Source organism: Malus domestica, chromosome 14 (assembly GCF_042453785.1).
Source record: "Malus domestica chromosome 14, GDT2T_hap1".
In the NCBI taxonomy this organism is placed as follows: domain Eukaryota; kingdom Viridiplantae; phylum Streptophyta; class Magnoliopsida; order Rosales; family Rosaceae; genus Malus; species Malus domestica.
The window spans coordinates 10,396,660-10,460,614 of record NC_091674.1 but is presented as its reverse complement, the minus strand read 5'-3'; the positions used below and the strand labels follow the sequence as shown (position 1 = coordinate 10,460,614).

The 63,955-nt window shown below is 38.4% G+C and overlaps 4 protein-coding genes and 1 long non-coding RNA gene across 19 annotated transcripts; all 5 read left to right on the top strand.

Moving 5' to 3' along the window:
* Positions 1-6,399: 6,399 nt before the first annotated feature.
* LOC103454574 (DEAD-box ATP-dependent RNA helicase 13-like) lies at positions 6,400-25,034 on the top strand. The gene is made up of 15 exons (XM_029092495.2): positions 6,400-6,662; positions 6,830-7,237; positions 8,143-8,321; positions 8,405-8,599; positions 9,991-10,167; positions 10,848-11,236; positions 20,053-20,233; positions 21,174-21,296; positions 21,382-21,498; positions 21,627-21,731; positions 23,059-23,199; positions 23,309-23,374; positions 24,098-24,256; positions 24,541-24,622; positions 24,741-25,034. The coding sequence occupies exons 1-15, from the start codon at positions 6,494-6,496 to the stop codon at positions 24,791-24,793; spliced, it is 2,544 nt and encodes an 847-aa protein (XP_028948328.2). The 5' UTR covers positions 6,400-6,493; the 3' UTR covers positions 24,794-25,034.
* Positions 25,035-27,022: 1,988 nt separating this feature from the next.
* Positions 27,023-28,048, top strand: LOC139191337 (uncharacterized). Its single transcript, XR_011575364.1, has 2 exons — positions 27,023-27,202; positions 27,451-28,048. It is a non-coding gene; the product is annotated as an uncharacterized lncRNA (long non-coding RNA).
* Positions 28,049-29,740: 1,692 nt separating this feature from the next.
* On the top strand, positions 29,741-32,875 carry LOC103454573 (mitochondrial fission 1 protein A-like). Its single transcript, XM_008394173.4, has 5 exons — positions 29,741-30,194; positions 30,378-30,516; positions 31,805-31,926; positions 32,368-32,431; positions 32,519-32,875. Exons 1-5 carry the CDS (start codon positions 30,048-30,050, stop codon positions 32,599-32,601), a joined length of 555 nt encoding a protein of 184 aa, XP_008392395.1. The 5' UTR covers positions 29,741-30,047; the 3' UTR covers positions 32,602-32,875.
* Positions 32,876-44,347: 11,472 nt separating this feature from the next.
* On the top strand, positions 44,348-46,052 carry LOC103454572 (uncharacterized). Its single transcript, XM_008394172.4, has 2 exons — positions 44,348-44,647; positions 45,240-46,052. The coding sequence occupies exons 1-2, from the start codon at positions 44,498-44,500 to the stop codon at positions 45,885-45,887; spliced, it is 798 nt and encodes a 265-aa protein (XP_008392394.1). The 5' UTR covers positions 44,348-44,497; the 3' UTR covers positions 45,888-46,052.
* An 849-nt stretch (positions 46,053-46,901) lies between these two features.
* LOC103454571 (uncharacterized) lies at positions 46,902-60,520 on the top strand. Of its 15 annotated transcripts, none has more exons than XM_070811583.1 (8): positions 46,902-47,336; positions 47,504-47,553; positions 51,842-52,044; positions 52,135-52,508; positions 52,605-58,358; positions 58,836-59,214; positions 59,370-59,492; positions 60,227-60,520. In XM_070811583.1, the coding sequence occupies exon 5, from the start codon at positions 54,042-54,044 to the stop codon at positions 54,714-54,716; it is 675 nt and encodes a 224-aa protein (XP_070667684.1). In that variant the 5' UTR covers positions 46,902-47,336; positions 47,504-47,553; positions 51,842-52,044; positions 52,135-52,508; positions 52,605-54,041; the 3' UTR covers positions 54,717-58,358; positions 58,836-59,214; positions 59,370-59,492; positions 60,227-60,520. The 15 variants fall into 15 exon arrangements, 7 of the variants coding, with proteins under 7 accessions (XP_070667684.1, XP_070667686.1, XP_070667685.1 ...); XM_070811585.1 differs by lacking the exon at positions 60,227-60,520 and adding an exon at positions 59,592-59,866; XM_070811582.1 differs by lacking the exon at positions 60,227-60,520 and having other exon boundaries at positions 46,904-47,336; positions 52,135-52,313; positions 52,445-52,508; positions 59,370-59,866.
* The last annotated feature ends 3,435 nt before the right edge of the window (positions 60,521-63,955 follow it).

The window sequence follows — 63,955 nt, the reverse complement described above, 5'->3', positions numbered from 1 at the left end:
GAGGATCTACTTGAATTCCTCGTGCCGATACTACATGCCCCAAAAATGCCACTTCATTCAACCAAAACTGACATTTATTGAACTTGGCATACAACCGATGCTCCCTCAATTTCTTTAATATCGAGTTAAGATGTCGAATATGATCTGCTTTAGACTTAGAGTGTACCATAATATCATCGATAAAAACAATAACAAATTTATCAAGATATTGCTGGAATACCGCATTCATTAACCTCATGAAAGCTGCAGGTGCATTAGTCAATCCAAATGGCATCACCAGAAATTCATAATGTCCGTAACGGGTCCTGAAAGTCGTCTTAGGTACATCTTCGTCTTTAATCTTCAATTGATAATAACCAGATCTCAAATCAATCTCAAAGAACACACACGCACCTTTCAGCTGATCAAACAAATCATCGATGCGAGGCAATGGATAACAGTTTTTAATCGTTACTCGATTCAATTGCCTATAATCAATACATAATCTCAGAGTTCCATCTTTCTTTCTCACAAATAATACCGGAGCTCCCCAAGGTGAAGTACTAGGTTGAATGAAACCTTTATCAATTAATTCTTGTAACTGAATTTTCAACTCTCTCAGTTCAGCTGGAGCCATTCTGTACGGAGTTAAAGATATAGGATCTGTACCTGGAAGCAAATCAATAGAAAATTCCACATCTCTGTCTGGCGGCAATCCCGGCAAATCATCTGAAAATACATCAGGATAGTGCCTGACTACTCCAACTTCCTCTACACTGTTAGGGACAACATCATTGAACACCACATGTGCTAAGCATCCTTGACAACCCTTCGATAATAACTTCCTTGCTCTCATTGCAGAAATAACTCCATGTCTCACCCCGCTTCTTTCACCCACAAAAGTAACCTCTGATAATCCAGGACGATAAAAGGTAACAGATTTCCCGTAACAATCTATATGGGCACGATTATAATGCAACCAATATGCCCCTAGAATCACATCAAAATCCACAATATCTAACGGGATAAGATTGGCTGGCATAACTACACCCTCTACCATCACTGGACATCCAAGATAAACACTATCAACATAACATTTGTCCCCTCTAGGCATGGCAAACTCTAAATCAAATCCTAGAGGCGAAGGGTGAGGTTGAGTCATTTGAGCAAACGTATGAGAAATCACAGAATGTGTCGCACCACAATCAATCAAAACTCTAGCAAAATGACCAAGAATATTTAACGTACCCATGATCAAATCTGGATGGTTCTGAGCATCTTGCAGTGATATGTGATTAACACGTCCCTGAGCTTGCTGTCGTCTACCACGACCTCTATTGCCTTGGTTACCTCGCCCCTGAGAAGCACGTCCCTGACCTGACTAATTAAACTGCCTAGATGATCCTGCACCACTAGCATCAACCTCTCCCTGTCGGGGCTGACCTCTCTGATGCCACTGAGATCCACTGGCAGGCATGGAAGAATAAGAAGGGTAACCCCCAGGGTCTTGGGAATACCCAATTTGAGAATAAGGATCCTGGGAATACTGATACTGTTCGGAAGCATAGGGAGCAGCATCCCCCTGATAGTGGTAAACACCACCACGACTTGTCTGACCATAACTGCTTGATCTAAAATTCTGCTGAATCGGCGCTGGAGGTGGCATAGCAGACTGCTGAGATTTCTGTTGACTCTAGGGACACTGAGCAGCCCTATGTCCCATCTGTCCACAAGTGTAGCAAGCACCACCACTACCACTTCTCCTACACTCCCTATGATGTCTAAAGTTACAACGGCAGCACAACGGAGTACTAGAACCACCAACACCACCAAAATCTCTCTGTCTTTGAAATCTGGGCCCGCCAGCAAATCTTCCACCTCTCATCGGGCCCGTGACACTAAATCCTCCATTGGAAGAACTCGAACTCGCTCCACTTTTCTAGAAATTCTGCGTCTTACGGGGTCCTTGAGTGGAGATACCCTTGCCCTTATCATCTTTCTTCTGACTATCATTCTTGTCCTCATCATTCTCACTGTCACTAGGAAGGTTGTCGCAATCCTCCATCCGAACCAAAATCTCGAAAAACTCATGATAATCGTTGCAAGGAAGCACACTGGCAAAAGTCCGCCATTTCCTCTTAGTTCCCAGCTTAAAACGGTGAAGCATCTCTACCTGATTACCAGCTGTATCAGGGTCATAACGAGACAAGTCTGTAAACTTCCTATAGTACACATGCGCCGACATATTCTTTTGCTTCAATCGAGTGAACTCCTGCTTCTTGCGATCAATGTACTCCGGAAGGACAAATCTTTTCTTAAAATTTTCCTTGAATACTTCCCAATCAACTGCCATCTCAGGGGACATAAACTGAGTTTGATTTCTCCACCAAGCTGCAGGCTCTCGTCCCAAAAATAAAGTAGTGGTCTCAACCCATCTATTAGCAGGAAAATTCCTTTGACTCTGCATCACCTGAAAAGTCATCTCAATATGGTCTAGCCACTTTTCTGCCCCTTCATGACCTTCATTACCCATGAAACGATCTAATTTCAGATTATACATAGTCTCCAGGGGTGTCCTCTGAAGAGGAGGAGGAGGGCGGATTGCATTCTGAAAGGCCTGGGCCATCGCTTCCCCTAATTGAGTTATATCAGGGAAATTAGGTTCAGAAGCACGGCGTGACTCCCTACGAGGCGGCATAATTCTGATAGAAAACATCAAAAGATCATTAGAGCATTAACTATTATACAGGACTGCAACCTAGGCTCTGATACCAAACTGACACACCCCGATCCTAGAATCAAGGCGTGCTGGCCGTTACGTGAGTGTGACGTAACCAAAAGTGCGATGCGGAAGCAAAGGATATGAGAAATACGAAGGAATAAAAACCAACTACTAGCAGTAATATCCAACTAACATGCTAGAGTGAGTTTAAGTGTGCAGTACACAATTTCAGAGCATAAAAACTAGGTGCAGTCAAGTAGGACTATAATTAAATTACAACACCCGCAGGTGAGTCCTACATGCAGGAAGTCTGTCAGAACGCCAAAGAAAACCTCGAGAGCCACCAACTGCTAACTAGAACCTGGAGGGGCGCAAAAACAAAATTGAGTGGGTCAGTAAAACCAAAGTTTTCCAAAACATTTCATTAAAAACATTTCTAACCCCTCACTGTAAAACCTGTATACTTTCCCAGAAAATAACATAATAGTATATAAAACCTCATACGTCACAAATCACCAATCTATCACAAATTCAGGAATATGCCATGCCATAAATGTCAATAACAAAACATGGATGCATCACAATAACAGGTGACATAATGAATCAATCGGAGACCCTGCAGTTGGTCCTGTACGGTTAATTCCATAGCTCAATATCCAACCCAGCCGGAGTCACCACGGTGACCTGTACGACAATACTCTGCACATAAGTCGGAACTACCTGAAGTAGTCTGTACGACAAGGATGGTGTAATGATACGCTCTAGTGCTTCTCTCATTAATCATTTGCGCGCGTAATCTAAGGTCACCTACTAGTCAGAACCACCTCTAGTGATCTGTACGACTAGCATGTCGGAACCCTCTCATGGTCTGTATGACATGCACATACTTGGATCCAAGGTGAACGTGCGGTGTGGTGAATAATATAAGCACTAACACCAAGGGTGCAAGTTATGAGTTCTCAACACAAATCACATCATCATTAATTCATATAAACCATATAAACTCACCTGATACTCACCTGTGCGTCCACAGCACCAATTCACATATATATATATGCATCAATTATCAAATCATATAATTCACAATATGCATGCATGGCATTTTAAAACATACTTTCAATTAAAATCAATTTCTGGGAAAATTAATAGTATATAGGCATATACGAAAATAAAACTGCCCACTCACTGGTAAGTCGATGGGTCGTAACCCCCGTGACGTCCCTGGATGTGCTCGTTCTCGGGATAGGTGTCACCTATATGCGAAACAACTATAAAAACGTTAATTTAAGCACATAATCGACAATTCGAAATAACTTTTCATACGGTGCTCAATTTGGATATATGAATATACCACCTCGACCTACTCGATGTCACAGACGTCGAGAAATTTTTAGAAAAAATTTCTGAGACCGCACGCGCCTTCACGTGCCGGGAGGGCCACGGACCCACGCGCTCCCCACGAGCGTCTCCTACCTCGGCTCACCGGAAAACTGGAGATTTTTCAATCTCCTTGTTCTCCGTTGTTTCTCAACCATTTTCTTCGTATTTTATATCAAAATGAAGCCCTAAGCATGTAGTTTCACGTTATACTACTTTAAGGCTCTAAAAACTACAAAATCTCATCGGAGAAATTCCAAGAAAACCGGCCAAATTCGAATCCAGTGATCTCGACGTCCAAAACCTTCAAACGAAGCACTCCGAGCTTCCTTGGGACCTCACTAAGCTCACTACAAGCTTAGAATTCCCTGAAAATCGACATATTACGATTGCATGAATAGTGACATAAAATGGGGGTTCGGGTATCACGTGATTTCGAAGGTTTCACGTCCTAAAACTAATACCAAACGATTCAGGAGGTCGAAAGGATGAAGAACCATACCTTTTTGGCGTCAATCCGTGAAAGTTCGAGGGTATTGACCCTTGTCTGTACAATTCGACAGGGAGAGAGAGAGAAAGATTGACTGTGTGTGTGTCGTCCATCATAACCCATCACCATCCATTTCTTTTTTCCTAACTCCCTAACCACACAAAACATACAACTCAACATTTTTAATCCAACCTAAATTATTTCCAAAAGCTTAGGAATGAATGTAATATGTCCAATATGTCACACACACGCATACCTTAATACCCACCAAGGGTAATTCCGTCATTTCACGTCCCCGATATATAAAAATCTGGAACGGGCTGTGACACTCCAACCCATGTTAAAATTTTAGGCTAAATGCCAAATGTTATTTCTGGGCCAAATACCCCCCAACTTTCCCCCCGGGCTAAATGCCAAATGTTTATCGGAATTTAAATTTTTTTAGATTAAAATGTTCATAAAATTAATTTACAATAATTTACATATTTATTTATTTTAAAAAAAATTGATTTAAGAAAAAAATTAGCCTAAGTTCATATTTTAATAATTCCGGGCTAAAATTTTAGGGTAGAAGGGTTGGAGCAGAAAAGATGTTTCTAGGCTAAAAGCCAAATTTTCCGAGCTAAAAAATTTGGCTTTTAGCCCAAGGGTTGGAGATGGTCTTATGTGGCAATTTGAGAATAAATTGTGTTAGTACATGTCAATGTTTATTTTTAAAGAATGATGGTGCATTTCAGTTTAATCATACTTGAATTTATAGAGACGAAAATAAAGAATGAGAAATGACCATTCACGACAATAGTGAGATATAATGAAGAACAAAGTTTGAGACGACCCGTTAATTTTAATTTTTTATTTTCTTAACTGGTCTTATCGGGTCAGGTCATTTTACTTGTTAATTTTAACAAGTAAAATGATACGACCCTTTAAGAACCCGTTATAATAATGGGTATGATACGACACGACTTGTTCAGATAACATGTATTACACAAAAATGACACGAACACGACAAACACAACTCGTTTGCCAGACTTAAAGCCAAGCTAGTCCAGCTTGATTGATTTGTTAGTTTCCGTTGCCACATGCACTCTAATTTTACACATTCCCTTTGCACTCAAGTTGAAATCTATGTCCCTTAATCGAAATAAAAATGGCTAAATATAGTCCTGCAAAAAATTATTTTTAAATGAACAATGTCAAGCAATACTCATATACTATCTCAAACCGAAAAAGCTAAATAAAACCCCCTCAATAAAGTATTAGTTTTAAGTTTATACTTAAAATTTTTTGATTAATTTAATTAAACTACCATTTGATGTTTTCAAAATTAGTTGTTAAATTTGAATAAAGAGAACTTTAACGAAAAGCTTTCGGTACTATTCACTTTAACGAAAAACCATTTTTACACTAAAAAGTCAATCCTAGTACTATTCACTTTACCCTTAATTTTGTCCTTATCGTTAAAACTCAAAGTTTTCAAGCCTTTTTCATTTGAATAAATTATTGCAACTGAGAAGCTGTACCCTTAAAAAGGGTTAGGGGACTACATTTGGTCAGCCTGATGCCCATTTGGCCAAATAATAACTTGGTGAGCTCCCTAAGTAACAGCCTAGCCATCAATTAGAGATGAATTTTTAGACAAATCAATCCATGTTTTGGTTTGTAGACCTTTACCTTTCTCGATTAGAGATGACCCCTAAAGTATTAGAGCTCAAATTGAGGAGGGAAATATAAGGACCAAAATGAAAATACAGGGACCAACTATGACGGAAAAAAGTTTAAAAGGACCAAAATGAAATAAATCTCAAAATTGTGGAGTGAAAATCATGCAAAAACCCAAAATTATAGGCATTCCCCAACCCTCTCCCTTCAACCAGGTACCCTTTTCCTGCAGCCTCCTCACTGGCTGCCTCCTTCCTGTTACAATGGCGCCACCACCTCCCTCCCGCGGATTGAAGAGAAAAGCCAAGAAGCAGCAAATTCAACAGCAAGACGCAGAGCTCGAGCGCTTCGATTCGCTCCCATGGAACCCCTCTCTCCCGAACGACGACAACGCCTTCACTCAACTGGTCGGCAACGACGAGCTCGAAGGAGGTTTGTCGTGCCATCTCTCTATCCAATTCCATTGATTGAATAGTGATAACGACTTGCGTTTTGTTTTTCTGTTTGGTTACTGGGAAAATGTGGAAAAGAAGATAGGGGAAAGTTGATTTCTGGGGTTTATGGGTTTAAGTTTGCTGTTGTTATATGAATGAATGCAGGTTTCCTAATGCTTGAGGAGATTGATGAGGCCGCATATGGATTTCAAATTCCTGAACCACAAGTAGCAAATAGGAATAGCAAGGAAGACTGTAAGCAAAGTGAAAAGTCCAAGAAGCGGAAGCGCAGCAGCGGAGTTAATGGGGGTGCTGGCGATGGGGTTGAGGTGGATGGCGAAGAGAGATTGGGCAAGGCTGATAACGAGCTAAATAAAAAGAAGAAAAAGAAACAGAAAAAGAAACAGAAAAAGAAAAAGAAGCCGGACGAAGCTCAGGGAATTGAGAATGTTGATGGAAATGGTGACAATGAGGTTGAAGACAAAAGCAAGGATGAGGATTTGAAATCTAAGAAGAACAGGAAGAAGAAGAGCAAGGCCAAGAAGACCCTGGAAAATGTGGAGAGTACAGTTGGTTAGTCCTGTATTTTTGTACTTATAGAAAATTTAGTGCTGATTTCGTTATTTTATTTATTTATGTTTTGTTTTCTGCATTGGTGCCGTGCTGTTTGTTAGAGATTTAGCACTGGGCATGCCACGACAAACTTGATCGAATTCGTATGATTTTAGAGCATTTTGTGGTTCAAAATTGTTTGTGTTACTTATGTTGGGAAGGAGAGAGTGAGATGAGAAGGTAAAGAAGAAACGGGGGAAAGTACTTAAAACTAAAACTAAACAACTATTTGAAGTTGGCTTTGGTTTTTATTTATAGACCGTCCAATATGATGTTTCTCCTCTTCCCCTCATCTTTGCCATCACTCTTTTTAATTTCTTCTTTTATCCATAATTTAAATAACAAAGAATTATGAAATGTGCCCTTAATATGTTGATGGATTGGTGATAATCTCAATTCAATGTTATTGTCAAACATCACTTCTTGCATATTTATTAACTGCATTAATGATTATGGAATTAGGGATTTTTTTTTCTTCAGAATTTGAACTGCACTTTCATTATCTTTTCTTTGATAAGAGTTGCACTTTCAAATTTCAATTGATTGATTTTTCAGGCGAATGCCATGGATGATTTATTTTTTATGTATAAAATTTGATGTGTCTTATACTAAAGCTAAAGCTACATGCTAGCTTGTGTAATTTCTTTACTTTCTGGTCGTGGTTAGCCAGGTTGGGTGGTGAACCACCATTAGGTTGATCACTTTTTCCTTCCACTCTCATCACTCAAATTAAAATATTCACACGTTTAGTTCAGTTTTTGAACTTATTGTATGTTTTCTTGAAGCACACATAATTTTGACAATGCTTGTTGGACGTGCTATGTTAAGATTCTCTCATCACTTTCTGCATTGAAATGTGATTCTAGATGACGATAGCAAAGGAAAAAAAGAAATTGACGAAGAGATTTTCGATGAAGATGAGTATTATGCATGGCATGAGTTGAGACTCCATCATCTGATCATGAAATCAATATATAGGCTTGGGTTCAAGAACCCAACGCCAATACAGAAAGCTTGTATTCCTGCTGCTGCTCATCAAGGGAAGGTTGGTTAAGGTTGTTATGTAAGATTTTTAATGGGCAATGATCATTTCTTGTTTGGTACTCATTAAATTGGTTTATATGACAGGATGTTGTTGGTGCTGCCGAAACAGGGTCTGGAAAGACACTTGCTTTTGGTTTGCCCATTTTGCAACGCTTACTGGATGAAAAGGAAAAGGCTGTAAAGATGTTTGATGAAAACGGGGTGGAAGCAGAGAAGTTTGCTCCAAAAGGTCTTCTACGGGCCCTTATCATTACTCCCACAAGAGAACTTGCACTTCAGGTAATTGCCAGTTGATTTTGTTCATGTACTTTTCCACAAAACAACAGTTTTCCTTTTCTGGAAACTCTTTTTATTAAGCGTTTGGTTTCTCTAATAAATGAAAGTCCATTCCTAGTGAATGAATGATTTCCATTCCCAAATCATGCATCAGGAATCCTATATGTATGGCCGACATGTACTCCATATGTCTTTTTATTTCCTTATTTCAAGTTAACATTGAGGGCATGTTTACGTACTTCTTACTTTTATAATAAATGAGAAGGAATGGATATATGATAAACAGCCCACCAACCTACCCTGACCCACCTACTTCTTCATTCCGTGGTTGTTAGTAATTCCATGTATCTAAAACAAGACATGAGTGTAGGAACTACAAAGGCTTGTATATCAAGTACCTGAAGTTCCCCTAAGTTGTATGTCTGAACTAAATGTACGACGATATAGAAGAAAATGATAGTGTAATTCCTATGTGCTACATGTGCTTGGTGGAAGAAGCAGACATAGTGGCTAAGTAAATTTGAAGAGAAGCCATTACAATTCGAAGGCCCTTGATAATGGCCAAACAAGAAGTCTACAATTCTGCTGCACTCATGTTTAAGCCCAACTTGTGAGCCTAAAAACTTGAAAGATATATATCTCCTTAATAGTGTTAGACTTGATAACATCAGCCCTTACAATCTGTTATTCCCTTTGTCTTAATTAAGCCACCTCCATGACACAGGTATTGAGGATTTTGTTATTGGGACTAAAATCTTCATGCAAGCAAAGGAGAAGGGCATTACTGTGTTTTGAGGATTAAAGATTTTAGATGCCATTTGAGAACTAGTAAATACACTAAGCAGTAACCTCATATAATTTCTGTAGCTCTCTGTCCCCATGTCATTTTTAGTGACTAGAGCATATAAGTTTGCCCTGTGAGCTTTCCAAGAGGGACTCTTCTGTACGGTAGCTCCTATAATATTTCCTGATCTATGCACAATGCTTGGCGCATTGCTCAATGCAACGGTGGGAACATGTAATAGCAACTGAAGAAACAATAAACTACTACACTGTTTGTTTTTCTTGCCACTGGTGTTCTTGTGTATATTTTCATATCAGCTTGTAAGAAAATGCAAAGTTCGGCTGCAGCCAATGTTAGGATTGTTTGGCACTTATATTAGCACGTCCACAAAAGTTTGTTAAAGGTTCTGAAAAGCGTAATGTATCTCATGGTTATTTTCGCATTATTTGGGAAGCAACAGTTTGCTCATGCCTTGCAATATTGTTGTTTAACAGCAATACTGAAATTTCTTTTTGAATCAGTTGAAAATGTGGGTTTTTGTGAACCTTGTTCGATTCGGAATCTGCATGTTGAGATTTTAATGTGAGATTTTTCGTTTTTCCTTTTCCAGGTCTCTGATCATCTAAAGGCAGTTGCCAAGGATACTGATATTAGAGTGGTTCCAATAGTTGGAGGGATGTCAATGGAAAAGCAGGAGAGACTTCTAAAAGGTAGACCTGAGATTGTTGTTGGGACTCCGGGGAGATTATGGGAACTTATGTCTGGTGGAGAAAAGCATCTCGTCGAGGTCAGTACTGAACTAAGAATAACATTTGCTTAATGCAAGACAAGACGTTTCTCACAATAAATTTTGCTTTTCCCTTCATTTTTTCCCGTTTTGATGCATGTCAGTATTTTCAGTTTCTGAATTATCATTATTGTGCAATGTGCTGTTAGTATTCATATGTCTTGTTTTTGCGTGATGATTCAAATAGTAGTTTCATTCTCTATAAATTGGACTACTAAAGACTAGACCTAGGAGTTCAAGATTAGTTAGACTTGTTTACATGTGTGTACTGATTGTATTTTCCAGTTGATCAGGCATAACTATGTTACCACGGGTTGACAAGTTTACCACTATAAAAAAGGTGGAAGTAATTACTTAATAAGAAAACTGGAAACATCTTAGTAGGATTATGAACTCTAGCAGAGCTTGTACGACGTTGAATGTTTTCATTTGTTTGATCACTCTAAAGTAACTTGTGATGTCATACATGTAAGCTAATATTAATGTATGTAGCCTTGATTGGAAGAGGCTATCCTGTTCTAGCTTTTTCACTGGTCCATATTTTAGAAAAAAAAAATATGATGTCAATTGTGGTATCAAGTAGTGTTTGTGCTCAGGCTCATTAATGAGCTACATGCATGCATACACCTTTGACATGTATAGATAAACTGTTTTTTGACTAATTTCTTCTGCTTTTGCAGTTACATTCATTGTCTTTTTTTGTGCTGGACGAGGCTGATCGAATGATAGAAAATGGTCATTTTCATGAAATGCAGTCAATAATTGACATGCTTCCAGTGAGGAATACATCAACTGAATCTCATTCTGAAAATGCACAAAATTCTGTTGCGATCTCCAACTTCCAGAGGAAGAAAAGACAAACATTTGTTTTCTCTGCTACTATAGCACTTTCTCCTGATTTCCGTAAGAAGTTAAAGCGTAGTTCACAAAAACCCAACCAATCAATGTCTGATGGGGTGAATTCTATAGAAGCTCTAAGTGAGCGAGCAGGGATGAGAGACAATGTTGCCATCATTGATCTGACAAATACATCCATTTTGGCAAATAAGCTTGTGGAGTCATTCATTGAGTACGTGCCTTTGACCTCTACATCTATTATCTGACATGAGGAGCTCTTTTTCATGAGAACCTATCCATCTATTGTCTGACATGTGGAACTCTTATTCATGAGAAGACAGTTCACCTTACCGACTTTGTCATTTTAGAGTAGTGTTTTCAATTTATTTTTTTCCATTCAACTCTCTCTCTCTCTCTCTCTCTCTCTATATATATATATATATATATATATCTCTCTCTCTCTCTCCAATATATACATACATACATACATACATACATACATATATATATATATATATATGTAAAATATTTTTGTATATACTTTCATGCGTACTTCTGTAACATATATACACATAGGCCTGTTGGTGGTTTCGTTAGTAACTAAGTTAACAGTAGGACATCTTACACCTTAGATCCAATATGTAGGTTAACATACCCATTGTGCATCATAAGTAATAGATTGTACTTTTTTTCTTGGTACAAAGTGGGGGAGTGGGTTTGAACTTTTACTGAAGGTATTAGGATATAAGTACTCACTCCTCTGGAGCTACAAATCTCCACATAGTAGCGTGTACTCAGTTATTAGATGTTTGACCACGTTGTGAGATAGCTAATATAGTTTCTGGAAGTGTCTATTTGAAGTCGATTCACTTTATTAATTCAGCCATTTTACTTTTTGATTTTTTTTTTTTCTGTTTGTCGATTGAATTATGTGAAGTTTGATATGTTTGTGTTTTCTTTATATCTTAACTTTGTTTTCTAGTTATTCCGACAGAAGTTGGTCACACAATTTTTAACTTTACCTGGAACACTAGATATCTGGTAATTTGTCCCCCAAAAAATATGTGATTGTACAATTGATGCCATTTTATTTCTTTCAGATAGGGCTAGTGCAAATCACTACTATACCTTAGTTTAACTGGTTCATGCTTGGTGACTATGCCTTTATAATGGATGCAAAGAATGAAAGTATAGTTATTTTAGGCCTGAGCACAAACTTAATCTCCACGTTACAATTTAGAGTTGAGTCATTTCTATTACTATTTGTTATTGTGTTGGCTTTCAGTTGTCATGTTATTCAAGTATTCCTTTTGGTGTATTTTTGGTATCTTATTATTTTCAGACTGCTTGTATAAATTGTAGTAGGATATCTATAAACCAGCTAGAGCAAGGGAAAAGAAGACAAGGGACCTAAACCAAGTGAGGTGCATCAAGGATGAGGATGGAAAGGTTCTTGCTACAGAGAACGCGGTCAAAGACAGATGGAGAGGTTATTTTCATAACATTTTCAATGAAGGACATGAAAGGAGTACTTCTCTAGGGGAGTTGAGTAACTCAGAAGAGTGTAGAAACTACTCCTTTTATTGTCGAATCAGGAAGGAAGAAGTGGTTGTAGCTTTGAAGAAGATGAAGCATAGAAAAGCAGTGGGCCCAGACGATATACCGATCGAAGTGTGGAAAGTCCTGGGAGAGACAGGTATAGCATGGCTCACTGACCTTTTCAAAAGGATTTTGAAAACGAAGAAGATGCCAAATGAGTGGCGAAAGAGCACTTTGGTGCCTATCTACAAGAATAAGGGCGACATACAAAATTGCATGAACTATAGGGGTATTAAGCTAATGAGTCATACAATGAAGCTCTGGGAGAGAGTCATTGAGCATAGATTGAGGCAAGACACGGGTTTCGGACAACCAATTCGGGTTCATGCTAGGGCGCTCAACCATGGAGGCAATCTATCTCTTACGAAGATTGATGGAAAGATATAGAGATGAGAAAAAGGATTTACACATGGTATTTATAGATTTGGAAAAAGCGTATGATAGGGTCCCAAAAGACATTCTTTGGAGGATTTTAGAGAAGAAAGGAGTACGAGTAACATATATTCAAGCTATAAAGGATATGTATGAAGGAGCAAAGACAGCCGTAAGAACAAATGAAGGACAAACCGAAAGCTTCCCCATAACTGTAGGATTACATCAAGGCTCATCCTTAAGTCCTTACCTTTTTGCGTTGGTAATGGATGAGTTAACAGGACATATTCAAGATGATATTCCTTGGTGTATGCTTTTCGCAGACGATATAGTGTTGATAGATGAAACTCAGGAATGGGTAAATGCGAAGCTTAACCTTTGGAAAGAAGTGTTGGAATCTAAAGGTCTTCGCCTAAGCCGATCAAAGACAGAATATATGGAGTGCAAGTTCAGTGCAAATGGAGGCCAAAATGAGTTAGGGGTGAGGATCGGAGATCAGGAAATACCAAAGAGTGACCGTTTTCGCTACCTAGGATCTATCTTGCAAAAGAACGGAGAATTAGATGGAGATCTCAACCATAGAATACAAGCTGGGTGAAGTGGAAGAATGCATCCGGCGTGTTGTGTGACCGCCGTATGCCATTGAAGCTCAAGGAAAATTTTTATAGGACGGCAATAAGGTCGGCGATGTTGTATGACACATAATGTTGGGCGGTGAAGCATCAACACGTACACAAAATGGGTGTAGCGGAGATGAGGATGCTTCGTTGGATGTGTGGGCACACGAGAAAGGATAAGATTAGGAATGAGGATATCCGAGGTAAAGTAGGAGTAGCCGAAATTGTAGGAAAGCTGAGAGAAAATCGGTTACGGTGGTTTGGACATGTGCAAAGAAGGCCTACTGACGCTCCGGTTAGAAGATGCGACTACGGGACGGAGGTTCAGGGCCGAAGGGGTAGAGGAAGACTTAGGAAAACTTTGGAAGAGACTCTAAGAAAAGACTTAAGAGTTCTTGGATCTAACGGAGGACATGGCACAGGATCGAGCACAATGGCGTTTTAAAATTCATATAGCTGACCCCACTCAGTGATTTGGATTTTTCAAGTCTCCAACCGAGAAGTTTTCCTCACTCGGGAAATTAAAGGAACACTACCTCAACCTAAATGCTTCACTCGCAAAGCTTCAACATACAAGCTTCAACAAAAGAAAAATTCAAAGAACTTAGTGAAGAAGGCTTTGGTGTATTTAACACAATACTTTGAAATGAAACAAAGCTTATTTATTGATATCTCCGATAAGTTACAAATATGTACATATACATGAGTCAAAATAAACAAACAAGAGGGAGCCTTCACAAAGGTTGCTTAAGAGAAGTCTCAGTAGTCGGTAGAGCCCCAGAAAGAGGAGGCACCGGAGGGGGATCATTCGGAGCCTCAGTACTGGACAGAACCCTAGAAGGAGGAGGCATCGGAGGTTGATCATTTGGAGCTTCATTACGCGGTACAGCCCCAAAAGACGAAGGCAATAAATGCCTTTGGAACAAACCCACAAACCTCTGATGATCAAGTAAAATCTGACCATCAGATTCCTTCATCTGGTCAAGCTTCTTCATGTTTGTAGCATAGTCATGTGCAAGCCGGTGCAACTGTTTATTCTCATGCTTGAGCCCTCTAATCTCCTGTTTGAGACTCATTACTTCAGCCGCCAATGATTCAACTTGGCGGGTTCGAGCAAACAGGCGTTGGGCCATATTAGACACAGAACCTGCACACTGAACACTGAGAGCCAGAGAATCCTTAACAGCCAACTCATCAGACTGTTTGGAAAGTAGTCTGTTATCTTTGGGAGTGAGAAGGTTCTTGGCCACCACCGCAGCGGTCATATCATTCTTCATCACGAAATCCCTAATGGTAAGCGGACCAGTAGGGGATAAGAAGGATGGGCGCCATATGTTGTCTGGAGAAGGCGTGGCTGTCTCTTCAACAAGGTTCAAGTCAAAACGACAGTCGGAGGGGCCATACATTTTCAAAGGTGTTGAAGAGAAGAGGTCGGACAAATCAAGATCTTAGAAATGCAAGAAGGGAGCTTCTACTGGTGGAGATTCAAGTGTGCTTTGGAACTTAATGCCAGCCTCTATAAAAATCTGCACTCGACGGAGCTTCAGAAATCGAAGAGGCGCCTGCTCAGAAATCGAAAAGGCGTTTGCTTTCTTAAAAGCTGGGCTGCTCAGAGACCACGAGGGCCGATCTCAGAAATTGAAGAGGCGTTTGTTTTCTCAAAAACTGGGCTGCTCAAAGACCACGAAGGCCGATCTCAGAAATCGATGAGGCGCTTGCATTCTCAAAAGCTGGGTTGCTTAGAGACCACGAGGGCTGATCTCATAAATCGAAGTGGCACCTACTTTTTCAGCCTTGTCAGCACTTGTCACATGCACACTCAGCTTTGCGGAAATTACGGGCATTCTGTTGAAGATTTCTGGTGAAGTAGAAAGCACGTGAATCTTACTGTTCAATTATCCATTTTCCACACGCAACATCAGCTCATGGGTACCACAGATAATTTTGCCAAAGATCTCTGACAAAGTTTAGACACGTGAAGCTTGCAGCTCCCATTATATTCGAGAAAACACTCCCAACAAGATTGCTTGCTCCAAGATCGAAGAGCCACCGCCCTTCGAATCTCGAGAGCCAGACTCCCAACATGATTACTTTCTCAAAATCGAAGAGACACCGCGCTCTCCGAATCTCGAGAGCCAGACTCCCAGCAGGATTGCTTTCTCAAAAATTGAAGAGGCACCGTTCTCCGAATCTCGAGAGCCAGACCCCCGACATGATTGCTTGTTCGAAAACCGAAGAGGCATCGCTTTCTCAACTTCGAGAGCCAGATCTCCTTGGATAAAGCTTGTCTGTAATCTTCACACGTAACATCAGCTTTCGAGATACCACAGACCACTTTTTCAAAGTGCTCTGACAGAGTTAAAACACGTGAAGCTAGCAGCTCCCACTACCGTGCTATGACCAAGCAGGGTAAAGGAATAGCATTACTACTTGTTGTTAGGGAGACTCCTATATATGTCGACCTCCATCCTCAACGGATAGGCAGACTTGCAAAAATGCTCAACCCTTCCTCATATCTGAGAGGGCACTCCCAACGAAGCCTCTCGAAATACTCAGCTTTCTTTCTCCTCGATAATACCTCTACAAACAAGCTACACCAGAGCAAGAATATCTCATATCATCAGGGTTAAAAGCAAGAGTATCCCATATCATGCTTTTTCCATGTCTTTTCGTTTGGCCTTGTTCTTACTTGCAAGACAAGGAGAAAGAGAGCAATCAGTCAGCACTTGGAATCAAGCTTCCAGTCAGGAACCGACTGCCTGGAACCCCTTACTGGCATTGATCTCGAGTACTCATCTTCAATATCTTATGCTTCCAGAGAAGATACCACATCTGCCTGAGGAACAGATAGGGCAAGTGAGAAGGATACAAGGAAGCATGTGGAGACAAGCATAATAGAACACAAGCTGATACATCCACTACTTTGTCAACAGCAAAAGTATCCCTTATCAGCAGGGTCGAACGTACTCTAGATTTGATGGACTTGTTTTGACCCTCAAATTCTTCAGTCGGCCTTATACTCTGGAGGAAACCAGAAAACCCTCCAGTCCAGTTCAAGAATAAGCCTGTGGAAAGTTACTTCTTCAAAAGCAAAAGTATCTCGTATCATCTCTTCTTCTTTTTCTTCTCTTTATCCTTAATGCTGCCTGCAAGATAGGGAGAATGAGAACAATCAGCCGGAACTCGAAATCAAATTTCTAATCTGGGATTGATTGCTTGGAGCTCTGATTGCTTACCTTGTTTGTCACCTCTTTCAGCAGATCCCCTAGCTCAGTGACTTGGGGGACTCCTACTACATGGTTTGTATCGCGCTTGACCAAGCCTGAAACTACAAGTAAGCTTCAAGTGAAATTGATACATTACCTTGTGCATCTCCACCAGTTAAAGATACCACCCCTGGATGGAGGAAGAGTACTTCCAGAGAAGATACTACATCTACTTATGAGACAGATAAGGCAAGTGAAGACGATACCACACTTCGGTACTTAGAAGTTTCGTGATTACGAGATCATTCTCCCATAATATTTCCAAATGTCATTTATACTAAATCATTCACTTGTACTCACTAAAGGAGAGTTTGAACCTTTGTACTTGTGTAAACCTTTCACAATTAATGAGAACTCCTCTACTCCGTGGACGTAGCCAATCTGGGCGAACCACGTACATCTTGTGTTTACTTTCCTGTCTCTATCCATTTACATACTTATCCACACTAATGACCAGAGCAATCTAGCGAAGATCACAAACTTAATACTTTCTGTTGTACCAAAGTCCTCACTGATTTTGTGCATCAACAATCCTAAAGTCCTTACCTTTTTGCGTTGGTAATGGATGAGTTAACATGACATATTCAAGATGATATTCCTTGGTTTATGCTTTTCGCAGACGATATAGTGTTGATAGATGAAACTCAGGAAGGGGTAAATGCGAAGCTTAACCTTTGAAGAGAAGTGTTGGAATCTAAAGGTCTTCGTCGAAGCCGATCAAAGACAGAATATATGGAGTGCAAGTTCAGTGCAAACAGAGGCCAAAATGAGTTAGGGGTGAGGATCGGAGATCAGGAAATACCCAAGAGCGACCGTTTTCGCTACCTAGAATCTATCTTGCAAAAGAACGGAGAATTAGATGGAGATCTCAACCATAGAATACAAGCTGGATAGATGAAGTGGAAGAGTGCATCCGGCATGTTGTGTGACCGTTGTAGGCCACTGAAGCTCAAGGGAAAATTTTATAGGACGGCAATAAGGCCGGCGATGCTGTATGGCACAGAATGTTGGGCGGTGAAGCATCAACACGTACACAAAATGGGTGTAGCGGAGATGAGGATGCTTCGTTGGATGTGTGGGCACACGAGAAAGGATAAGATTAGGAATGAGGATATCCGAGGTAAAGTAGGAGTAGCCGAAATTGAAGGAAAGATGAGAGAAAATCGGTGGCGGTGGTTTGGACATGTGCAAAGAAGGCCTAATGACGCCCCGGTTCGAAGATGTGACTACGGGACAGAGGTTCATGGCCGAAGGGGTAGAGGAAGACCTAGGAAAACTTTGGAAGAGACCCTAAGAAAAGACCTAGAGTACTTGGATCTAACGGAGGACATGACACAAAACCGAGCGCAATGGCGTTCTAGGATTCATATAGCCGACCCCACTTAGTGGGAAAAGGCTTTGTTGTTGTTGTTGTTGTTGTTGTGGTATTCAAATATTGGTTTGAAGTTACTTATCCCAGTTTTTCTGTCTCCTTGTATTATTTATCCTTTTCTCATTCTGCCCTTTTTGTTTTCTCCTCCTGTAATCTTTTTCTCTTGAATTTTTATTTCCTTCATTCTCCTTTAGTTTATCTCCCATTCCTGCATCCTTGTTATTTTATGATGGGAAGCAATAATATTTTTTCCTAAATTAAATTAAATTACAAGAAGATATGGGCAATAGGTCTTTCAATGATCAGACATAGATGCTCAAACAGAGAATTCCTCTCCCTGTTTTCATTCATTCGTACATGTGAAGCCTGGTCATCTTTTTCCTTGTTGCCTTCCTGTCATTTGCTGATATCCTACACTAAGTTTGCACTGTATGTATATGCTTAATAGTAAGAATGTGAATCCCAAGAAAAGGTCCTTGGAAGGCAAGGATTGCTCTTTCTGCTAATGCAGACCTCGGAAAGGTGGCTCCCTTTTTGGCTAAAAGAGGACCTGATAACAAACAATGACATCTCAGAAAGCTAATGCTCTGTACTTTCAGTCTGCTCTTGGCTCGCTATGATGCCTACAGTTTATGTTTTCCTTTTTCTAAAAAAATAGAGAGATTTTTCTTGCAATGTGTTGCCTAATAGCTTTAGTGGCAAAGTAGTGGTCCTCTTAAGACATGAGTGCTGTTTCCTCCAATGCAGGCCTCAGATTGTCTTCTTTCCTTTTTTAAGAGAGGACATGATAACAAATAATGGCATCTCAGAAAACCAGTGCTTTGTATATTCAAATCTGCTCTTGGCTCGCTACGATGACTACACTCTTTAGTAGTTTCCTTCATTTTTAAACAAGGGAAGTTTTGTTACACCAAGTTACTTTGTAAAGGAGTCTTCACCAGATACTGAGGAAAAATGTCCCTTCTTTTGACTAAAAACAGTGCTCTATACTTTAATCTGCTCTTGCTTCACCATGATTCCTATACTCTTCATATTTTCCAAATGTTTATAGAATAAAGAAAATTTTCTAATACAGAGGTACGCAATAAGTCTTAAATAGGTCCTCTTAGGACACTGAGTGTTGTTTCCTCTAGTGCAAAGCGTGGAAGGGTGTCTACTTTTTTGTGGAGAGGACCTGATAACAAACATTGGCATATCAGAAGGCCAGTGTACCTTCAATATGCTCTTGCCTCTCTATTGTGCCTGCACTCCTTCGTGGCTTCTTATTGCCTATGAAATGAGGAAACTTTCTTACTCAGTTGCCTAATAGTTGTATGTATGTAGTTAAATCTTGTATTATAGATTCATTTATCTGGGTGAAAATGTCAGATCTTGATAAGTGTCATGGGAGATTAATAGATTATAGATGTTTATGTTTCTCCGAAATCATATTAGTTACAAAGTCAAAGTCAAGTGATTATTTTTTATTTTATTGAAGTATTGTTTCTAACTTTTTTTTTTGGGGCGCCGGTGGGGGGGGGGGGGTTGTGTGTGTGTTAGATTGAATAATCTTTACGAATATTTACTTTTGTAGATAGCACCCTATTGCAAAGTTTGGGTAGGCATTGGCCTTTGTTACGCTACATCACGAAGTTTTCCTCAAAGCTTTTAACTCGGTGTTATTGTTAGCCCCTTATCATGTGGTTGACTTTCCAAATATCAATTTGAGTGAGATGACTATTTGGATTGTGCTATAAAGTTGCTTAGCCATTTCATTTTGTCTCTCTGGTTTTAGTTCATGAGCCTTTCAGTGGAATGTTACTTAATCATTTTAGGATTGCAGATGCAAGGAAGAAGATAAAGACGCCTACCTGTATTATATTTTAAGTGTTCATGGACAAGGTCGCACAATCGTATTTTGTACATCAGTTGCAGCTTTGCGACACATATCATCACTCCTGCGCATTCTTGGCATCAATGTCTGGACACTGCATGCTCAGATGCAGCAGCGAGCTCGCTTGAAGGTTTGACTTTCACTTTTCCAATTAAGTTAAATAAGGTTGTACCAGATATATATTGCGAAGAAAAAGTTATGTTTAAATTTTATTGGTGAGAGACAAATTCAGATATACAGTGTAAGTTTTGGTGATGTGAGTGCTTGATAAAAATTGTTTGTATTCAATACTACTAAAATGGTTATTTAGGAAAGAACATTTGAATTTCAACATTTTCAGTTCAAGTTTTTGAGGAGCTGAAGGCAGTAGGTGTAATTTTTTAATTATTTTGAATTTACTATTATTAGGGGAGGGGGAAGAGTTTGAAACTATTACAATAATTTAGGGGAGGGGAAGTTTCCAACCTGGGACACATGGGTAGAAACCCAACATCCTATCCACTAGGATATTGGACCACATGCCAGTAGGTGTAATTTAAAGAGAGCAGTTATATGAAGAAACAAATACCTATTTTAAATTAGTATAATTCCAATGAATCAAACTATGAAATGCAAAGGGTTCTTCTTTTGTTTTGTTTTTTCTTTTTCTTTAGGTACTTTTACAATCATCTTACCAAACCTGCTAGAGTTCGATCTGAAATGTGTAATACTTTGACCTAGCCAACATGACTATGGACAGATCTGATGGCTTTTTTCCTTTCTCCTTTCTTTATGATAAACGATTGTACACGAATAGTAAACTGTTACTATTTGTTTTCTTTTTCATGCTTGGTAAAGAGAACGAAAATTTGAAAGGCTTCATCGAAAAATATTGTTATTGTGAACTTCCTACATTGTACTGTGCTTGTAGACACATGGACATGCAGACATAATTTTCTGTTTAGTTATGATGTGGTATTTTCTTTCTTTGGATACCTTTGATTTTGTGTCAAAACTCAAAAGTATATCCTGATTCTAGATCCCTGGTTATGGACTTGAAAGCTTACCGCTCTTGATGGTGCTGAATGCAGGCAATTGATCGTTTTCGTGGAAATGAACATGGTTTACTTGTGGCCACTGATGTTGCAGCAAGAGGCCTGGATATTCCTGGTGTTCGAACTGTTGTTCACTACCAGCTCCCACATTCAGCAGAAGTAAACATCTGGATGCTTTTCGCCATGTTTGATGAGGTCCTTACATTTTCTGACTGGGCTGGTTTGATCTTTTTCTGTTCACTAGGTTTATGTTCACAGAAGTGGTAGAACTGCTAGGGCTTCTGCTGATGGGTGCAGCATTGCACTAATTGCACCAAATGAGACCTCCAAATTTGCTTCATTGTGCAAATCATTTTCCAAGGTAGCATTACATCAAGGAAAAATTAAGGAAAAATTAATTGCTACTTTGAATTTAGCAGTGACAGCACTTAATGTTTTCAGTCTTTCTGTCCACAGTTGTCCTTATTATGTTTCTTCTTCCGTACCCAGGAAAGTTTTCAGCGATTTCCCATGGACAGTGCATACTTGCCTGAGGTCATGAAACGGTTATCTCTTGCACGTCAAATAGACAAGATTATGCGGAAAGATTCCCAGGTATTTACATCAATTTAGATTTTTACTGTGCAATTCTAGTGTTCAACAGGGCTGCAAAATTGGTTGGTACTGTCTGACTTGGCCTGAGGCATGAAAGGCTAGGCCTTACCCACCCTAGGGTTCAATAAGATTCAACACCCTGTTCAGGCTGAAATTTCTGACCCAGATGAGTAAAAGCTTGCCAATGCCCTAGTCCAAACGATTGAATGGGCCATAAGAACAAGCCTAGAACTCACAAAGCTTTACCTGACTTTTTAACATTTTTTAATTAAAAAGTCGACTAATTAAATAGTTAAATAATCTAGATTATTACTAAGTGAACTCTCCTTAAACACCCACCCCCAAAAAAAACGTGAATCTTTTGTCAACCTAAATATCGAAAATGTCAGGTATATCATTTGTACATTAAAATTTATTAAATGATATTATTTTAAGATGAAGGTTAATATGGTATTAAACAAACTCTTTCCATTACTATACTATCTCACATACCATATCCTATTTCTCTCTCTTATTTGTAACTTCCATCTCACTACAGAAACGTCTATCACATTGCACATTCATTACACGGGTGTGAATGTGATGTTTCTAGTCTAGAAATAAGTTACTACTAATATTTGTTGAACAAATACAAATAACTTAAGGTATCACTGTACAATAATTTATTCTTTAACAAAACTATATCTTATAATCTAAGGATAACATAAATACAACATGTTGTAATGTAAGACTCAACCCAATAGGCACAACAAAAGGCCCAACCAAATAGGCCTTGTGTTGTTCCTAATGCCGTTTGAGCTGGCTCTAGCTCAGTCTCAATCAACTTGATATAGACTGTCCTGCTTTTGTATGCCATTGGACCAGCTCCATGCATCATTCATACCTGATCAATAAAATAACTTGGGTCAGAAATCATGCCTTGGGTTAATTTTTGCAGTCCTAATGAAACCTATTATCTTGTAACTGGACACTGGTTGCGTTGATTGAAGAGGGTATTGAAGCATTGATTAGTTATTCCCACACAATCTTCTTAACCGGTATCATTCTATTGGTCCTTTGACTTGCTGGGTGTTTGTTGTTTTTCTTTCTTAGATTAGAAGTTATTAATCTGCTAATTCTTCTTTCTTCTTTGTGCCTTACCTGCTCTGCTGTATCTAAATCATTACGTTCATATTACTCTCTTTTTTTTTATTTATTTATTTTTTTTTCCGTTTCTCTATATTATGTTTCATCTGCATAGCTTTAATTTTTGAGTCTGCTCTTAATTCCCCTTCATGTCTATTATTAAATTTTCTCGTGATGACTTATTGTTTATTTTATTTTTCAGGAGAAATCAAAGAAAAATTGGTTCGAAAGAAATGCAGCATTGATTGAATTAGTTGTGGAGTATGATGACAGTGAGGAGGAAAGGGTGAAAAGTCATAAGCAAAAGAAAGCCAGCTCTGCGAGTTTAAAGAAGTTGCAGCAGGTTGCTAATAATATGAACATTCTGATTTCTGAAAGTGCCTCTTATGATTGTTAAGTATGCATACGGTTTGGAGCTATATCAGCTGATCTACTTTTGTTTGGAAACGCAGGAGCTCAAGATGTTACTTTCGTGCCCATTACAACCGAAGTCATTTTCACATCGTTATTTGACAGGGGTAACTATCTCAGGATCTTAAATGACTTTCTTCCTTTTTGATAGGAAATGATCTTATTCACTTTGACGGTCCCTTTCTAGAAGCTAGTTGTTAATTGTTGTTAATCTTGCCAGAATGAGTTTTTCATGCTATCATTTTGTTTAAATGTAGAAACAAAAACTAATATCCATGAAAAGAAAGATGAGTTACAAGGAAAGATAGGATATCAGCCTAAAGCTTGACTGACAGCGAGAGCGTAACATTCAACTCAAAACACCCACCTAATGAGATTAATTGCATTAAATGGAGTATCCTCGAAATGGTCAGAAAATGAGTATAGACTGTTTCGTGAAGGAAGGGCCAAATAATGGTGCCTCATAATTGAAAGGCCATTTAATGTAGAATGCACTAGGATTTTTTTCTCTAATATTGGGCTATCTTAGTAACGCTGTACATTTTTTTCCTACCTTTTTCTTAGTTGCTTAATCACTTCTGTTTGTAACCTGACATTTCTTAATAACTTTCTTTTCCCCATTTGGGGTTTTGGAGAGCTTTGGAATTGAACTGTTGATTGGTTGGCTCCACCAAATAATATGAGTATGATCTCCACCAAGGGGTATTTTGATTGATACATATGTAACTTTATAAGGGGATTCAGCATTGTTGTGTTTGCACCTATGGCCACTAATCACATTAGTTTTGAGCACATGCGATTGATCCTTTGTTTTATTATTATTTTCTTAGGCTGGTGTTTCACCCTTCCTGCTACATCAATTCGAAGAATTGGCTAAGCAAAAATTTGGTGATAGCAGTGACTTGGGAGACAAGAAAAGAAGCAAATTGGTAGTTATTGGTCAGGATTGCGTGGAACCACTCCAGGCACTTCGGAGTGCTGGGCATAAGGTAGTATCTAGATGCTATAGTCAGTCTGTACTTATTCTCCTTGTGATCTGATTTTTAAAGTTTTATTGCATGAATTGATGATGCATGATAAAATATAATTACCATAAGATTATCGGCAGATGTATGAGAACGTGATACTGAAATTACTACATGAAAAATTATTGGAATTTACTTTCATTTAACAAACTTTATTGTGGTGAATAATAAGCCTTCAGAGTAAGATCTTTCATTTTCTATTTTATGTCCGTTCGGTTCCAGTATTTTATACTCTCTTTCTCACTCAGGTACACATTGATGGGAAAGAGGTGGCTCAAAAGAGAAGAAACATGGTGACTTTGAGGAGGAAAAGAAAAGAGGAGAAAACACGTACATTCTTCTTCCTTTTTCTTTCTGTGTGTTTTTGGGTGGAGGATGTGAGGGGTGGTTGGTGTTTGGTTTCTGTGGGCTCTGTTTGACTCTGTGTTGATATTGGTACACCTTTCAGGTTTGAGAGATCAACGGAGAAAGCGGAAGAAACAGATGAATGAAGGAGATTGAGCTAAATGGCTAATTGAAATTTTGTAGCTCTGACGTTGATAATCTAGGTCAAACTACGTATCGTAATTGTAAGTTCAGGAGTAACTTCCTGGCCTTATATCCTAGGACGAGTTATCATCTCAAATTTGTACTAAGATTGCGAATTAAGAACAATGGAGCTCCAAGTAAACGGCGGCAATTTCCTCATTGTGTTTTGGTAATGTAATGTGCTTGATGAGCATGCAATGCAAGCTTTTCGAAAGGTGAAGTGCTTTTAATGTCGCTATTCGGGTTATCATTTCAGCTTTCAGTTAGGTATTTTTCATGCTGTTGTGGTAACAAAAACACACGGTTCACAAAGGGACGGCACTAGAGGTACGTCTCAACTGGATCTGCCAAAACTAACCCCACGAATAAGGTTCTAAAAGACACTAGGCACTAGTCAGGTGGCAGGCTAGGACCTAGTGCTTAGGCGGGTTTAGAGTTTAGGATTTAGTGTTAGGCGTACTTTCTTAATTTTTAAACGTCTAGGGACTAATTGAGATGGTGTCCAGCAGCCTAAGCCCGTCTAGGCAAGCTTTTTAGAACAGTGCCCACAAACAACCAAAGACCTGCCTTCTTATGTTGCCCAAATCCTACCAAAACTTAAGGAAAAGATGAAGGTAGCTCACCCAGCCTTGCCCAAAGTATAGGAACAAGAGATGACATTATAAGGCCTCGTTTGGTGTTTAGGTAGTTGACATTCGTTTATTTTTCGTTCAACAAATGAGTGAGTTATCCAGTTTAATCCTAAACACCACACGTCACCCAAGTATATTATGATATTTAGTAAATAGTGTCTTTTGTTATGTTGGAACTTATCAACAGGCTTTACTAGTACTTTAGGACAGTACTTGAAATTGAATAGTACTTGACTAGTCAAGGATGAGTAGGAATTTCTACTCAAAAAATTTCGTGGTCGATTCACAGGATTTTGTGTTTATGATTAGAACCAGTCATATTATAAATCACTATGTAAAGATTATCTTTGCAAAAAATTAATCAAAAGACTGTGTTTAGTTAATCAATTGTAACAAATAGTTAGATACTTTGTTTGAAAATCGAGTTTACTAAGAAATTGATTATTTTCCTTCACCTGACTTCCTTCGATAGATCATCCAACATCGTGAGCAAGGTATTAAATATCGATGATATCGAAAAATCGGTAGTCCAAAAACACGGAAATTTCAATGGAAATATCGAGATATTATCGATATCGATAAAAATTGAATAAAAACCACGGAAATTGTAAGAAAAACTTGGAAATTTTTATTGAAACTTTGTAGGATGTTTATTTAGTCAATTATCTATTAGTTTATCACAAAAAATTAGAAGGAAATGCATTGCATGATAGATATAACTGATTTAAGTTGATTATATAGCGAGCTGGCAAACATTGTGAGTTAGAAAATATGTAGTAATTAATGAAAGAAGTTTAAATACACCATAATCATTTATATATAATGAATTAATACAATATTTTACACTTTATACATTGCATGATAAGATACATGAGTGACTTACCAATGTCTAAAATATCGATGATATCGGAAATATCAGTAGTCCAAAAAAATATCGGTAGTCCAAAAACACGGAAATTTCGATGGAAATATCGGGATATTATGGATATTTTAGACCATGATCGTGAGCCAATTATTTCTTGCCAACCATTCACAAAAATTGAAAACTCAAAACACAGGACTTTGGGTGTGGATAAATGTTTTTAATCAATCAAGAAAGCTACAAGCCTTTGTTGCAATACACTGAAAATTATGCACATGTTTAAGGGGTGTGCTATCCACACACCTCATTTTACTTCTCACACACCCCTTGATAATTTCTGTCCGTTGATCTTCTTCAATTCATCCGATCCGACGGCCGAAAATTAAAAAGGTGTGTGAGAAGTAAAATGGGGTGTGTGGATATCACACCCCCATGTTTAATAGCTAGCAATTTTAAAAGGGTAATGCTAGGGAGACCAAAATTTTAAGCCAAATTTGCAAACCAAATGATGTGGTTGTAAACGATTGAATTATTAATTAAGTGTTGTTTAACGTGCTTTGTTTCTTATTGGTGACACTGACATATCATTTAGTTTATAAAGTTGGTTTAAAATTTTTGTCTCCCTATCATTATTCATTTTAAAATTCCCAACATTATGTACATTTTGGGCTCTTATTTAGTTTTGCAAGAATTACGAGTAATAATAACTCAGTAATGTGGAAAAACCATTTATATTCCAAATTTTCGCCGTAGACACTAGTATTTATAGATGCATGATTGCACCATCCATAAGCATACTTCTCTCCGAAGTGAGAGTCATTCTCACTGCTTCTGTGAGACTTTTAGATCTAAGCATCTCTGGTGGCACCGGCCCTAGCTTCGGTTGTGGTATGTTGCTGTGTCCTCTTTTCTCTCTTTTCCTTCTTTTCTCCTTTCATCTACTGGTGGTTCTCCCAATTTTTCAATCTAGACCGTCCAATTCCTCAACCTCGCGAGTATACCTCTTCACAACTCTTCCTTGCTTCGATCTTTAGCCATGTTTTATGTTGAGTTCGTGTGTAGAGTTCCGGCGCTTTCACTGACTCGGGTGTTTCCAACACCACCACGTTCTCCTTGTTGTCTGCCGTTTTTCACAGTGTAGCTTGGGGATTTCCCTGAGCTTCATACATGTGGTTGGCTTCTCTCTCTTGGTTGCCAACTATTTCTTGCTTATGGCTGTGCATAGGTGGCGTCTGAGGAGGTGATGATCGGCGGTGGATGAAGAACGGATGGCTGGATGCTTCTCGGATTGGCAATGGAGAAAGCAAGGGATGCTTCTCGGAAGTTCTGTTGTTTTTGGGTCTGTTGTTGGGCTCACTTTTTGTTTTTTCTTTGTTTTAGGCCCCTTTTTTTGTTTGTTTATAGGTGTAAGTTGGGCCTTTATTTGTTTGTAAGTGTGTGTTTGATGTTTTAATAAAATCTTCCCCTTGAGACAACCAAAAAAAAAAAAAAAAAAATGCACCATCCAAGTTGTGTATATCATTATGGCTTTGAGTTTAGGGTTAAGTACACATAACTACTCAACCTTTGGGGTTGAACCAAATTGGCCCCAACCTCTTAAAACATTTAAAATACTTACATAACATTTTGAAAATTAGACATTATTTTTAAATAATTACATTCGTTAAGCCATCAATGTAAGGGGATGATGTTACCACGTCAAGCGATGATGTCATTATTTTTAAATAATAACATGGACAATTTTTTTTATTTTTTATTTTGTCAAACATGGACAAAAGTTGAAGTTTGTCTTCATTGATAGTCATCTTTGAAGCTCTAAATCCCTAAATCGGCCCCTTTAGCCCAGTTAAACGCTAATTTTTGATTGGCTAAAAGGGCTCGATATGGGGATTCAAAGCTCCACAAGTGAGAGAGTTCCAATATGCTTCAATATTTGTTTATACCATCATTAATTCAACGCTAGTGACCTAATAAATATTCATTTTTTTAGAACGTTGAGTAGTTATTTTGAATGTTTTAAAATGTTTGGACTAATTTGAAATCACCCTTAAAAGTTGGGTAGTTATACTTCCTTCTTTGAGTACAATTAAAAGACTACGTGTGGGTAGTTATCTTATGAGAAGATCAATAATACTAGGGGTGGGCACTTAAAACTGAAAACCGAAACACAAACCAAATCGGACCGATCCGAATGGTTCGGTTTTGTGGTTTTGGAATGGTTTCGGTTTTGGAACCGAACCACAAAGTAGGAAACGGTTTGGTTTCGGTTTTGACTTTTGGAAACCGCACCGTAAATATTAATAAGAATTTAATTAAATGCCCATATTAGATGTCATCTTTTAATTGGTTGTTTGTTAAGAGTCCATACATTTAGTATGAACTCAACCACACTAGAATATCATCATTTATCACTTTCTTTCTCTTCTACATAATATCATCACTCATCAGTAGGGGTGGGCACTTGAATGCATTGTCCTACATTGGATATGTGATCAATGGGTAAAATGTTCCACACAAAGGACGTTGAGAAATCAAAATTGCAAGGGAAATAATGCATAGCTTCCTCATAGATTTGAGGGTGCAACCATGCAAGTATGTTTGCTGGGCAGTTATAATATATATCTGCCATGAGTCCATGACATTGGATCATTGATACATGTTATCTGCTGCATAGAGTATGCATGTAAAGTTGCAAACCGTTCATTCATTTCTTCTTCCCAAGCCTTAAATTTTTGTGTGGCAATTGGTACCTAGCTAGCTAATAAGGTTGCTTTGTGAGGACTTTTTACTAGTTTTTAATAAGGGATTGGTTTCATTTTATATACGGGTTTATGACATTTTGTAGCAGTTCGATTAGCTACTGCTTAAGTTTAATTTATGCTCTTTCAGAGCACTCTCTAACATGTCTAGATTGAGAAATGCTTAATAATATGTTCTAATCTTTCATTTCGAGTTCTGATTTATGATCTTACTTGAAACTATTTTTCTTCTAGATAAGTTTTCTTAAAAAAAGTTCTTTGTTGATTGCATTCATGTAAAGCTTGAGATAACGAGCGTTTCGTATTTAAATTGTATATTTTTTCGTAAAAGCCGAACTGATACTGTTTGAAACCGCACCAAACCGAACCAAACAGATTGGTTTCATTTTGATTTTGGCTTCAAAACCGCACCGAACCGAATCGTGCTCACCCCTAGAAATCATACAAGAAATCATACAAGCAGGCAATAACATAAAAACTATGAGAAGACAAAGCATTTTCATGTCTTCATAGGAATAAGACGTGAGCACATAGCTGGTGATGAAGAGATGTATAAAACAACAACAATGCCCTTATGGAAAGCATTCAAATAAATTAAATCGACTACTACCACGGTGATAACGTGTTATGAATTAGAAAAGAGTGAGAGAATCTTTACCGAAAATTTGTGGTGAGTGTGAGTATTGCTTTCTCAATAGCAATCTTCTTTCGTAATCGTAGAAAAATGAGAAAAATTCATTACTCTTTATTGTTCTGGTGCATGCCATAAAGCGGAATACAACAAACTTTTCGAGTCAACTATTTCTTCGTTGTTTCAACGTGGATCATTCACATTAATTTCGACAAATTTCAGCCTTTCTTTCAAAAGACCTCTAAATATCTAAATTAGAAAATGATTCGAAAATATCTTTGGGGAAACCTATAAATAGCAATCCAATCCAATCCAAACCAATCCCCACGAAGTAAGACCATTCATGCAAATTGAGAGTCGACCATTTTTCATCGTTGACAATCTCACAAAAATGGAACAGTTGTTCGACAAGTTCTTCGACTCCGTCGCTAACCTTTTCAGCGGTGGCGGTGGCGATGAGATCCCCTGGTGCGATGGCGACGTCATCCACGTGAGTTCATACATTACATTGCTCATTTTCCGTTTGTTTCCCGGGAAACTTCTCAAAGAAAATCCAATCAGAGATCTGGGTTCCTCTTTCTTTTGATTTTAATCTATTGGGTTCCTCTTTGTTCATCCAAATTATTCGTTTGTTCTTTTTTCTTTTCTTTTCTGAATTGATTAAAATTATTAGGGGTGTGAGAAAGAAGTAGCAGAGGCCAACAAGGGTGACTCGGATGAACACAAGAGCGAAAGCATTATGCGGCTGTCATGGGCGCTTGTTCACTCAAGGCAACCGGAAGATGTGCAGCGTGGAATTGCAATGCTTGAAGGTAACATTTTTGCTGATAATTATTATTTTTAATATCCATAAGCTGCATTGCATCTAATTTTTAATTTAATTCTGCAAATTTGGCTTAAGCTTTTTGCTTCTGTTAATTTAATTTTCTGGTTTTGAGCTGGTGTTTTCGATTTCTTCTTCGACCATTGAATTCATGATTTACTTTCAAGGTTAATCTCTAATTGTTTAAAAGTGTTTCCAAGTTTATACAACATTTTGCTGGGTTAGATAATCATCTCGTTTTCAGTTGTTGTGTTTGGGATATGAGGAAAGAATACGGGGAAAGGAGGGATGGAGAGGGGTGATGGGAGAGTGGGGAAGAAATAGAGAACAATGAATAAAAACAAAATCTTGAAAAGTGAAAATAACGCATAATAATTTATGATTTTTGGTTTTTTAATTGTGTGCATTTCCTTATGTATTTCTTATTCATCTCTAGTACTATCCTTCTTCCACTCTTCTAAATCCCTCATTTCTCCATGTATTTCCTATATATCTCAAACACAGAAACAAAAACAAAATGTTCATCAAATGGACCCCTTGTCTTTGTTTTATAATTATTGAAGAAGGAGAGGGGAGATGGAGATGAAAACGAGGAGAGAGGTGTGAAGGAGAAAGGGGGAAGACGTTTTTCGCCTCGTATTTTCTGGATATGTTGGACCATAAATTAACTATAGTAATGTTGATTTTTGCTTCTTTCTGTCTTAAAAAATTGACACAACAAATTTTATAAACTACAACAAGCTGAGCCTTTCTCCTTTTCTTGTAATTGATAACTTCTGCATACCAAAATTCTACCAATCTTTTATTTCATTGATTAACGTTTTCATTTAAAAAGAAAAATTAAAGTATTATATGGGTTAGGAGACACATTTTGACAACCATTTTGTTAAGCCCACTTTGCAATGCTTTTCAGCGATTCGAATCGTTTATATTTCTATTCATCGTTCATAGATCATTTTTGCAAAAAATTAGGCAAATCCAAAACCATTAAGACATTCATTTGTAGTGAAGAAAATGGACGAATACGATTTTGCAAAGAAACGCTAAAATGACTATCATTTAATCCAACGGTCATATGATTTTGGATTTGGGTAATTTTTAGTAGACATGATCTTTGAAGGAACACTTAAAAAGATAGACGGTTCAGATTGTTGGAAAAAAGTTACAGAGTGGACCCTACAAAAATGGGTGTCAAAATGTTTGTCAAAAAGTTGTCCTCCAATCCTGACCCATTATATAATTTCTCATATGACCTGAGTATGTTTCTGTTAGTACAGCTTCATTGGCCAACAGTAGCTCCCCTTTGCATCAAAGAGAGAAGCTTTACCTTCTGGCTGTTGGATACTTCAGAACCGGGGAATATTCAACTTGTCGGCATCTAGTGGAGCAATGCTTAGAGGTTTGTTCTTAACTTTCTTTGGATTGTACCAAATTTTACTAGAAAACTTGTAGGGACATAGTCACCACTCTTACCCGCGACATGTTCATGTGTCTTGTGATCATATGATTGGTGACCATCATTCAGTGAAAGTCTAGCCAGAACAATGCTTTTTGTACGTAGGATCTGTTTATTGAACCATCAATAAAAGTTGACATTTTGAAGGTATCCTTCAAATGCGTGGTCCGTTTCTGGAACGTTGAGTGTGCACTGTGTTTGAGCATCTTTCGTAATTAGCGGATTATTAACATGGTGATATTTACTTGTCGTTTATTATTTAACGCAGTATTGTAGTTAGAAACTTTGTGACTTTGACCTTTTGCTGGCTTACAAATGAGTTTCCTGCATTTTCCTGCTATTTTGATTTCTAACGTTTGCACAATATTCATGCTCGATTTGCAGATTGCCCCTGATTGGAGACAGGCTCTGACCCTTAAGAAGACCGTCGAGGATAAAATAGCTAAAGGTATTAACTAGAATTCCAGTTTATATTTTTGTGGCTGCATTGTAGCGTCAAATCAGATGGATCGTAAACACATTGTTTTAAATGCAGATGGCTTTGTTGGAATTGGCATTACTGCTAGTGCTGTTGGGCTTATAGCAGTTGGGATTATTGCCGCATTGGTTCGTAGGTGATACTGACAGCCATAAGCCAACAGTGTTCATAATGACTTGCTATCAATTACCCTTGTCAGACTGAGAATAGGGTAACAAATTCTCCAGCTCCACACCCTTTATTTTCTGGGGAAAAAGTAACTTTAAATCCAATGTATTTTGTGCGGGAATTAATAGGTTCGTTCCCTCCTGCTATGTTAATAATTTGATAATGCTTACTATGTTTTGCCATCATTTCGGCAAGTTTACACTGCAAATATATATGGAAAGTTCTGCTATCTTGTTCTTTTGGTCAGTTGGCTGGTTGCTATTGAAGATGTCCGATTAATATTCTTTTATGTATGTTGGCCTGACTCTGGTTACTCTATCAATCTAGTTCAATACTGTTAATAGTCTTCAACGGTTGTAAGGCCATACCAGATGGAGGTCTTTACAACTATACCAGATGGAGGCCGATAAGTTATCTCGTACATTTGTGGGAAGCTTGGTAAAACTTGGTTATGCGGCATCAGGGGACTGGCTTAGTCGGCTCGAGTTAAATCAAACTTTTCCAACATTTCTCCCTTTGTGCTGCTTAGGCATAAGCTCATTACTGTATATAGCTTGGAAGGAAGGTTACAACATGAGTGGATCATGTAGGAAATTTTGTTTCGTTAGATCGAAAAGAAAAAGAATCGGTTACTTGGGGGTAAATGAACATTTTTGTTTTTCACATTGAAGGTTGAGAGGTATGTGTCTCTTATGAGAAAGACTTTCTTAGCACTGGTAAGTGGTATCTCGTGTGAATCATACGTCATTTATGAGTTTTTCACATGACGTTGTTTGATTGACACGAGATGCCACAATGGGGGTTTATCTTGCCATAGAATTTGGTTCTCCTCTTGCAGTCTCACTTACTGGCCTACCCGAATATAACTAGCTAGGAGAGCGTCATATGGAGAGGTCAACTATTTAGTACTGAAAAGGGACAATTGATCAGCGATCAGTGGTGAAGCCAAGAATTATTCGCAGGAGGGGCAAAATTTAAAAAGGAATAAAAGGCTCCAAAAGAATTTAGATAATCATTCAAGGTCTTAGGGTTTGCTAGAAGGTTAGCTGATATTTCATTCAACTGAGTAAGCACATTTTATTGAGAAGATTTGGACTATTCGACATATTCAAAAGAGGATTTGGAGTATTTGAAATATTCAAATGAGGATTTGTGCATTAACCGTCTTATTTGAAGGAGGATATAAGTATCATTTTTTATAGTATCGGTCCATTACGTAAATGTATAATGAGAAAGGTCCTAAAAGACATTAGGCTTTAGTGAGGCGGCGGCATAGAGCCTAATGCCTAGCGCCTAAGCATAACCTTGATTTATTATATTCATATAAATAAATGCCTATTTATTATAATAATAATAAAAATATTAATATATAAAAATATTGAAAATTCTCCTTAGTACTTTGGTAAATCTAATAGTATGAGATAAAAATTCAAGTGATTATGAGTTCGTAAAGCTTTACGAAATATTTTTGTGAATCTATGAATTTATTTTATATTGTATATGTGTGACTTGAAACTCATATAAAAAAAAGGATATAGTGATTATATTTATATGATAGTGTGTACCATAAAAAATAAAAAAGAAATATAATTACAAAATTCAATAATATAATCGTTCTTTCTTTCTATTTTGTCGATTAGTATATCATTTTCTTTCAATTAGAGTGCTATCAGTTCTTCTGCCACGTGTAAAATGTAAACAAAATTCAAAGCACTCAAACGGTGTCGTGTAATTAAGTTATAATAAAATAGGGTTTTAACTTTTTTGTCTTCTTCTTTCCGATGGTGGGTATGCAAACTTTGCAATCTGCTACCGCACTAAGCTTTGCAACTGCAACCATGGCTGTCTTATTAAAGCCGAGATTCGCATCAAACCGGATGTTTGAAAAAAAAAAAAAAAAAAAAGCAATCAGCTGCTGCGCAGCAGCAGAACCAGATCACCGGAGAACAGAGAGAGGCTGAAGCCTGAACCAGTCGGGTTTTCCAGTGAGGGGAGGGGCTGAACCAGGGCTCCAGTAATGTTTTCCGGCGAGGGGAGTGGCGGTAGCCACTCCTCGCCCTCACGTGGCTTCGCCACTGTCAACGATTACCAACATCCGTTGTGCTGATGTGTTAGCATGCACGACCAGTTGCCTTACGGCGAGAATTTATCAATAATAGTCAAAATTTAACATCTACTTTCATAAATGTTACTTTTCATAAAATCTTTCAAATATAATAGAAAATTCACATGAATAGACCTAAATACCCTCAAAATCCAAAACCCATTTACATAGAAAAACCAAAACAATTGAATAGATCTCCTCTGCATCTTTGTTTGAGGAACTATCATCCCCTATGATGCACGGGTACTTTGGTTTGGTTGTGTATCCCGTATCCGAACTTTTCGGATATGATATTTGTTGGATACTCTTGGATACTTGTTGGATACATATCATGGTTAACGGATACACTTTGACTTGACAAGTACACATATCCCACATTTGGGGTACAAGTATCATGCTTTTAGAATACTTTTACACTTCCAAATAAGAAATTAAAAAGAAAAAATTAATAAGAGACATAGCTATATTTGAAATCAGTGAATATGAATTATGAAGAGCCAACCTCTAATTGAAACTATGAATACAACTGTCACCCTTCTTTTATATATATCAAGGGAATTAGATTTTTAACTTTTCTTCTCCAACAAATCAAATGAACTTGAATTTGGATGAACTTGTATTATCAAAATATGTTCTAAATTATATATTTTTATCTTTGTTTATTATTATATAATTGTAATTGCCGTATACATTGTGTATTGTATCCTATTTTTTTAGAGATTTTTCGTATCATCGTGTCATGTCGTATCATATCGCCGTATCCGTGTCCATGTTTCACATATCATCCCCAAATTTTGACCTCTTTTTTTGTGTTAAGTTGGGCAAATTTGGGGAGCTAGGAACTCAAGGTTTTGAAATGAAAAGATGGAAGCCCTGAACATCCTTGTATCCCGTACCACCTCCCTATGGTCTAATTTTGTTCGCAACAACTCAAACTCCTCCAAGCCTAGGCCCTCTACTCTTCTTTTCCATCTCAGCTTTGGACTTTGAATTCTCATTGGCATCAAAATTTTTGTCGGTAGAACTAGCATGGGTCCTAACATTTTTGCCTTCGTTGTTTCTTGTACTCCTCTTAAGTCTTTCTTTTCTTCTCTTCTTGGTGACATGGAGTTTCTCAATTTCATCGTAGGACTTCTTTTTCTTTTCAATTTACAGTTGGTTTGACATCACGAAATGTGCCTCTCATTTTTTCTTCATTCTGATCTAATAGGGTGTTGTCTCTTATGTTTATTTGGTTTTAATTATGAGGGTATTTAGGTCAATTTAAGTGGGTGTTAAATTGGATGTTAAATTTTGGCTATAGTTGAAAGAATTTATAAATAATGATATTTATGAAATTGGGTGTTAAATTTTGGCTATTATTGATAAAAAATGACATCTTTCCTATTAAGTTAATAAAAATGGACCCCACACTTGCAACGTCGATAGTTAACAAATGCCTAGAAGGTTAGACGGAAGAGAGTGCAAAAAAGAAAAAAAAAAGGGTGTGGAGTAATTGTGGAGCCAAAAATTCATAAGGCGACACATGGACTTTTACCCAAGAAAGACAAGATTGCCCTCATTAAATGAGCAAGATTCTCAAGCATCCCTTACACGTAGCTCAGCATCCCTGGAAGTTCAAGCAGCGGACTATGACTGCTCAAAGCTACCCTGTTCGCTGCAGGGAAAAATCAAAGGCATTAAAGATAAGATTAATTACTACATCCTATCTTTAATACATTCCCGATTGAAGATTGTAACATCCCACATCGCCCAGGGGAGTGGATCTTGTAAGTCTTATATGTATATTCCCATCTCTACCTAGCACGAGGCCTTTTGGGAGCTCATTTGCTTCGGATTCCATCGGAACTTCAAAGTTAAACGAGTTTGTGTGAGAGCAATCCCAGGATGGGTGACCCACTGGGAAGTTCTCGTGTGAGTTCCCAGAAACAAAACCATGAGGGCGTGGTTGGGCCCAAAATGGACAATATCGTGCTACGGTGGAGTAGAGCCCGGGATGTGGTGGGGGCCCGGGCCGGGATGTGACAAAGATTAACTCTATCAACTAAGTAATCCCTATTTCAATCAATTAGGGATACTTCCATTATTATCCCAAGATATTATCTCCTAATCAATATCATGGGAATATTCTTAACTCATTCATCCAACAGATGACACACCATGGCCAATAAGATGTCGCCATGTGTAGGAAAAACGCTAACACCTAGACCGGCCACACCCTCCTATGAATACCTTAATCTTCACTAAATTTTGGTAAGATTTTTGCCATATAGAAAACCTTAAACACTCTCTTTTCAGAGAGACTAACTTAGGCATCGGAGGTCCTCGTAGGGGAGTGAGGCTTTGCTTTTTGATCAAAGGTGCTGATTATTTTGCAAGTACTTTTTTGTCAAGACTGAAGATGGCGGAAATTTGCTACCACAAATTGGTGCTTTCATTGAGAGCCTGATTCAAACGCTCGAAGAAGACTCTCGTTTTCAAATTTTCAAATTTTTAGTTTATACGTAAATTTTTCCACATGTTCCTATTCTTAAAGTTTTTATAAATTCTTTGAAATAGCCATTTGTAAGAAATACGATGATGAGAAATTCTAAAACCATGACTAACGGAACATCTTATGTTAAAGGATACAGACTGGATAATGGAGATCGTGACGTGGCCCCACGCCGTCGTTCTTCAAGGCTTATCACTGTGAAGGGTTCAACCTTACCACCACTAGGACCACCGTGACCATGCAAGCAGTGGCAGCCGCCACTGCAGTGGTCCACAGTGCACCTTCAGGCCATGGTAAATGAGCTGCAGGGCAACAGACCCATGGTGTAGCACCACCAGTCCAATATGCCCAGGCCCAAGGCAACAACGCCCATCACGTGTCTAACAACTGTAGGACACTTCTCGGCTACTTAGTCGCCACGTCTTTAGCAGCTGCACCGCTCTCAGCAGCGACACCTTCCAGCACTTTACCTTTGGTTACCCCATCCTAGGTAGCACCATCATCAACTGCTTTACCAACAGCAGCCTCGAAAGAAAAGTCAAGTAGGTTATTTGGAGATATGGAGAATGTCTTGAAGTTCTTCTCAGAAAACTCATAATCAAACGGTCTACCCTGGATATGATCTACATAGACTAACTTGTAAAAATCAGCTTGACCCTGAGTAATTATGACTTCGAGGCCGACATTCTCATTCCTTAACTGCTCATTTTCTTCAACTAGCCTAGTATGAGCGTGTTATAGTTCATCCAACTTATTCTTCAGGTTCTCATTCATAAACAACGCATCTTGCAGCTCAACTTTCTTGGACTTAAGTATACTGGCAACCTTCTGAAGATGAGTCATATCATTATAAGTGGAGATAAGTTCCATGTCTTTTGCATAGTAGGTTGACCGAAGTTTTGAATTGACTCGCTCAAGGTCTTGGATCTGAGGCACGTAGCGATTGACTTCTTTTTTTGCAGCCTCCAACATCGCTTGAGTCGCATCTAGCCTAGCCTTCAAGCTACTATCTTCTTGGAAGATGGCTTCCAGCTGCATAGAGGTGGGGGCAGAGACATTAGACCCTTTAAAACGATGAGTTTAAATTTCAACTTTTCAATCTTTTCAGCAGTTGAGCGAGCTTGAGCTACCATCATTGCCTCAACTTTTTTAACAGCCTCAATCACATTCTGGTTGACACTCATTGACTTGGTAACCAAGATCAAAGTCTTCTGCGTCGTAGTAAGCAAAGAAGTCCTCATATAGTTGGCAGGACATTTCCTGAAAGAACTTGAGCAAACCACATTCCTGACGTTATCAACGAACTTAGTGTAAGCATCAAGGTCCTCGAGTAGGTCAACCTTTAGCAGGGCACAAATCTCGACAAACTATCTAGAAGTAAACTTGGTTGGATTTCTCACCGTTACCCACACGATCAATTTTCTTATTCTCAGCAGGCATATCAGTTGTAACAGTAGAATGAGAACATGCCTAGGCGCCACCTTAGCAACAGAATCCACCTTCCCGTTTTTCATAACGGCGAGCCTCTCAGAAGCCAAACCAAAATTAGTTCCAGATGGACATCTCGATGTAGACCCAGATGCTGAGGGTACGATGGAATTTTTCACCATGTAATCCTGTTAGCCATAGTTATAGCCATTTTCGGAACAACAACGTTTGAAAGCTCAAAATCAGCAGTCTTTTTCCTCCCTTTAGGAGAAGTCAAGTGAATGAGCAGCTTCTCAGCAGCGAGCAAACTCTCGCGAGTAGTGGAATATCTCTTTTTTCCACCTCTACTGGTAGTAAACTCTACAACAGTGATTGGTCGAGCAAACGTCTCATCATTGATTTGCTTAATCTTTTCTCTTGAAAGTAGCCTATCTTTCTCCTCACGAAAATGACTAAGTAGTCACCGCCACTCACGATACTCAGCAAGTATGCCTAAGGCAACATGTACCATCTTCATATCTAACAAAATCTTTAAAGTTGAGCCAAATTCTGAATCTACATAAGCAGAAGAAAGCATTCAATAAATCAAAGTCAAGAGCAGCTCAACAAAAGCACAAAGCAACCCAAAATAGCCCAAAGATGAGACAAATCACTTACCATCAATGACGGTAGTCAGAACATACAGCTCAGGGAGGAGTCGAATTCCCACTCTCTGCTTATCTCTAAGGTGTCTTTGAAATAATCGTGATCCAATTTGCTCAAGAGATCAAAGAGCCTATGACGAGTTCTCAGTAGTCCAACTTCGTCAATATGACCTATGTCGAAGAAGTGCTAGAACTCATCGATAGGCAAGTCCAAGTCAAAGAAACTACTAAGATTGAAGAATCCCACCATCATGTGAATTGCATTTGGAGAACACTGGGTAGGAGCGCACTTCATGGAGCGAATTACCTCTGGGAAGAAGTGTGGCATGGTAGTAAGGATGAAACTTGATGGCTTTATTAGGAAACCCATTGCATGGTTCATGGCTCTTCATTTGCACGCTTCATGCGGACCCTAAACATAATCGCCTGCTTGTACACCTCGTGGAAGTCCTTGAACAACTATTCAAATTGGTCTTAATATGAGCAGCCTTGAATTAGCCCACATTACTAGAAGATCATCCTTGACGATACAAAGGCGAAGGATACCCATCACTTTTACAGCTTGGAAGAGACATATTCAGAAAGTTCCTACAAAAGTGCAAGGAAAAAAAAATATTAGATGATTGCCCAAAAAAAAAAAAAATTGAAAACACAAGTAGAGCAGCGCGTTAGGTCACCCCACGGACTAGGCCAGCACGCCAAATGCCCCAGCGCGCCAAGAGGCTTAGCACGCCAGACACTGCTCTCAGTCTCCCTTGGCACAAAGGCCTTCACGACCTAATCCAACAGGAAAAAGAGGCTGGTGCCCTAACACCTCGCTCATTCTTTTTCTTTTTCGCTGGCACAATCTTAAACCCAGCCTGCCTTCTTAGTACCCCAACACTTCTTCGGCTTGAGTTGAGCCGGTACTTGGCGTAAGCCAGCCAATCTGCGCTGCGTCGAGCCAACACCTCGACTCCCATTCGAGCCATCATGTCTGCATCAACCCCAAGCTACTCCTTGCAGAAACCGTGGCTTCCCAGCCAATTTTATTCAAATCCTCGGCCCCTGCTAAGCCAAAATTTCAAGCTTCGGAGTTTCAGAAAATTAAGAAAAAGAAAAATTAAATTTTTTCTTACCTTGGTGTTTCGCAGAGAAGAAGAAAAGCAACGAGAAACAATTCTTTGCATAGGAAAGCGAAGAAAAAGGCTAGGGAAGGGGGAATCAATTTTTCCTCTTGCTTTTTCTCTTTCTTGTAGGGATAAAAATTGCTCTCCAAATTTATTTAACTCCCTACTTAAGGTAGATTTAAATAGGTTTTGGAGGTAACTTGTTTCCCTTTCCTAGAAGAATTTATCTCTAAGTCAAAGTAGAAGATCTACATCAAATTGGGAAATAACTCTCTACTTACTTAAGCAGCTTGGGATTTCTATACCAACTGGCCTTTTCTGCCAACATGCCAGCAGGTGTGGGAGCATTTGTGGAGCAAAAAATAATCCCAAAAATCCACAAGGCAACACATGGACCTTTACCCAAGAAAGACAAGATTCCCTCATTAAATGGGCAAGGTTCTTAAGCGTCCCCATGCGCAACTTAACATCCCTGGAAGTTCAAGCAGCAGACTATGACTGTTCAAACCTCCCTTGCTCGTGGCAAGGAAAAATCAAGGGCATTAAAGTTAGGATTAATTATTAAATCCTATCTTTAATACATTTCCAATTGAAAATCAACTCCATCAAGTAAGAAATCCTTATTGCAATCAATTAGGAATACTTTCATCACTATCCCAAGATATTATCTCCTAACTAATATCTTGGGAATATTCTTACCTCATTCATCCAACGGATGACACACCATGGCCAATAGGATGCCGCCATGTGTAGGGTAAAACCCTAACACCTAGGCCGGCCACACCTTCCTATAAATACCTCCGTTTCCACCAAATTGTGGTAAGCTTTTCGCCATACAGAAAACCTTCAACACTCACTCTTTTCAGGGAAATTGTGAGGTGTTAACTACATTGCAATGTTTGGGAATTGAAGGAAAAATCAAGAAGAAATGATGAACAGAAGGATGAACACAGAGATATGAGAGAGAGAGAGAGAGAGAGAGAGAGAGAGAGAGAGAGAGAGAGAGAGGAGAGAGAGAGAGCTTAGAGAGAGAAATATGATTTGTATTAATTGACTAAATGAAGATTACACACACTGTTTTCTAACCAATGATGCAATATCAAAACCTATTTCAAAAGCAAAAGTTGAATATGAGAGTCAACCACACCAGCAACGAACACTCTATTTCCTCTCAAATCAATAGGCAATCCTGGTAGTGGAGTGTTCTCAGCTGCTTTTGACATTGCTCTTGTGACAACCTTCACGGATTTCGCAGACCCTGATTTCAAGCTCTGGAAGAATGGCTGTGTTGCTGAGATGTGTGAAGAACTCTCAAGCCTTGATTAGCCTCTTATAAAGTTGTAACACACCCTCATGCCGGTTATAACAATTTCTTGTGGGATTACCCTTCATAGGATTTACTGTCAACAACTTCATTCAACATTGGCTTCAGCCTTTAAAAACATAAAATTAACAAATTATAGTGTGGCATCGACCTTAACTATAGTACCATAGGATCACCCCTTGTGGATTTTACCCAAAAACAACTACTCCTAAATGGCATTGACCTTCACAATTTCAATAATAGAAAATCAACATCTATGTAGGATTACCCTTCGTGGGATTTACCTATTCACACCACAGAATTACCCTTCGTGGGATTTACCGGTAACAACTTCTTCTACCCTTCGTGGGATTTACCTATTCACATCATGGAATTACCCTTCGTGGGATTTACCTATTCACATCATGGAATTACCCTTCGTGGGATTTACCGTGTACAACTTCTTCAAACTTCATTGTATAACCAGACTTACTGTAGATTCATGCTAACAACTGAGTTGGTTAGACTCGACCTTATAGGCTGTGAAAGGAAATATATTGCACAAACTCCTTAATAAGATGCATCTTTAGCTTTGAAACTCTTTCCTCGCCAAGCTTTTCAACAATTGATCTGGCAATTTGATTCCCACTCTTACTATAGGTTGTCAGTACGACAACAGGTACTCTTTTCTTGTATGCATCATCAATAAACTCTTCAACTCCAAGTCTCCATTGCAATTTTCTTCTTTTGCAGGACATTTTTCACAAATCACTCCTTAGTTGTGAAAGGAAAAGCACTTTGAACAATCTTCACAGACATTACACTTCTCATTTTGGCACAAACCATAATTTGAACAACCACAAAATTGTACATGCCAGAATTCAAGAATTCACACCCATTTCTCCAAATATATCAAGAGTTTCACAAAGATCAAACCCAACAAACTTGCAGAATATCAGTGAAGCAGAGAAAGAACTAGACACTACCATACAAATTGCACAATCCAACAATGACCAATATTCTTGAATCCTAATATCCCAAATATCACAAACATTGATCTTGACACAATGAAGAATCTTCAAAGAAAATATCACAAACAACTGGAAGAACTCATAAAAGATTCACAAGAAAGATAGCTCTGAGCTCTTTAATACTCAACATATCAACTGAATGACTTCATGCCCACAACAACAAACTAATTGATTTACAAAATATTGAAAGAATCATCGTAAGAAATTTAGAAGAAGTGGTTGAAAAACTTAACCTTCACATGAAAATTCTGAGCTGGGTATTTCGACAAACACTTGGACTACACAAAGGTCTAAACTCTCTTCCACAGTAGAGAGCAGAGCACATATCAAATTCGCAGACAATATCGAAAGCACTGAAGAAAAAACACCATAAATTGATGACCAGAATCATTATAAGCCAATAAATGCTCCAATGCAGTGACATTCGCATGGAAAGATTGCAGACCATCATGTATAGAACTATGGAATACAACAGCAACAACCCCAGATCGAAAGCAGATGGGGCGATTATTACGAATTGCAGAGAGCCAAAGGTCATGAACGACATGACCACCCAGAGGCAGCACTCAACTGTGGTGAGGTTTGCGGTGGTGAAGGAACAATGGTCGTCGTCTTCCTCCCAAAGCATTGACATTTATTTGACATTCCATCTTCTTTCGAGGTGAAGAACTTGATGAAAATCTGAAAAATTCCTGAATTTAAGAACGAAAAATTCAAGAATAAAAAATCAACCTAGAAGTTACAGGATGGTCGCGGAAGCACCGAAGAACTTGACCGAATTTCTGAAGAAAATTTGAAGAGAAAATACAACTAGAAGATGAAATCTAATAAAAAAACGGAACCACTAGAATCCATGGCATGAGCCTGGTGGCTTTGATACCATGTTAACTACATTGCAATGTTTGGGAATTGAAGGGAAAATCAAGAAGAAAGGATGAATACAGAGATATTAGAGAGAGAGAGAGAGAGAGAGAGAGAGAGAGAGAGAGTTTAGAAAGAGAAATATGATTTGTATTAATTGACTAAATGAAGATTACATACACTGTTTTTATAAAAGAAATCCTAACTACTTTAACCAAATACTAACAACCTTACTAACTGTATGTGTAATTGTTTTGTTGACTTGTACCCTTAATATGAGGCTTTGGTCTTTGATTAAAAGTGTTGATTGTTTTGTAAGTACTTTTTCATCAAAATTGAAGATGACAGAAATTTGCTACCACAATAATCACTCCCCTTTACAACTAACACATTATTTCTTTGTTCGGGAACAAATAGATTGAAGTCAAGTTTGACCTGCAGTATATAAAATAGGTGGTGCGTAGTCATCACTCCCCTATTAATTGGCATATATTGTTTCTTGTTTGGAAAGAAATAGATTAACGTCAAGTTTTGTACATAAAATAGGCACAAAATGGGGTGGATGCATGATGATAAGACAACAAGTCAAAGAGAACAAGTCTTCGTTCTTGTTGCTGGAGGGAAGTTGCCAAGTTGAATTGTTCCAACTCATCTGCTCCTAATGATGGCCCACTTTTATTAACCACTCACGATCAGTCGTTTCGAATTTCTCTTTCACTTTCTTCAGCAGAGAGATTCGTTTAGAACTCTTCTCCTGGGTCAAAATACAATCGCAGTCTAAACCGAAAACCAGTTTAAATTGGTAGCATTGAACCCAATAGAATTACAAACCAATATTATTGATCTTATCTAAAACTTCATACGATCGACTTGCAGTAAAGAAATCAGTGAGAAATGTCGGAGCTGTTCATAAAACAATCAAAGCAATATGCCGAGACTCGGCCATGCTACCCCGAAGAGCTGTTTGAATACATTGCCTCCAAGACCCCTTGTCACGACCTCGCATGGGATGTCGGCACCGGCAGTGGCCAGGCTGCCCGATCCGTAAGTTTCTCTTCTTTCCAACATCTTCCTTTCACTTCTTGCGGTTTACACATAGATCCATTATAGCACAAATTTAAGCTTTAGGTCATCTGAAACCTTTTTGTTCTGTATTGTGTTTTTGCCTAGGTTTGCCGAGGCACCTCCTTCACTATATATTTTGGGTGGTGGTATCTGCACACTATTTTTTACTTTCCAAACACCATCTGTTAATTTATGTCATTTAATCTTGGGAGACTTTGGATGCGGTCTTTAGTTATGAATATTCTTTTATTGAAACATTGTTGGTTTTTAATTTTTGATCGAGGTCCCTAAAATTAATGTGATAATTTATTTTTATGTACGTTACTATATTTTTGAAATTAAAAATTAGAAATTTTAGTTGTTTATATAAATGATATTTTAAATTAAAAAAACCATAATTTGAGGGATTAAAAATATTAAAAAAATAAATATACTATTGTGTGTGTATATACATAAACATGGGTACATTCATCAAAATTAACCAAAAAAATTATTGTTTCAAAACATGGGTATTTCTTGTTCTTTCATGAATATCAAACCGTAACAAGTAACATGCTAAACTAAATTGCAGCTAGCCGGGATCTTCAAGAATGTGATAGCCACAGATACAAGCCAAAAACAACTCGAGTTGGCACCCAAGCTGCCCAATATTAGCTACGAACACACCCCTCCTGTCATGTCAATAGCCGAGGTTGAACAAAAGTTGACACCAAAATCAAGTGTTGATCTGGTGATCGTTGCTCAGGCCCTCCATTGGTTTGACCTCCCCAATTTCTATCAACAAGTGAAACATGTACTGAAGAAACCTAATGGTGTCCTTGCAGCATGGTGCTATACAGTGCCTAGGGTTAACAGCATTGTAGACACCGTCTTTGATCGTTTTTACACCGTTGATTCTGATCCTTACTGGGATCCAGCACGTAAATTGGTTGACGACAAGTATAAGAGTATCGAATTTCCATTTGAGCCGGTGGACGGAGAAGAGAACACAGGACCATTTGAGTTCGTGACAGAGCAGTTAATGGATTTGGATGGCTTTTTTACATACATAAGGTCATGGTCTGCATATCAGACGGCAAAAGAAAAGGGTGTTGAGCTCTTGAGTAGTCATATGATCGAGGCATTTAAGCAAACTTGGAATGAAGGTGGAGATCATGGTCAGAAGGTTGTCAAGTTTCCAGTCAATTTAAGAATTGGAAAAGTGGAGAAGCAATATTAAGCTTTCCTATTTCTAGTTTCTCACGTAAGGTCGAGAGCCTGTCTTTTCACAATATTAGAAAAGTGGGGAACTAAGATTTAATTTCAGAGGCATCATGGTCAAATAATTATTTGCCACATGTTCAAAAAGTGATTTGAAGAGAAACAACATTATGTTTTTTTCCTACTTTATTGCTTAAATAAATGTGGTTACTTTTTTTTTCTTTTTTAACAAATAATATTATCTATACTAAAATAGTGGGGAAGTAGGCTAAGCTTCACAATATGTTAGCAATAATGTGGTTTAAATTCTTCTATATCGAGAATCGAACCTTAGACCTCTGACTTATAAGTGAAGATGAATATCACTAGACCGTATGAGAGAGAACGTGGGAGTAGGGAGAGAGGTTTAATTTAATTTTTTTTTAAATTAGAGATGTTAAAATCACATGTAGGTGATGCTTAAACAAAAAATAACAAAACTTTGTTTGGTGAAATTACATTACTACCCTTAATTTTTTTTGTTGTGATAAAAGACTAAGTAGTCATTTCACCTTCTTTTGGTTGACAATGAAAGTTCTATTAATATGTAGTTTAGATGCTAACGAGTGCGTGTTGTCGTGGCAGTACTTGCAACCAAACAATCCTCGAAAGACTCAAGTTTGAGATAAAAAAAATTATACTCTAATAGAAATCCCATCAAATTTTCTCTAATTAATTACCGGAATCCATCACCAAAAGATGTAAAAAAAATGGAAATATAGGTTCTAATTAATAATATCGATTATTAAAAAAAAAACATTTTGTATCTCCTATTGGAGATGCTCTAAAAAACAACTATGCAAATGAGCTTAACTACAATGATGAAAAACAATAATTGCCTATACATCATTTCTCACCAATTTAGTTAATATTTTGGCACTCACTAAATTTCCAATCAAATATTTGGTGGAATCAATTTGACTATATGAACCATGTGCCATTTTTTAGTTTTGTGTGTTACGAAGCTTTTTAACATTGAACAAAATATAATAATAAAATTGAATACTGATACTTTAGAAAGGGACAAAATGAAAGTGCCACAAAAATATTGGTTTTGCTACGTTTTTTTGTGTGGGTTTTATAGTTTTGGTGATATTATGGGTCTTGGTGAGGGATTGAATTGGGTTCGAAGGTTTTTATTTGTTGAGGGAGGCGGGGAGTGCACAGAGAGCTAGAGGTGTGTGATTTGCAGAAATAGGGACTTGAGGACGAGAGAAACAAAATAGGAAGAATGCAAGACAAAAACGGATTGGATTCTTTTGTGCTTAGATGTTTTTTAAATTGATTTAGGCTTTTGTTTGGAGAAGACAACAGTTGTTGACACAGAGAGTTTGGTTCTTGGTGTCTGAGAGAGGGACCTGGATTCTTCTTTAAAGAGCAAAGAGACCTTTGAGACGGGGAATTGGGTTCGTGGTGTCTGAGAGAGAGAGTTGGGTTCCAGTTTTGTGCCCTTTTTTTACCTATTTGTTTGCTCTTAGTTCGCATTTATCATTTGTGTTTTCAATTTTTTGTTTGTTTGATCTCTTATATGAATATGTTTTGTTCTTTGTTTGCAATCGTGATTATTAAAGTGATGTGTGTTTGTGTTTGTCGCAGGTCTAATGTATTGGAAATGCTTTGACTGATCAGGGGATGTAAGTGATAAGGTAGTGGGCTCAAAATTTTTAGTATAATTTCTTTTTAATTCTGTATTCATGTCGTATAACTGCTTAATTCAAGTTTGGCATGTCGGTTTTTATATTATTTTCGAACTTGAATGACTTCGTAGTATTAAATTGTTGGTGGGGGTTGAAATGAAGGTGAAAATATGATGTGCTTTGTCCAGCAATTATGTTTGCACCTTTTGAATTTCTTTCCTTATATATAGGTTTAATTTAGATATTCATGCATACTTTTTTTCTCCGGATAGCGTATTGTGTGTGGACAGCCTCTGAGTGGAAAGGTTATATGTCATTCAATAACATGATGTTATCGTGGTTGTGGCTGGGTATATGATGGCCCAAGTGATGCCACGTGAGAAGATATCAGTTTTGTGGACGCATGAATTATGGTCTAATAGTTCTATTTTTCGGATTTCCTCCCTTATATGTAGGTTTCGTTTAGTATGCGATAGCCCAGGTGATGCCACCTGAGAAGATCTTGATTCGGTGGAGGCATCAATTTTGGTCTAATAGTTCTATTTTTTTTTTCCTTGCTTATATCTAAGCTTCACTTAGATATTGTTGCATACGTCTTTTGTCTGGATAATATACTATGCGTGCATAGCCTGTGAATAGAAGAATTATATATCCTCAAATAATACGATGTTATTGTGCCTATGGCCAGCTATGGTACGGTCCATGTGATGTGACCTAAGAAGATCTTGACTTTGTGCAGCTGTAAATTTTGGTTTAATAGTTTTGTTTTTGACATGATGTTATTTGTTTCTTGAAAAGTAAGCACGCAGTAAGAAGACTTTAATATTGTTTGTTGGCGTGGTTAGTTCTTTTGGGTGCAGATTACTATATAGAGCTTAGGATTTAGGTTTTTAGTCATGTGATGGTCAAATGCTTTATTGATTAATTGGTTAAGTATGCGGTGCTCATTTGAGGCTATACAAACTAAATTTGTTATGGGTACGCTCAAATTTAAGTAAGAATCGTGAATCTCTAATCCTTTCTTGTTCTTATTTATTGCGGTTTCACATTATTCTAAAGTTATATTTATGGAAAAGCAAAAAATGAGTTTCCACCTATGCCACCTGAGAAAGATAGTAGTCTTTTGTTTTTTTGTTAACTTATTAAAAATGACTTGCTAAGCATTTTTCTTTTTGGTTTATGCATTTATAGTGTGGGAAAGTAGCTGATTATCTTCTTTACCCTGCTTTTTGCTGCTTGCACAAGTGCTTGACATTTTGTTCCACTTTCTGTAAGTAATGTTTTAGTCTTTGTAATATCTGGTGTCTTCTTTAGTTTGGCTTTTGCAACCATTACTTTGCTGCTTTCGTAAAATGTTGAGTGTTTGATAATAGTTGTTGTATCTCATATGTTAACGCGTGTTGATTTGTGTTGCTGTCATAATGTCAAGTGTATTTCTTTGTGAAATTTAGTTGTTTAATTGCTTTTAGTTGACTTATTTCTTTTTAGAGTCCTTTGTGTTTTGGGAGTTTGCAGTATATGTTGTGGTTATCAATTTTGTAACAGTGATGTTGGAAACTATTTAACAATTTGCTGAATTAGGAATGGAACAAATCACTCCTTTCGTATTTGTTTTCAAGTTTGTATTACGGTGATTCTTAAGTTTATAAAATTTGTATAACGCTTTGGGCATGTTAAATGGAGGCTGTAAAGGTGACCTCTATTGCTCAATTGCACCCGTACACTAAAGCAGACAAAATAAAGATTTGTATGTGTAGGGTATGAAAATTGAGCATTCCCGGAACTGTTCATAAATAAGTGACGCTGCACTGTATCTTGGTTGATGAAATGGTGAGTGGTCATTGTCTTATGATTTTAATTAGGGAGTTTAACTGTAATAGTTTTGTCATGGTTTTTTCCCATATATTAGTTTGTTAATTTATATTTAGACTGTTATATTTTTCCAGTTTGATTTTTTCACATGTGTGAAATGTTTTATTCTTAGTTCAGATGGTTTAGCTATTTTCAGTGAGTGTATTTGCCTGCTGTGGCAATTGAATCTATCTGTATCAAAATATAATATCTTTTATCGTCTGTTTTTTCATTACCTTTTTACCCTCTTTTTCTTTTGTTTTTTCCTTATTTATTTTTTGGGTGTGATCAATTATGAAGAACAATGCAGTTGAAGCCTCTACATTGGACATTGATTACAAATTTGTGACCTCAAAGATTGAGTCTGGTAGTTGCTATGAAATTATGAATTTTTCGCACGGTTAGAATCAGAGGGTAGTATAAAGTGGTACCGCATGATACCCAAGTAATATTCACCGCTAAGGTAGTGTTTAAAAAACTCTCTAGCGTGTTTCCACCCATCCCTCGACACACGTTCTTTCTTCTAGATTTTAACACGCTCTATCCCCGCCTGAATAGAGTTGATATTCTTACAGGTAATGTTAATACGTGAATATCTGTCTCTGTATATGTGTGTGTGTGTGCGCGAGCACATGTGCATGGATTAAAAACATTTCAGTTCTTTTTTGAGTGAAATGAGTTTTGACAAGTTTTTTGTATTAACTTTTTAAATTGTAAGATGTGATTGGCCATATAAATGTGGTCCAACACTTGGAACCAAAACAAATTCATCAAAGAATAGCAAAGAAGTGTGATATACACATTGAGAATATCAGGTTGTTCCTTTGTTTTGACCGCTGCAGTTCTAAATTCTTCACAGTATTTCTTCTGTTACGGTGGCAAAAAATTTCAGTCTTTGTTTCTAATTTGTTTTGTGCACAGAAAAGAAGGGTTGTGTGTTACGTTATGCGCAGATGTTGTAGAAGCTTTTTGTTCTTTATCGGTCCAGACGTTGTCTTTGCCGATTGTTGTTATGTTTACAAGTTTAAAAGTCATGCTCTACCTAGGTAGCTCATTTAACTGGAAACCCATTTTTTCTGTCTTTGTTTTGTTATCTTTTTGCATTACTTGGTATAAACTATTCCAGTGTTTTATGATTATGTGATTTTAGTTTATTGGGTTCATGTTCTTTATGGGAGAGTATTTGTTTCGTTTCTCATTCGTTAATTTGCTACTGTTTGACTCTGTTCATTACAATTTGTGTTTCATTTTTAGACGTACAGGCTGAAATTGTTTGACCAAACTTTTAAATCTATTCATTACAATTTCTGTCTCCTTTTAAACATGCATCATCAAATTCAAAATATTTACTAATGTTTGTTTTATATTTTCTTTTTGTTTTTTGGGATCCGTAGACAACATCATCTTGAATAGTACTGGCTCATCGCTTTTTTTATTGACCCAAACATTCTAGAGGTTAACTTATTCAAATCAGTGTGAGTGCATCTCTAAAACCGTGCTTCCTGTTTGAACCTAGAAAGATGCTACAACAACAACAACAACAACAAAGCCTTTTCCCACTAAGTGGGGTCGGCTATATGAATCCTAGAACGCCATTGCGCTCGGTTTTGTGTCATGTCCTCCGTTAGATCCAAGTACTCTAAGTCTTTTCTTAGGGTCTCTTCCAAAGTTTTCCTAGGTCTTCCTCTACCCCTTCGGCCCCGAACCTCTGTTCCGTAGTCACATCTTCGAACCGGAGCGTCAATAAGCCTTCTTTGCACATGTCCAAACCACCGTAACCGATTTTCTCTCATCTTTCCTTCAACTTCGGCTACTCCTACTTTACCTCGGATATCCTCATTCACAATCTTATCCTTTCTCGTGTGCCCACACATCCCATGAAGCATCCTTATCTCCGCTACACCCATTTTGTGTACGTGTTGATGCTTCACCGTCCAACATTCTGTACCATACAACATCTCTGGCCTTATTGCCGTCCTATAAAATTTTCCCTTGAGCTTCAGTGACCTACGACGGTCACACAACACGCCGGATGCACTCTTACACTTCATCCATCCAGCTTGTATTTTATGGTTGAGATCTCCATCTAATTCTCCGTTCTCTTGCAAGATAGATCCTAGGTAGCGAAAACGGTCGCTTTTTGTGATCTTCGCTAGATTGCTCCGGTCATTAGTGTGGATAAGTATATAAATGGATAGAGATAGGAAAGCAAACACCAGATGTACGTGGTTCACCCATATTGGCTACGTCCACGAAATAGAGGAGTTCTCATTAATTGTGAAGGGTTTACACAAGTACATAGGTTCAAGCTCTCTTTTAGTGAGTACAAGTGAATGATTTAATACAAATGACATTAGGAAATATTGTGGGAGAATGATCTCGTAATCACGAAACTTCTAAGTTCCGGAGTGTGGTATCGTCTTGACTTGCCTTATCTGTCTCGTAGGTAGATGTGACATCTTCTCTGGAAGTACTCTTCCTCCATCCAGGGGTGGTATCTTTAACTGGTGGAGATGCACAAGGTAATGTATCAATTTCACTTGAAGCTTACTTGTAGTTTCAGGCTTGGTCAAGCGCGATACCAACCATGTAGTAGGAGTCATCCAAGTCGCCGAGCTAGGGGATCTGCTGAAAGAGGTGACAGACAAGGTAAGCAATCAGAGCTCCAAGCAATCAGTCCCAGATCAGAACTTTGATTTCGAGTTCCGGCTGATTGTTCACATTCTCCCTATCTTGCAGGCAGCATGAAGGATAAATAGAAGAAAAATGAGAAGAGATGATATGGGATACTTTTGCTTTTGAAGAAGTAACTTTCCACAGGCTTATTCTTGAACTGGGCTGGAGGGTTTTCCGGTTTCCTCCAGAGTATAAGGCCGACTGAAGAATTTGAGGGTCAAAACAAGTCCATCAAATCTATAGTACGTTCGACCCTGCTGATATGGGATACTTTTGCTTTTGACAGAGTAGTGGATGTATCGGCACGTGTGCTGTTACGCTTGTCTCCACATGCTTCCTTGTATCCTTCTCACTTGCCCTATATGTTCCTCAGGCAGATGCGGTATCTTCCCTAGAAGCATAAGATGTTGAAGATGAGTACTCGAGAGCAATGCCAGGTAAGTAATCAAGTAAGGGGTTCCAGGCAGTCAGTTCCTGACTGGAAGCTTGATTCCAAGTGGTGACTGATTGCTCTCTTTCTCCTTGTCTTGCAGGTAAGAACAAGGCCAAAGGAAAAGACAGGGAAAAAACATGATATGGGATACTCTTGCTTTTAACCCTGATGATATGAGATATTCTTGCTCTAGTATAGCTTGTTTACAGAGGTATTATCGGGGGGGGGGAAAGAAAGCTGAATATTTCGAAAGGCTTCTCTGGGAGTGCCCTCTCAGATATGAGGAAGGGTTGAGCATTTTTGCAGGTCTGCCTGTCTGTTGGGGATGGAGGTCAACATATATAGGAGTCTCCCTAATAACAAGTAGTAATGTTATTCCTTTACCCTGCTTGGTCATAACACGGTAGTGGGAGCTGCCAGCTTCACATGTTTTAACTCTGTCAGAGCACTTTGAAAAAGTGGTCTGTGGTATCTGGAAAGCTGATGTTGCGTGTAAAGATTACAAACAAGCTTTATCCAAGGAGATCCGGCTCTTGAAGTTGGGAAAGTGGTGCCTCTTCGGTTTTCGAACAAGCAATCCTGTCGGAGATCTGGCTCTCGAGATTCGGAGAACGATGCCTTTTCGATTTTTAAGAAAGCAATCCTGCTAGGGGTCTGGCTCTCGAGATTCGGAGAGCGGTGTCTCTTCGATTTTTGAGAAAGTAATCATGTTGGGAGTCTGGCTCTCGAGATTCGGAGGGCGGTGCCTCTTCGATTTTGGAGCAAGCAATCTTGTTGGGAGTGTTTTCTCGAATGTGAGAAAAGGTTGGGCATGTTTGCTAGTCTATCTTGCCACGAAGCACAGAGGTTGACACACAGGGACTTTCCAATTATCCAGCAGTGGTACTGTTCCTTTACCCTTGTGGGTAATAATATGGTAGCTAGACCTTCAAAATTTATGTGTCTAAACTTTGTTAGTGCTGTTTCTTTGCTATTCTTTTACCCTTCTTGGTCAGAGCGGTGTAGTGGGAGCTGCAAACTTCACGTGTCTCAACTTTGTCAGAGAACTTTGGCAAAGTTATCTGTGGTACCCATGAGCTAATGTTGCATGTGGGAAGTGGGTGATTGAACAGTAAGATTCATGTGCTTTCTACTTCACCAGAAATCTTCGACATAATGCCCATAATTTCCGCAAAGCTGACAGGTGCTGACAAAGCTGGAAAAGTCGGTGCCTCTTCGATTTCTGAGATCGGCTCTCGTGGTCTCTGAGCAGCCCAGCTTTTGAGAAAGCAAGCGTCTCTTTGATTTCTGAGATCGGCCTTCGTGGTCTTTGAGCAGCCCAACTTTTGAGAAAGCAAACGTCTCGTGGTCTCTGAGCAGCCCAGCTTTTGAGAAAGCAAACGCCTCTTCGATTTCTGAAGCTCCGTCGAGTGCAGATTTTTATAGAGGCTGGCATTAAGTTCCAAAGCACACTTGAATCTCCACCAGTAGAAGCTCCATTCTTGCACTTCTAAGATCTTGATTTGTCCGACCTCTTCTCTCTTCAACACCTTTGAAAATGTCTGGCCCCTCCGACCGTCGTTTTGACTTGAACCTTGTTGAAGAGGCAGCCACGCCTTCTCCAGACAACATATGGCGCCCATCCTTCGTCTCCCCTACTGGTCCTCTTACCGTTGGGGATTCCGTGATGAAGAATGATATGACCGCTGCGGTAGTGGCTAGGAACCTTCTCACTCCCAAAGATAACAGACTACTTGCCAAACGGTCTGATGAGTTGGCTGTTAAGGATTCTCTGGCTCTCAGTGTTCAGTGTGCAGGTTCTGTGTCTAACATGGCTCAACGCCTATTTGCTCGAACCCGTCAAGTTGAATCATTGGCGGCTGAAGTGATGAGTCTCAAACAGGAGATTAGAGGGCTCAAGCATGAGAATAAACAGTTGCACCGGCTCGCACATGACTATGCTACAAACATGAAGAGGAAGCTTGACCAGATGAAGGAATTTGATGGTCAGGTTTTACTTGATCATCAGAGATTTGTGGGTTTGTTCCAAAGGCATTTATTGCCTTCGTCTTCTGGGGCTGTACCGCGTAATGAAGCTCCAAATGATCAACCTCTGCTGCCTCCTCCTTCTAGGGTTCTGTCCAGTACTGAGGCTCCAAATGATCCCCCTCCAGTGCCTGCTCTTTCTGGGGCTCTACCGACTGCTGAGACTTCTCCTAAGCAACCTTTGTGAAGGCTCCCTCTTGTTTGTTTATTTTGACTCATGTATATGTACATATTTGTGACTTATCGGGGATATCAATAAATAGCTTCCCTTCATTTCAACGTATTGTGTTAAATACACCAAAGCCTTCTTCGCTAAGTTCTCTCAATTTTCTTTTGTTGAAGCTTGTATGTTGAAGCTTTGTGAGTGGAGCATGTAGGTTGAGGTAGTATTCCCTTAATTTCCCGAGTGAGGAAAACTTCTCGGTTGGAGACTTGGAAAATCCAAGTCACTGAGTGGGATCGGCTATATGAATCTTTGAACGCTATTGTGCTCGGTCCTGTGTCATGTCCTCCATTAGATCCAAGTACTCTAAGTCTTTTCTTAGAGTCTCTTCCAAAGTTTTCCTAGGTCTTCCTCTACCCCTTCGGCCTTGAACCTCTGTCCCATAGTCGCATCTTCTAATCGTAGCGTCAGTAGGCCTTCTTTGCACATGTCCAAACCACCGTAACCGATTTTCTCTCATCTTTCCTTCAATTTCGGCCACTCCTACTTTACCCCGGATATCCTCATTCCTAATCTTATCCTTTCTTGTGTGCCCACACATCCAACGAAGCATCCTCATCTCCGTTACACCCATTTTGTGTACGTGTTGATGCTTCACCGCCCAACATTTTGTGCCATACAGCATCGCCGGCCTTATTGCCGTCCTATAAAATTTTTCCTTGAGCTTCAGTGGCATACGACGGTCACACAACATGCCAGATGCACTCTTCCACTTCATCCATCCAGCTTGTATTCTATGGTTGAGATCTCCATCTAATTCTCTGTTCTTTTGCAAGATAGATCCTAGGTAACGAAAACGATCGCTCTTTGGTATTTCTTGATCTCCGATCCTCACCCCTAACTCGTTTTGGCTTCCATTTGCACTGAACTTGCACTCCATATATTTTGTCTTTGATCGGCTTTGGCGAAGACCTTTAGATTCCAACACTTCTCTCCAAAGGTTAAGCTTTGCATTTACCCCTTCCTGAGTTTCATCTATCAACACTATATCGTCTGCGAAAAGCATACACCAAGGGATATCATCTTGAATATGTCATGTTAACTCATCCATTACCAACGCAAAAAGGTAAGGACTTAAGGATGAGCCTTGATGTAATCCTACAGTTATGGGAAAGCTTTCGGTTTATCCTTCATGAGTTCTTACGGCAGTCTTTGCTCCTTCATACATATCCTTTATAGCTTGGATATATGCTACTCGTACTTTTTTCTTCTCTAAAATCCTCCAAAGAATGTCTCTTGGGACCCTATCATACGCTTTTTCCAAATCTATAAAGACCATGTGTAAATCCTTTTTCCCATCTCTATATCTTTCCATCAATCTTCGTAAGAGATAGATTGCCTCCATGGTTGAGCGCCCTGGCATGAACCCGAATTGGTTGTCTGAAACCCGTGTCTCTTGCCTCAATCTATGCTCAATGACTCTCTCCCAGAGCTTCATTGTATGACTCATTAGCTTAATACCCCTATAGTTCATGCAATTTTGTACGTCGCCCTTATTCTTGTAGATAGGCACCAAAGTGCTCGTTCGCCACTCATTTGGCATCTTCTTCGTTTTCAAAATCCTATTGAAAAGGTCAGTGAGCCATGTTATACCTGTCTCTCCCAAAACTTTCCACACTTCGATTGGTATATCGTCTGGGCCTACTGCTTTTCTATGCTTCATCTTCTTCAAAGCTACAACCACTTCTTCCTTCCAGATTCGACGATAAAAAGAGTAGTTTCTACACTCTTCTGAGTTACTCAACTCCCCTAAAGAAGCACTTCTTTCATGTCCTTCATTGAAAAGATTATGAAAATAACCTCTCCATCTATCTTTAACCGCGTTCTCTGTAGCAAGAACCTTTCCATCCTCATCCTTGATGCACCTCACTTGGTTTAAGTCCCTTGTCTTCTTTTCCCTTGCTCTAGCTAGTTTATAGATATCCAACTCTCCTTCTTTGGTATCTAGTCGCTTATACATATCGTCATAAGCCGCTAACTTAGCTTCTCTCACAGCTTTCTTCGCCTCTTGCTTCGCTTTTCTATACCTTTCACCATTTTCATCGGTCCTATCCTTGTATAAGGCTTTACAACATTCCTTCTTAGCCTTCACCTTTGTTTGTACCTCCTCATTCCACCACCAAGATTCCTTTTAGTGTGTGGTAAAGCCCTTGGACTCTCCTAATACCTCTTTTGCTACTTTTCGGATACAACTAGCCATGGAATCCCACATTTGGCTAGCTTCCCCCTCTCTATCCCACACACACTGGGTGATTACTTTCTCTTTGAAAATGACTTGTTTTTCTTCTTTTAGATTCCACCATCTAGTCCTTGGGCACTTCCAAGTCTTGTTCTTTTTTCTCACTCTTTTGATATGTACATCCATCACCAACAAGCGATGTTGATTAGCCACGCTCTCTCCTGGTATAACTTTGCAATCCTTACAAGTTATACGGTCCCCTTTCCTCATTAGAAGAAAATCTATTTGTGTTTTTGACGACCCACTCTTGTAGGTGATCACATGTTCTTCTCTCTTCTTAAAGAAGGTGTTGGCTAAGAAGAGATCATATGCCATTGCAAAATCCAAGATAGCTTCCCCATCCTCGTTTCTCTCCCCAAAACCATGGCCACCATGAAAACCTCCATAGTTGCCTGTCATCCCTGCCCACGTGTCCATTTAAATCTCCTCCTATAAATAACTTCTCCTTCTGAGCAATTCCTTGCACCAAGTCTCCAAGGTCTTCCCAAAATTTCTCCTTCGAACTCATATCCAACCCTACTTGAGGTGCGTACGCACTAATCACATTGATAAGTTCTTGTCCTATTACAATCTTGATTGCCATGATTCTATCTCCTACCCTCTTGACATCTACAACATCTTGTGTCAAGGTCTTGTCCACGATGATGCCAACACCGTTTCTCATTCTATTTGTGCCCGAGTACCAAAGTTTAAACCCTGAGTTTTCTAGATCCTTTGCCTTAAGACCAACCTACTTAGTTTCTTGTAGGCACATAATATTTATCCTTCTCCTCACCATAACTTCCACTACTTCCATAGATTTTCCCGTTAAGGTTCCTATATTCCACGTTCCTAAACGCATTATACTCTCCTGAACTCTACCCTTCTGTCCTAGCTTCTTCACCCTCCCCCGTCCAATGGAATCAAAGTACTTCTTTTGTGTGTCCTGTGTAAAGTTGATAGGTGCATATGCTCCCAAACAACTTTGAGTGGAGTCGTTTGAAAAGAAGTTTCTATGGCCTCCTTGCTCATTTAACACTGCATCTGGGTGCCTATGGAGATACAGCGACCCTTGCTCACTTATCACTGTGCTCGGGCCACACAGCGCGCCACTTACGGGTGACGCCCTAGCTTTACCGCGATTTCGTTCTGAATTCATTTTCACAAGGATTCGACGTAACTGTGGAGTGCCGGCTGTCGACTACCTGACACCCTCCCCCTCCTCCTTTACCCGGGCTTGGCTGATTTTTCAAAATTCCTCAGCCTGTATTATGTTTTTAAACTTGCTACTATCTCCTTCAAGGTAGGTGAATAAGGCTGAAATTGTGCGCACTGCAAGGAGAGTAACAATAGATGAGCTGGCCTTTTTAGATCATGATTTGCACAAGGTATAAAAACGAATTATGCATTGCCATCTTTTCTTAAAAGCATGTACCTGCATTTTTTACTTGCTTAACAAAAATTTATTCTGTTGTTGCTCTTTGTCATATAAATGTGTCATAAAACATTTTGCAGTATGATACGTTTATGTGCAAGGCATATGTGAAATGTTTTGACACACGCTATGATTGGTGGTATAGTGCTTGCCCCAACTGTGTCAAGCAAATGCATAAGCACCCAACGACCAGACAACTCATTTGTTAGAAACACCCCAACCAAATTCCAATACCTTGATAACGTTTAATATGCGAGTTTATTGTTTTGTTTCTTTTCATTTTTTCTTGGATTTTCAGCTGCACGGTGTTTGTTTGCAAATGAAAAATGAGTTCAAATTTGTAACCTATGTTGGTTCAAGTTCTTTATTCTGCATGTTAACAATAAGTTATAATCACAAAATACTCATGCAATTTAATTTTTAAATGTAGGTATAATGCTAATTTGGTTCTTGAAGACAATTTGGAGAAAATCTCTTTGGTATGGCCTATAAAGATTTGGTCTTGTATCAATGAATGATCGACCAACAACAGCTGCCAAATGGGTTTTTGAGACTGATTGGCCAAAAGAAGCTGATTCACTTGCGGTTTGGAAATAGGAGGACTAATTTCAACTCAAGTAATGTGCTGATTTACAATGTGTCCGACGATACAACTATGGAACCAATAACCTCAAATATGTTGTCAAGAGAAGTCGCAATATCTTCCACTACTGTGTCATCTTCGACCTCAACACCTGAAACAAGCGGCCAATAGTATAAACAAAAGTGGGAATCTGTGAGGAGAGCTTTTTTATTGGCGGCAGACAAAGGTTTGCATTCGAATTCCATGCTGTCATCAAATCTGATGCTTTCGTTTTACTTGCATGCGTTAAAAAATTTACATCTTCTCCCCATTATAGTTAGCCATCATTTTTTATTTTTTATGCATTCAAATGTGCTCATGCTTCATGCTCATTTAAAACAGCGAGGCAGAGGAAATTTCAGAAGCTGATCCAAAAGAATTTGATGAGGTCCTTATCAAGTCATTTAAAAAAAATCACCTCCGACTGCTACAAAAACAGATGCCATTGCTTAAAAAAAGGACTAGGTAAGTATGGTTTCATCTTTCTTGATCTTTTGCGTCAAACCCATTCAAATGTGGATTTAATCACTGTCTAGATGTCTTCCATCCTTTTTCTCTCTGTAGCTTGCTTTCTCAATGGCAATAGTGTTGCGCCAAGACTTTAGCTACTTTGCTCTAAAATGTTTTGACTTTTGTTTAATGGTTTGTAAATATCATTTTTTGCTCATAAGCAGACAATATTTTTTGCACCTCCATACACCGGCATTTCCTAATTTTTTGTATACAAATGTTGGTTTAGCTTTCAGAGCACATAGGGCTATTGAAGTATAATGTATTGCTATAACATTTTTTGTATATGCATATGACAATATCCGCTAATTTTTTGTATCTGAATATAATCATTCTGATCCAAAGATGGTTGCAATTGCTGCAATTCAATCGATAACTGTGATGTTTATTCCTGTCTTCTCCGAATTCAGCATTTTCTCTATAAAGCTTTTCCAATTTGTCTGTTATTACTGTTGTTGCTGCTCTGCATAACACTTTTTCAAGTCTTGAACGTAGTATTTGATCTTGTTTTTAAACCCGCGGCAACGCGCGGATACTAATAGCTAGTGGATTTTATAAAGCAACTTTCACTTTGTCATGTTATCAGATAGCCCAATATTGATTTGTAGCCCTAAAGCTTTGAGAATAATTATGGGCATACCAGTCATTGTGTGGTGAAAAATGTAGTAAATGTGAGCTTGTCATTGTAGCCACAAACTGAAGATATTTCAACGAGAATGGGTGAAGATCGAGGGCATCAAGGAACACTATATAAGGAAGCATATGGGCAACAGAGAAAGCCCCCAAATAAGAGCTCGAAGAATGATATTTGATCATCTCTAAAAGAAATGTCAAATATGCCAACTATGATTAAATGACATCAAGGTTTTCTCCAAAAGATGTCATAATTGACGTGGTAGTGAAGTCATTTGATTCCTCGCTTTTTAACTTTTTTTTTACAGCAAATAAAGATGAAGTCAAATGACTTTAGTTTATTTTTTTAATGCATAGGCCCCATTGATCACTACTACAATATAGACTATCATCGGCGAAGCAAAAACCGACAAGAAATTCAATTTCTGTTGCAAATTTGGCAAAAATCTGACATAAAACAATGTAATGTCGGATTGGAATAGCGACATCAATGCTAGCGTCACGAAATGGCTTCAATGTCGGTTTGTCCGCTTAAACTGCCATGAAAGCGACACCAATGTTGATGTCAGTTTAAAGCGACGTGCACTAGCAATTAAACTATAAAATATCCAACCTACTATCGGTTTTAACCGACTTCATGATAAAATTAAACAAATAAAATATCCCTTAACCGACGTCAGATAACAATTAAATAAATAAAATATGCAAACTAGTAACGGTCTTAACCGACACCACCTTTGTTAATAATAACAAAAATATGTGAAGATCTGTCTCTGCATTTGTTTTCAATTAATTGTAACTAAAAAAAAAATTATATAACCAAAATAATAAATTTCAAGTATAGGCCAAAACAAACATTAATAAAAATAATTAACAAGAAAAATAGTGCTAAAATATACAAATATTTTACATCCAACATTCCACATAATACACAAAACTCATCCGCCATAACGAACACTAAATCCGACATTACATACACAACATACAAAAACAAAAAGATAGAACGACCAAAGTGTCATATTTATCCGACAAGAAAGCGAACCGAATAAACTACACAACTGAATCTGAGCCTGAATGTGGCCCAGATCCTTTTCCTCCTTGAGTTCCTCTATCTGATCCAAAAACCCTCGTCAAGTCCACATCAAATCCAGCACCCACAAGCATTCCAGAAAACCCCCCAGCTGGAACTTCAGGACAAAATCCACTAGGAGCAACCATCTCAGGTCGATATACTAGCACTTGATAAGGTGGCTGCTACATGTATGACATGAGAGGCTACTGCATATATAGCATGGGCGACTGTTGCATGTAAGTCATGGGCTGCGTAGGCATCAGATACATAGGATATGAATGAGGTTGTTGATTATGGCCTGCATACGGATATGCAGGGGGAGGCTGACTTTGGCCCGACTCTTGAGGATGAGGAGGCTGACTCTGGCCTGATTGTTGGGTTCCCGGGCTATGCAGTGGTTGCGGCTAAAGTCTTTGTAGTAACAACATAGACAATTGATTCTGCCGGTTGTCTGTTTGTTCAATCTTAAGCTCTAGGTCTGCCAACCGTTTAGCATTATCTTCGTCCCTCCTTCTCAACTCATTGTTTTGAGTCATTAGCAGTGCCATTGAACTCCTAGATGACCTCCTGGAGGAATTTGATGTAGAAGATGAAGAAGATGCATAGGACACCATATCAGGAGTCACCCCATGACCATATCCTCTAATTCTATTATGACTCTCAGGACCCATTGTATCAACATAAACTCGGGTCCTAAGTTCATGATTATCCTCTTGGCCTGACTCAATTAAAGTTTGCAGATTACTCTCCATTGTTGCCTTGCATTACAATTTTTAAAAATAAAAATTCAAACAATCGTAAAACAGAAAAATAAGCTATAGATAATAAAAATTATTAACAATGAAATACTAACACAAAAAAATAAATTACTCATGTACGCTCCGATGTTTCATCAATCCAAGTTTTATCTTTTCGTGTATGACATTCATGAAAAAAAGTAACAGGATCTGCCTCTTTCCCATGCTTCTTTTGCTTTATCAAAAATAAAATTTCATACAAAAACTTTTAAGCAAACTTCATATCAAAAATAAAATTTCTAACAACTATAGATTATTTAAAATTAATAAAATTTCTTCAAAATGTACAATCCATACAAATTCTTGCCGCACTCTTGCAAAAGATTTTGAACCAGTAGTATGGTTCATTGTTTTCAATAGCCGATTATTCTTATTTTTTTCAGCAACGTCATGAAGAAAAAAAATGAATTTATTAGACAAATTTAAAGTTATAACGAAATAAATCATATAACGATTACCCTTGTTTTTTCTCTATTCCAGTATGCCACCAACTCAATCCACTGTGCAAGATTCACATCACGAGGAGGGTGGCTGCGCACCTTGGCTGTTCTTTTAGTATAATACTTTTTTTTAACTTATTTCTATACTCTTTGTGCGCATGCTCCGCAACCTGAAGCGTCATAAGGCGGATCATAGGCATTTTTACTATATCTGCATCTTCAAAAATAATATTTCCCAACATCCATAAAAAGAAAAAAACAACCTAATTAATTATTATTACAATCATTGACTTATTCTTATATTTTTAAGTAAAAATAAAAATATCTATACCTTTATTCTATTCCAGAAAACTTCCTTATCTTCTTCCTTAATCTTACACCAATTCGTCGTCAACGGGAGATTTCTATAATCTCTAACCTCCCCTACTACATATTTCTATAATCAAATGAACAAAGCTGTTTTGTCCATTTGGGAATTAAGGGTCCGTGCCTCCGTTGAGATGTTCCTTATTAATACAAAAAAAAAAAAAAACAATTAAAAACCAGGAAACAGATGTAAATTTTCATTTTAAGCATAATACTAGTTTAAACACAAAACAAAAACTGAAATTAATAATAATTCAAAAAAAAACCAGCTTTGAACTCTTCCTCTTCCAAATGAAGTTCCTCAGAACGTTGATCTTCACTAGAATTATCCATAGCAAAAGTTAGTGGAAGGAGAAGGAGTATGGCTGAAATAGGGGAAAAAGTAAGGCTGAAATGGGAGAATGAGAGGGAGTAAGGACGCATGGGACAAAACCAAAGAAGTAAACGAGAGAGAGAAATGAAAGCACAGAAGTAATGGGAAAGAAGGGGCTTTAAATATAGATGAAAGGTTAGCGTCAGTTAACACCGACAGTAGCTGTAAGTGGTGTCGAAATATGACACATTGCATCGGTCAAAACTGACACCTTCTCTGACACACTGACATAAACGTACGTGGCGTCGAAATATTTCGACTTCACGTTGGTTCAAATCGACACTAAGTCTGACACGACCTAGATGCACATAGTTTGACATACTTTTGACTGAAAGGCCTGACACACTTTTGAGACTAAAAGGCCAGTGGCGTTGAAATAAGGTAATATTGTGTCAGTTCAAATCGATGTATGTCTGAGAGACATGTCAGTGAATCAGTGATTGGATGTGGCATCAAAATAAGAAAACTTTGCGTTGAAATAATCAGAGGTTGCGTCGGTTAAAACTGACGCCAACTCTGACATTGACTGAAAAAGCTCTTCTAATCCATTTCTGAGTGCAAAAAAAAAACCGGGAAAATTCCCGCCCAAAATATTTCACTTTAACCAATGCATATGACATATGCCGTCGGCTAAAAGCGACAGGAAACAAGCATTAAAAAGAAAAAAAGTTTAACCCAAAGTTAAAAAATAAGCAGTTATGTTATCTCATATAATATTTTAATAAATAAAATTTAAC

Bases quoted from the DNA above. Each gene is read 5' to 3' on its own strand.
- LOC103454574 (XM_029092495.2), top strand. From the start codon at position 6,494: ATGGCGCCACCACCTCCCTCCCGCGGATTGAAGAGAAAAGCCAAGAAG. The intron at 10,168-10,847 runs GTCAGTACTGAA...CTGCTTTTGCAG, and splicing joins GAGAAAAGCATCTCGTCGAG to TTACATTCATTGTCTTTTTT. The intron at 21,499-21,626 runs GTAGCATTACAT...TTCCGTACCCAG, and splicing joins TGTGCAAATCATTTTCCAAG to GAAAGTTTTCAGCGATTTCC.
- LOC103454573 (XM_008394173.4), top strand. From the start codon at position 30,048: ATGCAAATTGAGAGTCGACCATTTTTCATCGTTGACAATCTCACAAAA. The intron at 30,195-30,377 runs GTGAGTTCATAC...TAAAATTATTAG, and splicing joins GCGATGGCGACGTCATCCAC to GGGTGTGAGAAAGAAGTAGC. The intron at 31,927-32,367 runs GTTTGTTCTTAA...CTCGATTTGCAG, and splicing joins TAGTGGAGCAATGCTTAGAG to ATTGCCCCTGATTGGAGACA.
- LOC103454572 (XM_008394172.4), top strand. From the start codon at position 44,498: ATGTCGGAGCTGTTCATAAAACAATCAAAGCAATATGCCGAGACTCGG. The intron at 44,648-45,239 runs GTAAGTTTCTCT...ACTAAATTGCAG, and splicing joins GTGGCCAGGCTGCCCGATCC to CTAGCCGGGATCTTCAAGAA.
- LOC103454571 (XM_070811583.1), top strand. From the start codon at position 54,042: ATGTCTGGCCCCTCCGACCGTCGTTTTGACTTGAACCTTGTTGAAGAG.